This window comes from Crinia signifera, chromosome 2 (genome assembly GCF_055691185.1).
Source record: "Crinia signifera chromosome 2, ASM5569118v1, whole genome shotgun sequence".
Classification (NCBI taxonomy): domain Eukaryota; kingdom Metazoa; phylum Chordata; class Amphibia; order Anura; family Myobatrachidae; genus Crinia; species Crinia signifera.
The window spans coordinates 7,837,100-7,909,188 of record NC_139218.1 but is presented as its reverse complement, the minus strand read 5'-3'; the positions used below and the strand labels follow the sequence as shown (position 1 = coordinate 7,909,188).

At 51.5% G+C, this 72,089-nt stretch overlaps 1 protein-coding gene across 1 annotated transcript; it reads right to left on the bottom strand.

Annotated features, from left to right (window-relative positions):
• Positions 1 to 23,818: 23,818 nt before the first annotated feature.
• Positions 23,819 to 56,739, bottom strand: LOC146058362 (cystatin-A1-like). The gene is made up of 3 exons (XM_083170646.1): positions 56,593 to 56,739; positions 26,933 to 27,034; positions 23,819 to 24,069 (listed from the first exon to the last, which is right to left on the bottom strand). Exons 1-3 carry the CDS (start codon positions 56,737 to 56,739, stop codon positions 23,950 to 23,952), a joined length of 369 nt encoding a protein of 122 aa, XP_083026772.1. The 3' UTR covers positions 23,819 to 23,949.
• Between the last annotated feature and the right edge of the window lie 15,350 nt (positions 56,740 to 72,089).

Genomic DNA, 72,089 nt, shown 5'->3' with positions numbered 1-72,089 from the left:
CTAGTGTGAACCGCTGTGTGTGTCTGATGGACCCGGCCAGTGTGATCAGCTGTGTGTGTCTGATGGACCTGGCCAGTGTGATCAGCTGTGTGTCTGATGGACCCGGCCAGTGTGATTATCTGTGTGTCTGATGGACCTGGCCAGTGTGATCAGCTGTGTGTGTCTGATGGACCCGATCAGTGTGATCAGCTGTGTGTGTGTGTCTGATGGACCCGGTCAGTGTGATCAGCTGTGTGTGTCTGATGGACCCGGTCAGTGTGATCAGCTGCGTGTGTGTCTGATGGACCCGGTCAGTGAGATCAGCTGTGTGTGTCTGATGGACCCGGTCAGTGTGATCAGTTGTGTGTGTCTGATGGACCCGGCCAGTGTGATCATCTGTGTATCTGATGGACCCAGCCAGTGGGATCAGCTGTGTGTGTCTGATGGACCCGGTTAGTGGGATCAGCTGTGTGTGTCTGATGGACCCGGCCAGTGTGATCAGCTGTGTGTCTGATGGACCCAGCCAGTGTGATCAGCTGTGTGTCTGATGGACCCGGCCAGTGTGATTATCTGTGTATCTGATGGACCTGGCCAGTGTGATCAGCTGTGTGTGTCTGATGGACCAGGCCAGTGGGATCATCTGTGTGTGTCTGATGGACCCGGTCAGTGTGATCAGCTGTGTGTGTGTGAATGATGGACCCGGCCAGCGTGATCAGCTGTGTGTGTGTGTGTGTCTGATGGACCCGGTCAGTGTGATCAGCTGTGTGTGTCTGATGGACCCGGTCAGTGTGATCAGCTGCGTGTGTGTCTGATGGACCCGGTCAGTGTGATCAGCTGTGTGTGTCTGATGGACCCGGTCAATGTGATCAGCTGTGTGTGTCTGATGGACCCGGCCAGTGTGATCAGCTGTGTATCTGATGGACCCAGCCAGTGGGATCAGCTGTGTGTGTCTGATGGACCCGGCCAGTGTGATCAGCTGTGTGTGTCTGATGGACCCAGCCAGTGTGATCAGCTGTGTGTGTCTGATGGACCCGGCCAGTGTGATCAGCTGTGTGTGTCTGATGGACCCGGCCAGTGTGATCAGCTGTGTGTCTCTGATGGACCCGGCCAGTGTGATCAGCTGTGTCTGTCCGATGAACCTGGCCAGTGTGATCAGCTGTGTGTGTCTGATGGACCCGACCAGTGTGATCAGCTGTGTGTGTCTGATGGACCCGACCAGTGTGATCAGCTGTGTGTGTATGATGGACCCGGCCAGTGTGATCAGCTGTGTGTGTATGATGGACCCGGCCAGTGTGATCAGCTGTGTGTGTATGATGGACCCGACCAGTGTGATCAGCTGTGTGTGTATGATGGACCCGACCAGTGTGATCAGCTGTGTGTGTATGATGGACCCGGCCAGTGTGATCAGCTATGTGTGTGTGATGGACCTGGCCAGTGTGATCAGCTGTGTGTGTCTGATGGAGCCGACCAGTGTGATCAGCTGTGTGTGTCTGATGGACCCGGCCAGTGTGATCAGCTGTGTGTATCTGATGGACCCGATCAGTGTGATCAGCTGTGTGTGTGTGTCTGATGGACCCGGTCAGTGTGATCAGCTGTGTGTGTCTGATGGACCCGGTCAGTGTGATCAGCTGCGTGTGTGTCTGATGGACCCGGTCAGTGTGATCAGCTGTGTGTGTCTGATGGACCCGGTCAGTGTGATCAGCTATGTGTGTGTGATGGACCTGGCCAGTGTGATCAGCTGTGCGTGTCCGATGGACCCGTCCAGTGAGATCAGCTGTGTGTGTCTGATGGACCCGTCCAGTGAGATCAGCTGTGTGTGTCTGATGGACCCGGCCAGTGTGATCAGATGTGCGTGTCCGATGGACCTGTCTAGTGTGATCAGCTGTGTGTGTCTGATGGACTCGGCCAGTGTGATCAGCTGTGTGTGTGTATCTGATGGACCTGGCTAGTGTGATCAGCTGTGTGTGTCTGATGGACCCGGCCAGTGTGATCAGCTGTGTGTGTGTATCTGATGGACCTGTCCAGTGAGATCAGCTGTGTGTGTCTGATGGGCCCAGCCAGTGTGATCAGATGTGCGTGTCCGATGGACCGTCTAGTGTGACCAGCTGTGTGTGTCTGATAGACCTGGCCAGTGTGATCAGCTGTGTGTGTCTGATGGACCGGGCCAGTGTGATCAGCTGTGTGTGTCTGATGGACCCGGCCAGTGTGATCAGCTGTGTGTGTCTGATGGACCCGGCCAGTGTGATCAGCTGTGTGTGTGTCTGATGGACCCGGCCAGTGTAATCAGCTGTGTGTGTGTCTGATGGATCCGACCAGTGTGATCAGCTGTGTGTGTCTGATGGATCCGGCCAGTGTGATGAGCTGTGTATGTCTGATGGACCAGACCAGTGTTATCATCTGTATGTCTGATGGACCCGGCCAGTGTGATCATCTGTGTATCTGATGGACCCGGCCAGTGGGATCAGCTGTGTGTGTCTGATGGACCCGGCCAGTGTGATGAGCTGTGTGTGTCTGATGGACCCGGCCAGTGTGATCATCTGTGTATCTGATGGACCCGGCCAGTGGGATCAGCTGTGTGTGTCTGATGGACCCGGTCAGTGGGATCAGCTGTGTGTGTCTGATGGACCCAGCCAGTGTGATCGGCTGTGTGTATCTAAAGGACCTGGCCAGTGTGATCAGATGTGTGTGTCTGATGGACCTGTCCAGTGTGATCAGCTGTGTGTGTATGATGGACCCGGCCAGTGTGATCAGCTGTGTGTGACTGATGGACCTGGTCAGTGTGACCAGCTGTGTGTGTCTGATGGACCTGGCCAGTGTGATCAGCTGTGTGTGTCTGATGGACCTGTCCAGTGTGATCAGATGTGTGTGTCTGATGGACCCGGCCAGTGTGATCATCTGTGTGTCTGATGGACCCGGCCAGTGTGATCAGCTGTGTGTGTGTCCGATGGACCTGTCTAGTGTGACCAGCTGTGTGTGTCTGATGGACCTGGCCAGTGTGATCAGCTGTGTGTGTGTCTGATGGACCCGGCCAGTGTAATCAGCTGTGTGTGTGTATCTGATGGACCTGGTCAGTGTGATCAGCTGTGTGTGTCTGATGGACCCGTCCAGTGTGATCATCTGTGTATCTGATGGACCCGGCCAGTGTGATCAGCTGTGTGTGTATCTGAAGGACCTGGCCAGTGTGATCAGATGTGCGTGTCTGATAGACCCGTCTAGTGTGAACCGCTGTGTGTGTCTGATGGACCCGGCCAGTGTGATCAGCTGTGTGTGTCTGATGGACCTGGCCAGTGTGATCAGCTGTGTGTCTGATGGACCCGGCCAGTGTGATTATCTGTGTGTCTGATGGACCTGGCCAGTGTGATCAGCTGTGTGTGTCTGATGGACCCGATCAGTGTGATCAGCTGTGTGTGTGTGTCTGATGGACCCGGTCAGTGTGATCAGCTGTGTGTGTCTGATGGACCCGGTCAGTGTGATCAGCTGCGTGTGTGTCTGATGGACCCGGTCAGTGTGATCAGCTGTGTGTGTCTGATGGACCCGGTCAGTGTGATCAGTTGTGTGTGTCTGATGGACCTGGCCAGTGTGATCATCTGTGTATCTGATGGACCCAGCCAGTGGGATCAGCTGTGTGTGTCTGATGGACCCGGTTAGTGGGATCAGCTGTGTGTGTCTGATGGACCCGGCCAGTGTGATCAGCTGTGTGTCTGATGGACCCAGCCAGTGTGATCAGCTGTGTGTCTGATGGACCCGGCCAGTGTGATTATCTGTGTATCTGATGGACCTGGCCAGTGTGATCAGCTGTGTGTGTCTGATGGACCAGGCCAGTGGGATCATCTGTGTGTGTCTGATGGACCCGGTCAGTGTGATCAGCTGTGTGTGTGTGAATGATGGACCCGGCCAGCGTGATCAGCTGTGTGTGTGTGTGTGTCTGATGGACCCGGTCAGTGTGATCAGCTGTGTGTGTCTGATGGACCCGGTCAGTGTGATCAGCTGCGTGTGTGTCTGATGGACCCGGTCAGTGTGATCAGCTGTGTGTGTCTGATGGACCCGGTCAATGTGATCAGCTGTGTGTGTCTGATGGACCCGGCCAGTGTGATCAGCTGTGTATCTGATGGACCCAGCCAGTGGGATCAGCTGTGTGTGTCTGATGGACCCGGCCAGTGTGATCAGCTGTGTGTGTCTGATGGACCCAGCCAGTGTGATCAGCTGTGTGTGTCTGATGGACCCGGCCAGTGTGATCAGCTGTGTGTGTCTGATGGACCCGGCCAGTGTGATCAGCTGTGTGTCTCTGATGGACCCGGCCAGTGTGATCAGCTGTGTCTGTCCGATGAACCTGGCCAGTGTGATCAGCTGTGTGTGTCTGATGGACCCGACCAGTGTGATCAGCTGTGTGTGTCTGATGGACCCGACCAGTGTGATCAGCTGTGTGTGTATGATGGACCCGGCCAGTGTGATCAGCTGTGTTTGTATGATGGACCCGGCCAGTGTGATCAGCTGTGTGTGTATGATGGACCCGACCAGTGTGATCAGCTGTGTGTGTATGATGGACCCGACCAGTGTGATCAGCTGTGTGTGTATGATGGACCCGGCCAGTGTGATCAGCTATGTGTGTGTGATGGACCTGGCCAGTGTGATCAGCTGTGTGTGTCTGATGGAGCCGACCAGTGTGATCAGCTGTGTGTGTCTGATGGACCCGGCCAGTGTGATCAGCTGTGTGTATCTGATGGACCCGGCCAGTGTGATCAGCTGTGTGTGTGTGTGTGATGGATCCGGCCAGTGTGATCAGCTGTGTGTCTGATGGACCCGGCCAGTGTGATCAGCTGTGTGTGTCTGATGGATCCGGCCAGTGTGATGAGCTGTGTATGTCTGATGGACCAGACCAGTGTTATCATCTGTATGTCTGATGGACCCGGCCAGTGTGATCATCTGTGTATCTGATGGACCCGGCCAGTGGGATCAGCTGTGTGTGTCTGATGGACCCGGCCAGTGTGATGAGCTGTGTGTGTCTGATGGACCCGGCCAGTGTGATCATCTGTGTATCTGATGGACCCGGCCAGTGGGATCAGCTGTGTGTGTCTGATGGACCCGGTCAGTGGGATCAGCTGTGTGTGTCTGATGGACCCGTCCAGTGTGATCGGCTGTGTGTATCTAAAGGACCTGGCCAGTGTGATCAGATGTGTGTGTCTGATGGACCTGTCCAGTGTGATCAGCTGTGTGTGTATGATGGACCCGGCCAGTGTGATCAGCTGTGTGTGACTGATGGACCTGGTCAGTGTGACCAGCTGTGTGTGTCTGATGGACCTGGCCAGTGTGATCAGCTGTGTGTGTCTGATGGACCTGTCCAGTGTGATCAGATGTGTGTGTCTGATGGACCCGGCCAGTGTGATCATCTGTGTGTCTGATGGACCCGGCCAGTGTGATCAGCTGTGTGTGTGTCCGATGGACCTGTCTAGTGTGACCAGCTGTGTGTGTCTGATGGACCTGGCCAGTGTGATCAGCTGTGTGTGTGTCTGATGGACCCGGCCAGTGTAATCAGCTGTGTGTGTGTATCTGATGGACCTGGTCAGTGTGATCAGCTGTGTGTGTCTGATGGACCCGTCCAGTGTGATCATCTGTGTATCTGATGGACCCGGCCAGTGTGATCAGCTGTGTGTGTATCTGAAGGACCTGGCCAGTGTGATCAGATGTGCGTGTCTGATAGACCCGTCTAGTGTGAACCGCTGTGTGTGTCTGATGGACCCGGCCAGTGTGATCAGCTGTGTGTGTCTGATGGACCTGGCCAGTGTGATCAGCTGTGTGTCTGATGGACCCGGCCAGTGTGATTATCTGTGTGTCTGATGGACCTGGCCAGTGTGATCAGCTGTGTGTGTCTGATGGACCCGATCAGTGTGATCAGCTGTGTGTGTGTGTCTGATGGACCCGGTCAGTGTGATCAGCTGTGTGTGTCTGATGGACCCGGTCAGTGTGATCAGCTGCGTGTGTGTCTGATGGACCCGGTCAGTGAGATCAGCTGTGTGTGTCTGATGGACCCGGTCAGTGTGATCAGTTGTGTGTGTCTGATGGACCTGGCCAGTGTGATCATCTGTGTATCTGATGGACCCAGCCAGTGGGATCAGCTGTGTGTGTCTGATGGACCCGGTTAGTGGGATCAGCTGTGTGTGTCTGATGGACCCGGCCAGTGTGATCAGCTGTGTGTCTGATGGACCCAGCCAGTGTGATCAGCTGTGTGTCTGATGGACCCGGCCAGTGTGATTATCTGTGTATCTGATGGACCTGGCCAGTGTGATCAGCTGTGTGTGTCTGATGGACCAGGCCAGTGGGATCATCTGTGTGTGTCTGATGGACCCGGTCAGTGTGATCAGCTGTGTGTGTGTGAATGATGGACCCGGCCAGCGTGATCAGCTGTGTGTGTGTGTGTGTGTCTGATGGACCCGGTCAGTGTGATCAGCTGTGTGTGTCTGATGGACCCGGTCAGTGTGATCAGCTGCGTGTGTGTCTGATGGACCCGGTCAGTGTGATCAGCTGTGTGTGTCTGATGGACCCGGTCAATGTGATCAGCTGTGTGTGTCTGATGGACCCGGCCAGTGTGATCAGCTGTGTATCTGATGGACCCAGCCAGTGGGATCAGCTGTGTGTGTCTGATGGACCCGGCCAGTGTGATCAGATGTGCGTGTCTGATAGACCCGTCTAGTGTGAACCGCTGTGTGTGTCTGATGGACCCGGCCAGTGTGATCAGCTGTGTGTGTCTGATGGACCTGGCCAGTGTGATCAGCTGTGTGTCTCTGATGGACCCGGCCAGTGTGATCAGCTGTGTGTGTCTGATGGACCCGGCCAGTGTGATCAGCTGTGTGTCTCTGATGGACCCGGCCAGTGTGATCAGCTGTGTCTGTCCGATGAACCTGGCCAGTGTGATCAGCTGTGTGTGTCTGATGGACCCGACCAGTGTGATCAGCTGTGTGTGTCTGATGGACCCGACCAGTGTGATCAGCTGTGTGTGTATGATGGACCCGGCCAGTGTGATCAGCTGTGTGTGTATGATGGACCCGGCCAGTGTGATCAGCTGTGTGTGTATGATGGACCCGACCAGTGTGATCAGCTGTGTGTGTATGATGGACCCGACCAGTGTGATCAGCTGTGTGTGTATGATGGACCCGGCCAGTGTGATCAGCTATGTGTGTGTGATGGACCTGGCCAGTGTGATCAGCTGTGTGTGTCTGATGGAGCCGACCAGTGTGATCAGCTGTGTGTGTCTGATGGACCCGGCCAGTGTGATCAGCTGTGTGTATCTGATGGACCCGATCAGTGTGATCAGCTGTGTGTGTGTGTCTGATGGACCCGGTCAGTGTGATCAGCTGTGTGTGTCTGATGGACCCGGTCAGTGTGATCAGCTGCGTGTGTGTCTGATGGACCCGGTCAGTGTGATCAGCTGTGTGTGTCTGATGGACCCGGTCAGTGTGATCAGCTATGTGTGTGTGATGGACCTGGCCAGTGTGATCAGCTGTGCGTGTCCGATGGACCCGTCCAGTGAGATCAGCTGTGTGTGTCTGATGGACCCGTCCAGTGAGATCAGCTGTGTGTGTCTGATGGACCCGGCCAGTGTGATCAGATGTGCGTGTCCGATGGACCTGTCTAGTGTGATCAGCTGTGTGTGTCTGATGGACTCGGCCAGTGTGATCAGCTGTGTGTGTGTATCTGATGGACCTGGCTAGTGTGATCAGCTGTGTGTGTCTGATGGACCCGGCCAGTGTGATCAGCTGTGTGTGTGTATCTGATGGACCTGTCCAGTGAGATCAGCTGTGTGTGTCTGATGGGCCCAGCCAGTGTGATCAGATGTGCGTGTCCGATGGACCGTCTAGTGTGACCAGCTGTGTGTGTCTGATAGACCTGGCCAGTGTGATCAGCTGTGTGTGTCTGATGGACCGGGCCAGTGTGATCAGCTGTGTGTGTCTGATGGACCCGGCCAGTGTGATCAGCTGTGTGTGTCTGATGGACCCGGCCAGTGTGATCAGCTGTGTGTGTGTCTGATGGACCCGGCCAGTGTAATCAGCTGTGTGTGTGTCTGATGGATCCGACCAGTGTGATCAGCTGTGTGTGTCTGATGGATCCGGCCAGTGTGATGAGCTGTGTATGTCTGATGGACCAGACCAGTGTTATCATCTGTATGTCTGATGGACCCGGCCAGTGTGATCATCTGTGTATCTGATGGACCCGGCCAGTGGGATCAGCTGTGTGTGTCTGATGGACCCGGCCAGTGTGATGAGCTGTGTGTGTCTGATGGACCCGGCCAGTGTGATCATCTGTGTATCTGATGGACCCGGCCAGTGGGATCAGCTGTGTGTGTCTGATGGACCCGGTCAGTGGGATCAGCTGTGTGTGTCTGATGGACCCAGCCAGTGTGATCGGCTGTGTGTATCTAAAGGACCTGGCCAGTGTGATCAGATGTGTGTGTCTGATGGACCTGTCCAGTGTGATCAGCTGTGTGTGTATGATGGACCCGGCCAGTGTGATCAGCTGTGTGTGACTGATGGACCTGGTCAGTGTGACCAGCTGTGTGTGTCTGATGGACCTGGCCAGTGTGATCAGCTGTGTGTGTCTGATGGACCTGTCCAGTGTGATCAGATGTGTGTGTCTGATGGACCCGGCCAGTGTGATCATCTGTGTGTCTGATGGACCCGGCCAGTGTGATCAGCTGTGTGTGTGTCCGATGGACCTGTCTAGTGTGACCAGCTGTGTGTGTCTGATGGACCTGGCCAGTGTGATCAGCTGTGTGTGTGTCTGATGGACCCGGCCAGTGTAATCAGCTGTGTGTGTGTATCTGATGGACCTGGTCAGTGTGATCAGCTGTGTGTGTCTGATGGACCCGTCCAGTGTGATCATCTGTGTATCTGATGGACCCGGCCAGTGTGATCAGCTGTGTGTGTATCTGAAGGACCTGGCCAGTGTGATCAGATGTGCGTGTCTGATAGACCCGTCTAGTGTGAACCGCTGTGTGTGTCTGATGGACCCGGCCAGTGTGATCAGCTGTGTGTGTCTGATGGACCTGGCCAGTGTGATCAGCTGTGTGTCTGATGGACCCGGCCAGTGTGATTATCTGTGTGTCTGATGGACCTGGCCAGTGTGATCAGCTGTGTGTGTCTGATGGACCCGATCAGTGTGATCAGCTGTGTGTGTGTGTCTGATGGACCCGGTCAGTGTGATCAGCTGTGTGTGTCTGATGGACCCGGTCAGTGTGATCAGCTGCGTGTGTGTCTGATGGACCCGGTCAGTGTGATCAGCTGTGTGTGTCTGATGGACCCGGTCAGTGTGATCAGTTGTGTGTGTCTGATGGACCTGGCCAGTGTGATCATCTGTGTATCTGATGGACCCAGCCAGTGGGATCAGCTGTGTGTGTCTGATGGACCCGGTTAGTGGGATCAGCTGTGTGTATCTGATGGACCCGGCCAGTGTGATCAGCTGTGTGTCTGATGGACCCAGCCAGTGTGATCAGCTGTGTGTCTGATGGACCCGGCCAGTGTGATTATCTGTGTATCTGATGGACCTGGCCAGTGTGATCAGCTGTGTGTGTCTGATGGACCAGGCCAGTGGGATCATCTGTGTGTGTCTGATGGACCCGGTCAGTGTGATCAGCTGTGTGTGTGTGAATGATGGACCCGGCCAGCGTGATCAGCTGTGTGTGTGTGTGTGTCTGATGGACCCGGTCAGTGTGATCAGCTGTGTGTGTCTGATGGACCCGGTCAGTGTGATCAGCTGCGTGTGTGTCTGATGGACCCGGTCAGTGTGATCAGCTGTGTGTGTCTGATGGACCCGGTCAATGTGATCAGCTGTGTGTGTCTGATGGACCCGGCCAGTGTGATCAGCTGTGTATCTGATGGACCCAGCCAGTGGGATCAGCTGTGTGTGTCTGATGGACCCGGCCAGTGTGATCAGCTGTGTGTGTCTGATGGACCCAGCCAGTGTGATCAGCTGTGTGTGTCTGATGGACCCGGCCAGTGTGATCAGCTGTGTGTGTCTGATGGACCCGGCCAGTGTGATCAGCTGTGTGTCTCTGATGGACCCGGCCAGTGTGATCAGCTGTGTCTGTCCGATGAACCTGGCCAGTGTGATCAGCTGTGTGTGTCTGATGGACCCGACCAGTGTGATCAGCTGTGTGTGTCTGATGGACCCGACCAGTGTGATCAGCTGTGTGTGTATGATGGACCCGGCCAGTGTGATCAGCTGTGTGTGTATGATGGACCCGACCAGTGTGATCAGCTGTGTGTGTATGATGGACCCGACCAGTGTGATCAGCTGTGTGTGTATGATGGACCCGGCCAGTGTGATCAGCTATGTGTGTGTGATGGACCTGGCCAGTGTGATCAGCTGTGTGTGTCTGATGGAGCCGACCAGTGTTATCAGCTGTGTGTGTCTGATGGACCCGGCCAGTGTGATCAGCTGTGTGTATCTGATGGACCCGGCCAGTGTGATCAGCTATGTGTGTGTGTGTGATGGATCCGGCCAGTGTGATCAGCTGTGTGTCTGATGGACCCGGCCAGTGTGATCAGCTGTGTGTGTCTGATGGATCCGGCCAGTGTGATGAGCTGTGTATGTCTGATGGACCAGACCAGTGTTATCATCTGTATGTCTGATGGACCCGGCCAGTGTGATCATCTATGTATCTGATGGACCCGGCCAGTGGGATCAGCTGTGTGTGTCTGATGGACCCGGCCAGTGTGATGAGCTGTGTGTGTCTGATGGACCCGGCCAGTGTGATCATCTGTGTATCTGATGGACCCGGCCAGTGGGATCAGCTGTGTGTGTCTGATGGACCCGGTCAGTGGGATCAGCTGTGTGTGTCTGATGGACCCGTCCAGTGTGATCGGCTGTGTGTATCTAAAGGACCTGGCCAGTGTGATCAGATGTGTGTGTCTGATGGACCTGTCCAGTGTGATCAGCTGTGTGTGTATGATGGACCCGGCCAGTGTGATCAGCTGTGTGTGACTGATGGACCTGGTCAGTGTGACCAGCTGTGTGTGTCTGATGGACCTGGCCAGTGTGATCAGCTGTGTGTGTCTGATGGACCTGTCCAGTGTGATCAGATGTGTGTGTCTGATGGACCCGGCCAGTGTGATCATCTGTGTGTCTGATGGACCCGGCCAGTGTGATCAGCTGTGTGTGTGTCCGATGGACCTGTCTAGTGTGACCAGCTGTGTGTGTCTGATGGACCTGGCCAGTGTGATCAGCTGTGTGTGTGTCTGATGGACCCGGCCAGTGTAATCAGCTGTGTGTGTGTATCTGATGGACCTGGTCAGTGTGATCAGCTGTGTGTGTCTGATGGACCCGTCCAGTGTGATCATCTGTGTATCTGATGGACCCGGCCAGTGTGATCAGCTGTGTGTGTATCTGAAGGACCTGGCCAGTGTGATCAGATGTGCGTGTCTGATAGACCCGTCTAGTGTGAACCGCTGTGTGTGTCTGATGGACCCGGCCAGTGTGATCAGCTGTGTGTGTCTGATGGACCTGGCCAGTGTGATCAGCTGTGTGTCTGATGGACCCGGCCAGTGTGATTATCTGTGTGTCTGATGGACCTGGCCAGTGTGATCAGCTGTGTGTGTCTGATGGACCCGATCAGTGTGATCAGCTGTGTGTGTGTGTCTGATGGACCCGGTCAGTGTGATCAGCTGTGTGTGTCTGATGGACCCGGTCAGTGTGATCAGCTGCGTGTGTGTCTGATGGACCCGGTCAGTGAGATCAGCTGTGTGTGTCTGATGGACCCGGTCAGTGTGATCAGTTGTGTGTGTCTGATGGACCTGGCCAGTGTGATCATCTGTGTATCTGATGGACCCAGCCAGTGGGATCAGCTGTGTGTGTCTGATGGACCCGGTTAGTGGGATCAGCTGTGTGTGTCTGATGGACCCGGCCAGTGTGATCAGCTGTGTGTCTGATGGACCCAGCCAGTGTGATCAGCTGTGTGTCTGATGGACCCGGCCAGTGTGATTATCTGTGTATCTGATGGACCTGGCCAGTGTGATCAGCTGTGTGTGTCTGATGGACCAGGCCAGTGGGATCATCTGTGTGTGTCTGATGGACCCGGTCAGTGTGATCAGCTGTGTGTGTGTGAATGATGGACCCGGCCAGCGTGATCAGCTGTGTGTGTGTGTGTGTCTGATGGACCCGGTCAGTGTGATCAGCTGTGTGTGTCTGATGGACCCGGTCAGTGTGATCAGCTGCGTGTGTGTCTGATGGACCCGGTCAGTGTGATCAGCTGTGTGTGTCTGATGGACCCGGTCAATGTGATCAGCTGTGTGTGTCTGATGGACCCGGCCAGTGTGATCAGCTGTGTATCTGATGGACCCAGCCAGTGGGATCAGCTGTGTGTGTCTGATGGACCCGGCCAGTGTGATCAGCTGTGTGTGTCTGATGGACCCAGCCAGTGTGATCAGCTGTGTGTGTCTGATGGACCCGGCCAGTGTGATCAGCTGTGTGTGTCTGATGGACCCGGCCAGTGTGATCAGCTGTGTGTCTCTGATGGACCCGGCCAGTGTGATCAGCTGTGTGTGTCTGATGGACCCGGCCAGTGTGATCAGCTGTGTGTCTCTGATGGACCCGGCCAGTGTGATCAGCTGTGTCTGTCCGATGAACCTGGCCAGTGTGATCAGCTGTGTGTGTCTGATGGACCCGACCAGTGTGATCAGCTGTGTGTGTCTGATGGACCCGACCAGTGTGATCAGTTGTGTGTGTATGATGGACCCGGCCAGTGTGATCAGCTGTGTGTGTATGATGGACCCGGCCAGTGTGATCAGCTGTGTGTGTATGATGGACCCGACCAGTGTGATCAGCTGTGTGTGTATGATGGACCCGACCAGTGTGATCAGCTGTGTGTGTATGATGGACCCGGCCAGTGTGATCAGCTATGTGTGTGTGATGGACCTGGCCAGTGTGATCAGCTGTGTGTGTCTGATGGAGCCGACCAGTGTGATCAGCTGTGTGTGTCTGATGGACCCGGCCAGTATGATCAGCTGTGTGTATCTGATGGACCCGATCAGTGTGATCAGCTGTGTGTGTGTGTCTGATGGACCCGGTCAGTGTGATCAGCTGTGTGTGTCTGATGGACCCGGTCAGTGTGATCAGCTGCGTGTGTGTCTGATGGACCCGGTCAGTGTGATCAGCTGTGTGTGTCTGATGGACCCGGTCAGTGTGATCAGCTATGTGTGTGTGATGGACCTGGCCAGTGTGATCAGCTGTGCGTGTCCGATGGACCCGTCCAGTGAGATCAGCTGTGTGTGTCTGATGGACCCGTCCAGTGAGATCAGCTGTGTGTGTCTGATGGACCCGGCCAGTGTGATCAGATGTGCGTGTCCGATGGACCTGTCTAGTGTGATCAGCTGTGTGTGTCTGATGGACTCGGCCAGTGTGATCAGCTGTGTGTGTGTATCTGATGGACCTGGCTAGTGTGATCAGCTGTGTGTGTCTGATGGACCCGGCCAGTGTGATCAGCTGTGTGTGTGTATCTGATGGACCTGTCCAGTGAGATCAGCTGTGTGTGTCTGATGGGCCCAGCCAGTGTGATCAGATGTGCGTGTCCGATGGACCGTCTAGTGTGACCAGCTGTGTGTGTCTGATAGACCTGGCCAGTGTGATCAGCTGTGTGTGTCTGATGGACCGGGCCAGTGTGATCAGCTGTGTGTGTCTGATGGACCCGGCCAGTGTGATCAGCTGTGTGTGTCTGATGGACCCGGCCAGTGTGATCAGCTGTGTGTGTGTCTGATGGACCCGGCCAGTGTAATCAGCTGTGTGTGTGTCTGATGGATCCGACCAGTGTGATCAGCTGTGTGTGTCTGATGGATCCGGCCAGTGTGATGAGCTGTGTATGTCTGATGGACCAGACCAGTGTTATCATCTGTATGTCTGATGGACCCGGCCAGTGTGATCATCTGTGTATCTGATGGACCCGGCCAGTGGGATCAGCTGTGTGTGTCTGATGGACCCGACCAGTGTGATGAGCTGTGTGTGTCTGATGGACCCGGCCAGTGTGATCATCTGTGTATCTGATGGACCCGGCCAGTGGGATCAGCTGTGTGTGTCTGATGGACCCGGTCAGTGGGATCAGCTGTGTGTGTCTGATGGACCCAGCCAGTGTGATCGGCTGTGTGTATCTAAAGGACCTGGCCAGTGTGATCAGATGTGTGTGTCTGATGGACCTGTCCAGTGTGATCAGCTGTGTGTGTATGATGGACCCGGCCAGTGTGATCAGCTGTGTGTGACTGATGGACCTGGTCAGTGTGACCAGCTGTGTGTGTCTGATGGACCTGGCCAGTGTGATCAGCTGTGTGTGTCTGATGGACCTGTCCAGTGTGATCAGATGTGTGTGTCTGATGGACCCGGCCAGTGTGATCATCTGTGTGTCTGATGGACCCGGCCAGTGTGATCAGCTGTGTGTGTGTCCGATGGACCTGTCTAGTGTGACCAGCTGTGTGTGTCTGATGGACCTGGCCAGTGTGATCAGCTGTGTGTGTGTCTGATGGACCCGGCCAGTGTAATCAGCTGTGTGTGTGTATCTGATGGACCTGGTCAGTGTGATCAGCTGTGTGTGTCTGATGGACCCGTCCAGTGTGATCATCTGTGTATCTGATGGACCCGGCCAGTGTGATCAGCTGTGTGTGTATCTGAAGGACCTGGCCAGTGTGATCAGATGTGCGTGTCTGATAGACCCGTCTAGTGTGAACCGCTGTGTGTGTCTGATGGACCCGGCCAGTGTGATCAGCTGTGTGTGTCTGATGGACCTGGCCAGTGTGATCAGCTGTGTGTCTGATGGACCCGGCCAGTGTGATTATCTGTGTGTCTGATGGACCTGGCCAGTGTGATCAGCTGTGTGTGTCTGATGGACCCGATCAGTGTGATCAGCTGTGTGTGTGTGTCTGATGGACCCGGTCAGTGTGATCAGCTGTGTGTGTCTGATGGACCCGGTCAGTGTGATCAGCTGCGTGTGTGTCTGATGGACCCGGTCAGTGTGATCAGCTGTGTGTGTCTGATGGACCCGGTCAGTGTGATCAGTTGTGTGTGTCTGATGGACCTGGCCAGTGTGATCATCTGTGTATCTGATGGACCCAGCCAGTGGGATCAGCTGTGTGTGTCTGATGGACCCGGTTAGTGGGATCAGCTGTGTGTATCTGATGGACCCGGCCAGTGTGATCAGCTGTGTGTCTGATGGACCCAGCCAGTGTGATCAGCTGTGTGTCTGATGGACCCGGCCAGTGTGATTATCTGTGTATCTGATGGACCTGGCCAGTGTGATCAGCTGTGTGTGTCTGATGGACCAGGCCAGTGGGATCATCTGTGTGTGTCTGATGGACCCGGTCAGTGTGATCAGCTGTGTGTGTGTGAATGATGGACCCGGCCAGCGTGATCAGCTGTGTGTGTGTGTGTGTCTGATGGACCCGGTCAGTGTGATCAGCTGTGTGTGTCTGATGGACCCGGTCAGTGTGATCAGCTGCGTGTGTGTCTGATGGACCCGGTCAGTGTGATCAGCTGTGTGTGTCTGATGGACCCGGTCAATGTGATCAGCTGTGTGTGTCTGATGGACCCGGCCAGTGTGATCAGCTGTGTATCTGATGGACCCAGCCAGTGGGATCAGCTGTGTGTGTCTGATGGACCCGGCCAGTGTGATCAGCTGTGTGTGTCTGATGGACCCAGCCAGTGTGATCAGCTGTGTGTGTCTGATGGACCCGGCCAGTGTGATCAGCTGTGTGTGTCTGATGGACCCGGCCAGTGTGATCAGCTGTGTGTCTCTGATGGACCCGGCCAGTGTGATCAGCTGTGTCTGTCCGATGAACCTGGCCAGTGTGATCAGCTGTGTGTGTCTGATGGACCCGACCAGTGTGATCAGCTGTGTGTGTCTGATGGACCCGACCAGTGTGATCAGCTGTGTGTGTATGATGGACCCGGCCAGTGTGATCAGCTGTGTGTGTATGATGGACCCGGCCAGTGTGATCAGCTGTGTGTGTATGATGGACCCGACCAGTGTGATCAGCTGTGTGTGTATGATGGACCCGACCAGTGTGATCAGCTGTGTGTGTATGATGGACCCGGCCAGTGTGATCAGCTATGTGTGTGTGATGGACCTGGCCAGTGTGATCAGCTGTGTGTGTCTGATGGAGCCGACCAGTGTGATCAGCTGTGTGTGTCTGATGGACCCGGCCAGTGTGATCAGCTGTGTGTATCTGATGGACCCGGCCAGTGTGATCAGCTGTGTGTGTGTGTGTGATGGATCCGGCCAGTGTGATCAGCTGTGTGTCTGATGGACCCGGCCAGTGTGATCAGCTGTGTGTGTCTGATGGACCCGGCCAGTGTGATCAGCTGTGTGAGTGTCTGATGGACCTGGCCAGTGTGATCAGCTGTGTGTGTCTGATGGACCCGGTTAGTGGGATCAGCTGTGTCTGTCCGATGAACCTGGCCAGTGTGATCAGCTGTGTGTGTCTGATGTGTCATGTCGGAGGGCTAAGTCTGAACTGAGTTGGTCCTAGGTCCTGGACCTGGAGCGTAGAGGATGTGTGGAGGTTTAATAAGGAACAGGAATGCTCATAGAGGATAGATACGTTGAAGGTCACTAGAACAACAGAGAGTGCTGGTAAGAATGGACTGTAGTTCACACTAGAATATGCGGTGACATAAGATGTACTCTGTAGGATGGACAGAAATACAGAGTAGGCTGGAACCGATAGAGAATATTAATATTGATGTTGACAATCAAAGGAGATCAGCAATGGGATCAGTGTGGCGGTTATACACAGGTTCTGAGAGGATTATTGGTTCCCAGGGTACTGATGGTGAACATTGATGGTAGGGATTGGTGGAGTAGATGTAGAGGGTGGCTCAGGACGTTGGCTGGACGTTGGCTGGATGGCTGGATGTTGGCTGGATGGCTGGACGTTGGATGGATGGCTGGACGTTGGCTGGATGTTGGCTGGATGGCTGGACGTTGGCTGGATGGATGGAGGTTCAAAAATGTAAACTAATGCAGCAGAAAATAGATCCAATGGTGGGATACCGCTAGATTAGAGTACTGATGTAGACACCACTTGATATCGATGTGAGAACTCTGCTGATGAAGCGTGACAACAATGCAGCTTGATGAGGAGAGTATCGATGGTGGAATATCGATGTCTGAGTATCGATGTTTACACACTGATGGTGTACATGAATCGGCTGGTACTGAAGAAGGTACAACAGGATGGGAATAGCACCTAACTGTAGAAAGAGTGCAATCCACAAGAGCTTTACTACAAGGCTGAAGCTAGGCTGGAGACAAAGCCCCAGCCACCTGACACCTTTATATCAGCCAGTGTCAGATAATTGGTTGTAGCAGTCAGCTGGTAATCATGCAGCAGAGAATTGGCTGAGAAGCACTCATGTGACAAAGTCCAACATGGCTACGCCCATGTCTAAATCCTGGCGGGAAAATCAGCATGGTGTAACCCGGCTGTGACAACAATGGAGGTGCTGAGAGAGGAGACACTGCTGCAGCGGAGCCGGAAGACTACACAGAGGCCTGAGTGAGCGCTGTCCTCCGCACACTGGGCCTGATTCAGACCTGTTCACTAGCCAGCGTACACTCGCAACCTAGCGAACAGGTCACCCCCCCCCCCCCTCCTCACTAGCATGCAAGGGTATGTGTACGAGAACACATCCCCTCACATTCGGTGGACCAGGAGATTTGATGGTCGCCGACCATTGAATGATTTCTCTCCCCTTCGGTGATACTGACTTTTATTTCCGCCACTGATCACCCCCCTTCTTTATGGGTGAACCCAGGACACCTCTTAGGCTTGAGTGACAGGGGGCAACCTTCCCGGAGATGTGAAACACTGTGGCCTCTTTCATACACCTACAGTGGCATATCTTTCTGTTATAATGCAATTTAATTGAGGAAGTATAATACTCCATATCCAACCAATTTATTGCATACGAAATTACGTGTGGATACACACCAGGCGATTTTGAACAAGACACACCAAATCATCATAAAATAAATGTGAGGGGGCCCGAACAGTGGGGATACTTGTGATATTATTGAAGGCAGTGATCAGTGCACCCATCGAGTGTGGCACTGATACAACCACTGTCCATAACTTTCATTAAGGGATATCGAAACACACTAAGCAAGGATTCATTCCTTTTTTATCTTTACCTTGTCAAAACTTTACCCATGTATGTTATGTGTTTTATATATCGCCATTTTAAGATGTAATAATTAAAAGTTAATTTTTATTAAAACCACCTCTAATAAAATCAGCTTCACGCTGATGTGGATAGTGGGGGCATGAACAGGTAATGCGTAATGCGTGCGCTCGCCACGTTTCGGGCTGGCATGGATAGTGGGGGCATTTGCTAGTATGTAACATGGAGCACTGGCAAATGCATCCTTTATTGTGCATAAGACGCACTTGCTCCCACATATCCCCTTTGTGCACGAGACGCACGTGTTACCGAACCCCCTAACCCTGTCTCCCTGAAGCAGACATGGGCAGGGTTCCCGTACCCTGCCGCAATAATTACTGAGACACAGGAGCGTCTCCGCCGGCGCCCGCATTATCCCCTCTCCGACAGCATTTGCCAGCGCAGGGGTTACAGGCGCTGTGTGAGAGGCGCTCACTAGGCTTGCCATGAATGCAGGGGACAGAGCCATGGATGCCCGGGACAGACCCGGCTGCCGCGGAGTCACTACGCCGACTACGCTAGGCAGCCGTTGGGATACGCTGACAGCGTAGCATAGCCTATGCTGAAAACGTAGCGTAGCCGGGTGCTCTGCTATTACACAAGTACCCTCAGCTGCAGTCACTGTATTGAGTGTTTCTCAGTACGAGACCCACCTGCCCCTACATAGGTGACATTTGGTGGTCAGGAGGAGGTTAATCGCGTGCACATGTCTCCACTGATACTGATGTGTGTGGACTGCAGGATGAGGAGCAGCCGCTTTCTAGGAATCCCAGGGTGTTGCTTGTACAGGTAGAATCACATCGGTGGATGCCTGTGGGCACATGTTCTCATCAACAGTTGGCAGATATTCATGTTATTAATCCATCACAATGTCAATAACAGTCTCTGTAATACGCCCAACAGTCCTGCTCAGTATCACTATCACTCAGGTGCATTGATCATTCCCTGCATTATTGCCCCAATACTGATTAACCCTCTCAATGTATCAATATCAGACTGCCGGCCATGGGCTCCGAGGAAGTACAGTTCCTGCAGAGAGAACGGTAACAATGATTATATGAAGCCTCGTACACACGGGGAGATTTCAGACGAAGTGTGGATGGCATGATGGGAGTGCGCTCCCGTGACCAACGCTGCAGTGGTGCAGGTCGCAGGACCAGTGGCTTCCCCCGGCAGAGTGGCTTGTTGCCATCAGCAACCATCGCTGGTCGCTGATGAAAACGGGATACTCAGCAATTTGGTCACTGAGCATTATAACTCAACATGGTGTGGCATATAGTGTAAGGGGCATTACGATGTGGCGCATAGTGTAAGGGGCATTACTGTGTGGTGTATAGTGTAAGGGGCATTACGGTGTGGCATATAGTGTAAGGGGCATTATGGTGTGTGGAGTATAGTGCAAGGGGCATTACGGTGTGGCGTATAGTGTAAGGGGCATTACGGTGTGGTGCATAGTGTAAGGAGCATTACAGTGTGGTGTATAGTGTAAGGGGCATTACGGTGTGTGGAGTATAGTGTAAGGGGCATTATGGTGTGGCATTTAGTGTAAGAGGCCTTACGGTGTGTGGAGTATAGTGTAAGGGGCATTACGGTGTGGCGTATAGTGTTAGGGGCATTGCGGTGTGTGGAGTATAGTGTAAGGGGCATTATGGTGTGGCGTATAGTGTAAGGGGCATTACGGTGTGGCGTATAGTGTAAGGGGCATAATGGTGTTGCGTATAGTGTAAGGGGCATTACGGTGTGTGGCATATAGTGTAAGGGGCATTACAGTGTGGCGTATAGTGTAAGGGGCATTACGGTGTGTGGCATATAGTGTAAGGGGCATTACAGTGTGGTGTATAGTGTAAGGTGCATTGAGGTGTGGCGTATAGTGTAAGGGGCATTACAGTATGGTGTATAGTGTAAGGGGCATTACAGTATGGCGTATAGTGTAAGGGGCATTACAGTATGGTGTATAGTGTAAGGGGCATTACAGTGTGGTGTATAGTGTAAGGTGCATTACAGTGTGGTGTATAGTGTAAGGTGCATTACAGTATGGTGTATAGTGTAAGGGGCATTACAGTATGGTGTATAGTGTAAGGGGCAATACAGTATGGTGTATAGTGTAAGGGGCATTACAGTATGGTGTATAGTGTAAGAGGCATTACGGTGTAGGGAGTATAGTGTAAGGGGCATTACAGTGTAGGGTGTATAGTGTAAAGGGCATTACGTTGTGGAGTATAGTGTAAGGTGCATTACGGTGTGTGGCGTATAGTGTAAATGGCATTACGGTGTGTGGCGTATAGTGTAAGGGCCATTACGGTGTGTGGAGAATAGTGTAAGGGGCATTACAGTATGGTGTATAGTGTAAGAGGCATTACAGTGTAGGGTGTATAGTGTAAAGGGCATTACGTTGTGGTGTATAGTGTAAGGTGCATTACGGTGTGTGGCGTATAGTGTAAATGGCATTACGGTGTGTGGCGTATAGTGTAAGGGCCATTACGGTGTGTGGAGAATAGTGTAAGGGGCATTACAGTGTGGGGGGTATAGTGCAAGGGGGTTATGGTGTGGGAGTATAGTGTAAGGGGCATTACGGTGTGTGGAGTATAGTGTAAGGGGCATTACGGTGTGGCGTATAGTGTAAGGGGCATTACGGTGTGGTGCATAGTGTAAGGAGCATTACAGTGTGGTGTATAGTGTAAGGGGCATTACGGTGTGTGGAGTATAGTGTAAGGGGCATTATGGTGTGGCATTTAGTGTAAGAGGCCTTACGGTGTGTGGAGTATAGTGTAAGGGGCATTACGGTGTGGCGTATAGTGTTAGGGGCATTGCGGTGTGTGGAGTATAGTGTAAGGGGCATTATGGTGTGGCGTATAGTGTAAGGGGCATTACGGTGTGGCGTATAGTGTAAGGGGCATTACGGTGTGTGGCATATAGTGTAAGGGGCATTACAGTGTGGTGTATAGTGTAAGGTGCATTGAGGTGTGGCGTATAGTGTAAGGGGCATTACAGTATGGTGTATAGTGTAAGGGGCATTACAGTATGGTGTATAGTGTAAGGGGCATTACAGTATGGTGTATAGTGTAAGGGGCATTACAGTGTGGTGTATAGTGTAAGGTGCATTACAGTGTGGTGTATAGTGTAAGGTGCATTACAGTATGGTGTATAGTGTAAGGGGCATTACAGTATGGTGTATAGTGTAAGGGGCAATACAGTATGGTGTATAGTGTAAGGGGCATTACAGTATGGTGTATAGTGTAAGAGGCATTACGGTGTAGGGAGTATAGTGTAAGGGGCATTACAGTGTAGGGTGTATAGTGTAAAGGGCATTACGTTGTGGAGTATAGTGTAAGGTGCATTACGGTGTGTGGCGTATAGTGTAAATGGCATTACGGTGTGTGGCGTATAGTGTAAGGGCCATTACGGTGTGTGGAGAATAGTGTAAGGGGCATTACAGTATGGTGTATAGTGTAAGAGGCATTACAGTGTAGGGTGTATAGTGTAAAGGGCATTACGTTGTGGTGTATAGTGTAAGGTGCATTACGGTGTGTGGCGTATAGTGTAAATGGCATTACGGTGTGTGGCGTATAGTGTAAGGGCCATTACGGTGTGTGGAGAATAGTGTAAGGGGCATTACAGTGTGGGGGGTATAGTGCAAGGGGGTTATGGTGTGGGAGTATAGTGTAAGGGGCATTACGGTGTGTGGAGTATAGTGTAAGGGCCATTACGGTGTGTGGAGAATAGTGTAAGGGGCATTACAGTATGGTGTATAGTGTAAGAGGCATTACAGTGTGGGGGGTATAGTGTAAGGGGCATTACAGTGTGGGGGGTATAGTGCAAGGGGGTTATGGTGTGGGGGGTATAGTGTAAGGGGCATTACGGTGTGTGGTGTATAGTGTAAAGGGCATTACGTTGTGGAGTATAGTGTAAGGTGCATTACGGTGTGTGGCGTATAGTGTAAATGGCATTACGGTGTGTGGCGTATAGTGTAAATGGCATTACGGTGTGTGGTGTATAGTGTAAGGGCCATTACGGTGTGTGGAGAATAGTGTAAGGGGCATTACAGTATGGTGTATAGTGTAAGAGGCATTACGGTGTAGGGAGTATAGTGTAAGGGGGTTACGGTGTAGGGAGTATAGTGTAAGGGGCATTACAGTGTGGGGGGTATAGTGCAAGGGGGTTATGGTGTGGGAGTATAGTGTAAGGGGCATTACGGTGTGTGGAGTATAGTGTAAGGGGGTTATGGTGTGGGGGGTATAGTGTAAGGGGCATTACAGTGTGGTGTATAGTGTAAGAGGCATTACGGTGTAGGGAGTATAGTGTAAGGGGCATTACACTGTGTGGGGGGTATAGTGCAAGGGGGTTATGGTGTGGGAGTATAGTGTAAGGGGCATTAGGGTGTGTGGAGTATAGTGTAAGGGGGTTATGGTGTAGGGGGTATAGTGTAAGGGGCATTCTGGTGTACCATGTAATGTGTAAAGACTCCCCATACACTAGTCCGATTTACCTACTTTTTATCCGATTGCGGTGGATCTGGCCGAGAAATCTGGTGACAAGTGGCCAAATCGGATGTGTTTGACCTCCAGTCCGATGCGCGGCCCCATGCACATGGGATCACAGTCAGAGGTCGGATGTGTTTGACCTCCAGTCCGATGCACATGGGATCAGAGTCAGAGGTTGGACCTGCTGCACATCCGACCTCTGATTCAGAAGGACGACTTGGAAATATCCAGAGCAGCTTGAGGGGGAATGGCCGGCTATACACTGCTGAGACAGTAGTGTATGACCACCTTAAGGGGCATTGGGGGGGGGGGGGCAAAGATTATAGTTATGGCCCTGCTTCTATCCAATACGTCTAAAGTCGCCATTGTGGACAAATCCAGAATCAGCGTCGCCAACTCACCCTCCCTTCCATGTTGGTAGAGCGCAATACTTGACACGAAACTAACCTTAAAGTATATTATAGTAATTGTCTGATGATAACGGTACAGATCCCGATGCTGTTATTACTAACTAGCTCGGGTTTGGTTGTGTAATTAGCATCACTCGATCTTTCTCCTTCTCTTGCTTGAAGCCTGACAGCTCTTCCGGCGGACCCAGGAGGTGGCTGATTAGTGTCATCTGTGTTCATGGGGCTTTTCCTGTAGCCATAATCCACAGACTTTCTATGAGCAGCAATTTTTTTTTATTGCTGTTTTGGGGGGCAGATGATTTGCCTTTTTTCTGTGTCTGTAGCATTTTGTAGATTTTTCTCCCGGAGAGGAGTTTGAAGAAGTCGTCAAGTATGGCTATCACTGCTCCATCATCTAGGTGATACACACTAATACGTTTACATGAAAGAAAACAAAACTAATAAAAGTTCACATTTTTAGAATTGGATCATAAAGGTTCTACTGCAGCTGTGGTAATAGTACTGCAGTGAGGTGAGCTGCTGTGACATCACTGGCACAAACCTAAAGTCAACCAATACAGAGCAAGTCTGGCAAACTGTTGCTCATTCTGTTCGGTTAGACAACACTTCCTTCCCACATACTGCAGAGACACACAAGGGGGCAGGATGGACACACGTTATTCTTCTAGAAGCACACCAGGTACCACATGCGTCCAGCTCAGTAGTTATATTATTTCATACATAAATGGCAATAGAATGAGTCGCTTGTACAGTATTTATTTTTTATTTATGTTACAACCTAGAAACCAATCACATGGCAAAAACCACTGAACTTAGCTAAAGATATTGTTAAACCCCGCAAAGGAGCAGAGACGACGGCTCACATTTGGGTCAGTCCAAGTGTTCATTTACTATATTGGATCCTGTTTGGTTTTGCCCTGTATGAGCCCAGACAGGGTTATCGGTTGATTGTTGCATGGAAGTGGCTTTAAAATGCGCAGATGTATGTACTTATCGCCATCAACATGGACCTGTGGGATAGAAACACAGACACCACAAGTCACAGGTGTGCGGCAGGAGGCAAACACAGACACAACAGGTCACAGGTGTGCTGCGGGAGGCAAACACAGACACCACAGGGCACAGATGTGCTGCGAGAGGCAAACACAGACACAACAGGTCACAGGTGTGCCGGAGGAGGCAAACACAGACACAACAGGTCACAGGTGTGCTGCGAGAGGCAAACACAGACACAACAGGGCACCGGTGTGCTGGAGGAGGCAAACACAGACACAACAGGTCACAGGTGTGCTGCGGGAGGCAAACACAGACACCACAGGGCACAGATGTGCTACGAGAGGAAAACAAAGACACAACAGGTCACAGGTGTGCCGGAGGAGGCAAACACAGACACAACAGGTCACAGGTGTGCTGCGAGAGGCAAACACAGACACAACAGGTCACAGGTGTGCGGCAGGAGGCAAACACACCACAGGGCACAGATGTGCTGCGAGAGGCAAACACAGACACAACAGGTCACAGGTGTGCCGGAGGAGGCAAACACAGACACAACAGGTCACAGGTGTGCTGCGAGAGGCAAACACAGACACAACAGGTCACAGGTGTGCTGCGAGAGGCAAACACAGACACAACAGGTCACAGGTGTGCTGCAGGAGGCAAACACAGACACCACAAGTCACCAGTGTGCTGCGAGAGGCAAACACAGACACAACAGGTCACAGGTGTGCTGGAGGAGGCAAACACAGACACAACAGTTCACAGGTGTGCCGGAGGAGGCAAACACAGACACCACAAGTCACAGGTGTGCTGCAGGAGGCAAACACAGACACAAAAGGTCACAGGTGTGCTGGAGGAGGCGGACACAGATACAACAGTTCTCAGGTGTGCTGCGGGAGGCAAACACAGACACCACAGGGCACAGGTGTGCTACGGGAGGCAAACACAGACACAACAGGTCACAGGTGTGCTACGGGAGGCAAACACAGACACCACAGGTCACAGGTGTGCTGCAGGAGGCAAACACAGACACAAAAGGTCACAGGTGTGCTGGAGGAGGCGGACACAGATACAACAGTTCTCAGGTGTGCTGCGGGAGGCAAACACAGACACAACAGGTCACAGGTGTGCTACGGGAGGCAAACACAGACACAACAGGTCACAGGTGTGCTACGTGAGGCAAACACAGACACAACAGGTCACAGGTGTGCTACGTGAGGCAAACACAGACACAACAGGTCACAGGTGTGCTGGAGGAGGCAAACACAGACACCACAAGTCACAGGTGTGCTACAGGAGGCGAACACAGACACAACAGGTCACAGGTGTGCTGCGGGGAGGCAAACACAGACACAACAAGTCACAGGTGTGCCGGAGGAGGCAAACACAGACACCACAAGTCACAGGTGTGCCGGAGGAGGCAAACACAGACACAACAGGTCACAGGTGTGCTGCGGGGAGGCAAACACAGACACAACAAGTCACAGGTGTGCTGCAGGAGGCAAACACAGACACAACAGGTCGCAGGTGTGCCGGAGGAGGCAAACAGAGACATAACAGGTCGCAGGTGTGCTGCAGGAGACAAACAGACACAACAGGGCACAAGTGTGCGGCAGGGAGGCAAACACAGACACAACAGGTCACAGGTGTACTGCACTACAACTACTACCACCACTGCCCACACATAGCCAGCACATTGGCCCTGTCCTCTCTTACGTGGTTATTCTGGTTCACACGCAAAGGCAAATTCACTCTCTAATGGACAAAACCATATGCACTGCAGGTGGGGCAGATGTAATTTGTACATAGTGAGTAATGCTGGGTACACACCAGGACGACTAGGGCCCGATCCCCTCAATCTAGATCCAATTCCGACCAATTGGATGTAGATTGTGTGCTGATTGGGCCCTTTTCTGTCCTGGTGTGGACCGATCCGATGCGCGGTCCCGCGGGTCGGTCGGTCGTTATTGAGATCCTACCTGCTGCAGGTAGGATCTCAATGACGACCATACAGCCGGGTGCGGGTCGCCATCGGTTGGTACCCGCTCACGGTGCACATCGTGAGCGGGTCATGCCCCCCCGCGTCACCGTGACCGGGTCGGACGAGCCACTGACGACCCGCTCATGATGTGCATTGTGAGGGGGTCGTCCTGGTGTGTACCCTACATTAGATTTGGGTGTTATTTTGTTTCTGTGCAGGGTAAATAGTAACTGGTTTATTTTTACACTGCAATATAGATATCAGTTTGAAGTACAAACCCCACCCAAATCTAGCTCTCTGTGCACATGTTACATCTGCCCCACCTGCAGTGCACATGGTTTTGTCCATTAGAGAGTGAATTTGCCTTTGCGAGTGAACCAGAATAAGCCCCTTAAACCGCTTCAGCCATATTGCTGACAGCCATGAATCTCTCCCACATATTGTGTTATACACAGATTGTAGCCTGAATCTTCATGCTGTGCTATGTAAGCTTGTCTGCTATATACAGTACACAGATCCCTGAGGTGCTGCCTGCGCCCTGCACACAATTCCCCAAACAAGCAAATCTGGTGCTGACGGTCTGCAGTCATTGGCTCTGCAATGTAGGTGGACAACTATTGGTAGACAGTCAAAAGGTCGACATGGTCAAAAGGGTCGAAAGGTTGATACGGTCAAAAGGTCGACAGTCGACATGGTCAAAAGGTCTACATGACCTTTTGAATGTCGACCTTGTGACCACAGCAACCTATTGAATGTCGACATTTGACCATGTTGACCTTTTGACCCTGTCAACCAATAGTAGTTGACCTTTTGAATGGAGACCAAGACATTACAGAACTAATATACCGTAACCGCACAGAGAGACTTAATAATTAGTCCCAAACTCCTGTCATTACCTTAACGTGGTACATTGTCCCAGCAACAGTCTGCGACTTGTACTCAACAGCGTGGAAAGTCTGGAAGGTCTTCCCGGCCTGCTTCTCCGCCTGCTTTCTTACCTATGGAGATAATACATAAGTCATCATACCGTGGTCACGTACACACCACACACGTCACTGGCTCCTGGTGAGCACGGTCACAGACTGCTCAGCCAAAAGCATGGCCCTAGGATTGTACAGTTGTCCCCATCCCATAGACACACACAGCTGATCACACTGGCCGGGTCCATCAGACACACAGTGCTGATCACACTGGCCGGGTCCATCAGACACACAGCTGATCACACTGGCTGGGTCCATCAGTCACACACAGCTGATCACACTGGCCGGGTCCATCAGACACACACAGCTGATCACACTGGCCGGGTCCATCAGACACACACAGCTGATCACACTGGCCGGATCCATCAGACACACACAGCTGATCACACTGGCCGGGTCCATCAGACACACAGTGCTGATCACACTGGCCGGGTCCATCAGACACACACAGCTGATCACACTGGCCGGGTCCATCACACACACACACACAGCTGATCCCACTGGCTGGGTCCATCAGACACACACAGCTGATCACACTGGCCGGGTCCATCACACACAGCTGATCACACTGGACGGGTCCATCAGACACACAGTGCTGATCACACTGGCCGGGTCCATCGGACACACACACAGCTGATCACACTGGCCGGGTCCATCAGACACACACAGCTGATCACACTGGCTGGGTCCATCAGACACACACAGCTGATCACACTGGCCGGATCCATCAGTCACACACAGCTGATCACACTGGCCGGGTCCATCAGACACACACAGCTGATCACACTGGCCGGGTCCATCAGACACACACAGCTGATCACACTGGCCGGGCCCATCAGACACACACAGCTGATCACACTGGCCGGGCCCATCAGACACACACAGCTGATCACACTCAGGGCCGTTTCTAGACAATTTAGCTCCCAGGGCAAAGAAAAAAAAATGCGCCCCCCCCCCCAAATACATAACAGGGAATAGAAGAAATTGCGGCGACATAGGGGGTGTGGCTTAATTTAAAAGGGGGTGTGGTTTAATATAAAGCGTGGCCTAGCAGGAAAACAATTACCTTACATCACACTTTTGCGACCTGCATGACCAGACATTGGTTACTGCAGGAGTTGTCATTGTCCTCCCGCACTTAAGTTGGCGGGCTGAAGGCCACATAGTGACATAAAAAATATAAAGGCCCACACAGTGACCTAGTACGCCTCACAGATCAAGGCCAAACAATGACAGGCTACTTAAATCATTATACACTATTTATCCATGATGCCAATTACACGTGACGCCGCACACTGTGATGACAAAGACACATTACATCGCACACTGTGATGACAAGTACACATTATGCCGCACACTGTGATGCCAATTACATATTACGCCGCACACCGTGATAAAAATTACACATTTTTGTTGCACACCATGATGACAATTACACATTATGTCGCACACCATGATGCCCATTAGACCCCACACTGTGATGCCCATTACACCCCACACTGGGATGGCAATTACGCAATACTCCCCACACCGTAATGCCCATTACACATTATGCCCCACGAGCTGCTGCTGCACAACTGATGCCGTTTACTAATATGCCCCCACAGTGCCAGATATGCCCCCACAGTGCCACACATATATGCCCCCACAGTGACAGCTATGCCCCCACAGTGCCACACATATGCCCCACAGTGCCAAATATGCCCCCACAGGGCCAAATATGCCCCACAGGTATGCCCTCACAGTGCCAAATATGCCCCCACAGTGCCACACATATATGCCCCCACAGTGCCACACATATATGCCCCCACAGTGCTGGATATGCCCCCCACAGTGCCACACATATATGCCCCCACAGTGACAGCTATTCCCCCAAAGGCCACACATATGCCCCCACAGCGCCACACATATATCCCCCCACAGTGACAGCTATGCCCCAACAGTGCCAAATATGCCCCACAGTGCCACACATATATGCCCCCACAGTGCTGGATATGCCCCCCACAGCGCCACACATATATGCCCCCACAGTGACAGCTATTCCCAAACAGTGCCACACATATATGCCCCCAGTGACAGCTATGCCCCAACAGAGCCAAATATGCCCCACAGTGCCACAGATATATGCCCCCACAGTGCCAAATATGCCCCCACAGTGCCACAGATATATGCCCCCACAGTGCCACAGATATATGCCCCCACAGTGCCACAGATATATGCCCCCACTTTGCCACAGATACATGCCCCCACAGTGCCAAATATGCCCCCACAGTGCCACAGATATATGCCCCCCCCACAGTGCCACAGATATATGCCCCCACAGTGCCACAGATATATGCCCCCACAGTGCCACAGATATATGCCCCCACAGTGCCAAATATGCCCCACAGTGCCAAATATGCCCCACAGTGACGGAAGCAGCATACAGTGACTCACTGTCTCACTCTCTGCGTCTCCCCCTGCTGCCATCGCCTCTGCTGCTGCCTCTTCTTCATCTTCCTTGGGGAGGGGAGGGGAGCGCATCACATGTCTCTCCTTCCCCTTCACTAAGCTGTCAGCCATTCATACATCGCGGGCTGTCTCCTGATTGGCTGACAGCCCAGTGACATAGTGAGAGAGGGGAAGGAGGGACGCACGATGCGCTCCCCTCCCCTCCCCTGGGAAATTAATCAGCGGCGCCGGCGGCGGACGGTGAGAGCCTGAGGCGAGCCGAGAGGGGGAGAAAGGGAGGCGGCGCTGGAGGAAGCTGCCGGGCGCCCCGGCTGTTTATTAGAGACGGACAAGCCGTGCGGCGCCCCGGGCTGCTGCACGGCTTGTCCGCCTCTAGAAACGGCCCTGATCACACTGGCCGGGTCCATCAGACACACACACACACAGCTGATCACACTGGCCGGGTCCATCATTCACACACAGCTGATCACACTGGCCGGGTCCATCAGACACACACAGCTGATCACACTGGCCGGGTCCATCAGACACACACACACACACAGCTGATCACACTGGCCGGGTCCATCATTCACACACAGCTGATCACACTGGCTGGGTCCATCAGTCACACACACAGCTGATCACACTGGCCGGGTCCATCAGACACACAGCTGATCACACTGGCCGGGTCCATCAGGCACACACAGCTGATCACACTGGCCGGGTCCATCAGACACACACACACACAGCTGATCACACTGGCCGGGTCCATCATTCACACACAGCTGATCACACTGGCCGGGTCCATCAGACACACACAGCTGATCACACTGGCCGGGTCCATCAGACACACACACACACACAGCTGATCACACTGGCCGGGTCCATCATTCACACACAGCTGATCACACTGGCTGGGTCCATCAGTCACACACACAGCTGATCACACTGGCCGGGTCCATCAGACACACAGCTGATCACACTGGCCGGGTCCATCAGGCACACACAGCTGATCACACTGGCCGGGTCCATCAGACACACACACACACAGCTGATCACACTGGCTGGGTCCATCAGACACACACAGCTGATCACACTGGCCGGGTCCATCAGACACACAGCTGATCACACTGGCCGGGTCCATCAGACACACACAGCTGATCACACTGGCCTATCCCTGCACTGCCTAGAGCAGGCATTCCCAACCACGGTCCTCAAGGCACACCAACAGTGCAGGTTTTAGTGATATCCAGGCTTCAGCACACATGGTTTAATCAGAATCCCTCAGATACTAAGGGGGAAATTTACCAATATGAAAAACCTAGTTTTTCGTATTGGTATTTATTTCCCCTACGGCTGCATACGACTGTTTGAGTCGTATGCAAAGTCGTGTTCCGGAGGGGAAATTACAAAGCAGTCAGATACGACTGCTTTGTAACCCTCCGATGGTGTAACCATTCGTATTAGCTGGCCATATATACGGCCGCTAATACAAATTTTTCTAGCAGTCTGCACGGATCAGTCAGATCCGTGCAGGCTGCAGTGTGTAAAAAAAAAATAGAAAAATAAATAAATTTAAAAAAAAATCGGCGTGGGGTCCCCCCCACAGCTGTAACCAGCACCAGGCTGAAGGAGCCGGGGCCGGTAATTAAAAATCAGGGAACCCGACAAATAGGGGTTCCCCGATTTTTAACAACCAGCCCCAGGCTCCAGGTCCGGGGCTGATTCCCAAAATACGGGGGACAAAATGACTAGGGGTCCCCCGTATTTCAAGAACCAGCCCCAGGCACAACCAGCCAGCAGGGTAAAGTCACAGCCGGGGGACACTTATGATATAAGGTCCTGCGGCCAAAACATTAACCCCCTGACCGGTCAGCCTGGCCAGGGGCCCTGGGGGAGTGGGGACCCCCCCAATGAAGGGGTCCCCCCCCCTCCAGGACTTACCTGACCAGGCTGAAGCCTGGTACTATCCCCGATGCCCCTGGGCGGTGGGCATCGGGCTGACTATGGTGTAAAAAATAGAATAATCGATTGTTTTTTACTGTGGCACTACAAGTGCCAGCAAGCCTCCCCAGCAAGCTGGGACTTGGAGAACCACAAGTCCCAGCCTGCTGGGCATTAAAGGGCCCGCTGGCACTTGTAGTTCCACAGTTAAAAAAATAGTACACAAAACACACTGACACACATTTAAAATAAAACTTTAATACATACAAAGCCCACACATACTAATACTTACCTATCTTCTTTCCGTAGGTAGCCCTGGTCCTGATGTCTTGTGTCGTCTTCGGGATCTATGTCAACGTCCTTCTTCATGTCGACGTCGCTGTTGGCGATGGCGTCCGGATCCGACGAAATCCATGTGGAAGCTGTGGAAGGAAACCATACTCACCTGTCCCAGCGCGACGTAGTCCAGGTAAGGGTCTTGGCAAAAAAACAAACCGACACCCCGAAACCAGCCAAACAGTTGAGCCGCACGGTACTCTGTGTACATCGTGCGGCTCCGCCCCCGAATGCCGCTATTGGCCGCCTTGCGGCCTAGCGGCTCCTGATTGGCCGCAAGGCGGCCAATAGCGGCATTCGGGAGGCGGAGCCGCACGATGTACACAGAGTACCGTGCGGCTCAGCTGTCCGGCTGGTTTCGGGGTGTCGGTTTGTTTTTTTGCCAAGACCCTTACCTGGACTACGTCGCGCTGGGACAGGTGAGTATGGTTTCCTTCCACAGCTTCCTCCATGGATTTCGTCGGATCCGGACGGGGACGCCATCGCCGACAGCGACGTCGACATGAAGAAGGACGTCGACATGGATCCCGAAGACGACACAGGACATCAGGACCATGGCTACCTACGGAAAGAAGATAGGTAAGTATTAGTATGTGTGGGCTTTGTATGTATTAAAGTTTTATTTTAAATGTGTGTCAGTGTGTTTTGTGTACTATTTTTTTAACTGTGGAACTACAAGTGCCAGCGGGCCCTTTAATGCCCAGCAGGCTGGGACTTGTGGTTCTCCAAGTCCCAGCTTGCGGGCGAGGCTTGCTGGGACTCATAGTTCCACAGTTTTAAACAATAGTTATTTCATCTAGATTTTTTACACCAAGATCAGCCCGGTGACCACAGCCCAGGGTCACCGGGGACAGATTATTCTATTTTTTACACTTGAATCAGCCCGATGCCCACCGCCCAGGGGCATCGTGGAAAGTACCAGGCTTCAGCCTGGTCAGGTAAGTCCTGGAGGGGGGGGACCCCTTCATTGGGGGGGTCCCCACTCCCCCAGGGCCCCTGGCCAGGCTGACCGGTCAGGGGGTTAGTGTTTTGGCCGCGGGACCTTATATCATAAGTGTCCCCCGGCTGTGACATTACCCTGCTGGCTGGTTGTGCCTGGGGCTGGTTCTTGAAATACGGGGGACCCCTAGTCATTTTGTCCCCCGTATTTTGGGAACCAGCCCCGGACCTGGAGCCTGGGGCTGGTTGTTAAAAATCGGGGAACCCCTATTTGTCGGGTTCCCTGATTTTTAATTACCGGCCCCGGCTCCTTCAGCCTGGTGCTGGTTACAGCTGTGGGGGGGACCCCACGCAGATTTTTTTATTTATTTATTTAATTTTTCAATTTTTTTACACTGCAGCCTGCAGGGATCTGACTGATCCGTGCAGGCTTAAAGCAAATACGACAGGGAAAGCAAGGTGTATTTTCCTGTCGTATTTGCGTGGGTGTTTCACACCACTTAGCAGCCGTATTATCAGTACGGCTGCTTAGTACATCAGGAACCACCATTCTTTTGAATGGTGATTTCTGTCGTATTCTATCGATGGTGTAGGACATTCGTATTTGTAAATACAAATACAAATGTTCCATCTTTAGGAATACGAATTGATGTATTTTTGGGATTGTAAATCCCGAAAATACAAATTCGTAAAAAAAAAGGTGTATTTCTCCCTACGAATACACCTTTTTTCTACGAATCCATTTTGGTAAATGTCCCCCTAATTGTCACCTATGCTCAAGCCTGGATATATACAAAACCTGCACTGTTGGTGTGCCTTGAGGATCGTGGTTGGGAATGCCTGGCCTAGAGGCAGAGAATGTTGTGTCTAGATAGGGGATTTGTAGTGAGCTCTGTGATTGTGCAGCTAAAGAGTTAATATATTTCTGTGACCGGACGCCTGCCCTTAGCTCTGGCTACGCCCTTCGGATCCACAGATTGCGGTACCTGGTCTCACGGGACCTGGCCAATAGGGGATTCCCTGTTACCGTCAGCAACCGCCTGTTACTGACTCCGCCCACTACGCAGTGGGCGGGGTATCGCTGCCACCACCAGACTCCTTATACGTGGCGCCTGGAACCACGGTTACCTCCTCAGGACCAACCGCTGGCACCTGAGTACTACCTGCGGGAGTGTATGCGTCGACGCGCTGCTGACACACTCCTGGCTGGCGTCAGTGGCTTCCCCTCTGGTTCACGGCCCAGACCTCTGCTTCGGTAGCTGGCAGAGCGGAGCTTGGAGGACGCTGGATACCTTTACCCAGAACAGCCGGAGAACGGAATTATTGCGGTAATTCTGTTAGTCGCAAGATGGCAGAGACGTCTTGAGGCAAGAAGATGTTTATTTGCTCAAAGTTCTTAAAAGAACTCTCTCCTAGAATAGGAGAGTGCAGCATACAGCAGAATGTTTACAGCAGGCCAGGTAGAACAGAGTACCACTTTGGGCTCACAGAGCCCTGCTTATATAGGCAGAAAACTCTTTGACATTGTCAGATCCTCCCCCATACATTTACAATTTGCATCTCAATCTGATACGTTACTTCCCGTGCATAACGAACCAAGATTACATACTACAAAGGATAAATCCAATTTCCTTAGAATATATAACTTTCAGGAACAGGGGAGATATTTATCTCCTGGTAGCATGTTTACATAACGAAACACAAATGTCTGTGCCTCATCAACACCTCACACACAGGATGTCCTGGGCTCAGGGACCCATCACATATGGTACACAAATTTCCTTATCACCTTTTACACAGGGCTTCAGACACAGAGCCTACTCCCTGCTGTGTTTTGGACACTCACAGACCTTCTGACAAGAGGGGCAGATTAACATTTCATTTCCCCATCACCAAGATTTGCTAAATTCCTCCCCCCCAGAAATGTACAAAGTGCATTGTAAGTCCAGAATGCATTCCTCAATATTCAATACAATATACACAATATATGATGCAGTCCTAGCTCAGTGCCAAACATATATTACATAAATACATATAATCTGTGCCTGGTGCCCAGCAGCAGGCTACAACTTACATCAGTACTGCAGCAGGGGTCCTGTCCCAGCTCAGTGCCTGGTGCCCAGCAGCAGGCTACAACTTACATCAGTACTGCAGCAGGGGTCCTGTCCCAGCTCAGTGCTACTCATACAGTTTAAAACAGGGCAAGTGCCCTTGTTCTGAATAACGGCCAAGCACGGATAGTTAACCCCTTCAGTGCTGTAGCCGCCATTAACCCCGTGTGCTGGGCTCTCCGGCCACACACAGGTATCACTTTTTTGTAAATTTGGTGAGAACACATTTCTCATTATAAGCATGAATATACAGGGGATAGATCAGGGTTACCAATCCTCCCGGATTCAGGGGGGACCCCCGCTGTCCCCCGGATCGCGGCATTAAAATGCCGCAATCCTCGGGTCTCAGAGGAGGGGGCGGAGCTAAAATGACACAATCGCTTCATTTTAGCCCCACCCCCTCCACGGAGATCCCTAAATTCGCTGGGTTTTTTTTAGCATGGGGGCGGGGCTTAGTGATGTCACGCTTAAGCCCCGCCCCCTGAGCGGCTACTGAAACTCTCCTCTCCGGGCTTCTCCCGGAGAGGAGAATAAGAAAGTCGGCAACACTGGGATAGATAGATAGATAATACACAGCGTCCCCCCTAGCGTCCCACTGACCTGGTCACATATATACTGTAGATCAGTGGCGTAACTATAGCACCCATATGGGGGCGCCGGGGGGCTGCGGGGCTATAGGTACACCTCCCCCCAATCCCCCGCAGGCTTACCTATTTAACTGTCTGCTGTATGGGGGCGGCAATTTTGTGGTGGTCCTCAGCAGAAGATTGGAGCCGCCGGGACCAGCGCGAAAGGTAAGGCTGCGGGGGATTGGGGGGGTTTGCATGGGCGGCGGGGGGGCGCCCAAAACGTAGCTACGCCGCTACTGTAGATAGATATACAGTGGATATATAGCTAGATAAAGATAATATGTACAGTTGATAGAGATAGATAGATATACAGGGGATAGATCGATAGATATATAGATAGATAGATATATAGATAGATAGATATATAGATAGATAGATAGATAATACACCGTGCCCTCTAGTGTCCCACTCACCTGGTCACACAGAGATTGTATCTCACTATTTGCAGGATGAGCTGGGGTGAGTCCCCCGGGTACTAGTGCCATGGTTGTAAAGTCTGTGTCTCTCCTGTTTCTACTGTCACTCTCTCTCTATATATATATATATACACCCAAACCAGTAATGGGGGATGGGGAGGGCCCCACCTCTATAGGTGCAGCTCCATACAGAGTCCCGGAACTAGGGACACACCTGAAAATTCCGGAACACCCTGGAATCTGTGAAAATAAAGCCCTCAGGGGAGATAGAGATACTGCTGCAGCTTGTGGGCTGTGGGTTCTGTCAGCTCCCGGACTGAGGAGTCTGTCAGCCCTGCAAAGGGGGCAGCTACCAAACTGAGGGGTCTGTCAGCCCTGCAAAGGGGGCAGCTCCTGAACTGAGGGGTCTGTCAGCCCTGCAAAGGGGGCAGCTCCTGAACGGAGGGGTCTGTCAGCCCTGCAAAGGGGGCAGCTCCTGAACGGAGGGGTCTGTCAGCCTTGCAAAGGGGGCAGCTTTCGGACTGAACTGCTCAGTGCTCATGCCAGACAGACCCCTCAGTCTGGGAGCTGCCCAGTGGGTACTTGTTTCCTAGCACGGCCACACCGATTTTGATCGGGTCGAAAAAATCGCGTTGATCGCATCGCATGTGACCAAATCGCATGCGATGCGACCGACGCGATTGACCCGATTTTTACATTGAATATAATGTGAAATGGTCCCTGGGACCCTATTTCACATGGGATTCAATGTAAAAATGTCCCCAGACCCCAGTTTTAACCCCCCCTGATGGTTCAAATGCCCCCATTGTGAACGTCACCCCACGATTTACGCCAACCCGAAGTGTGGCGAGCGTAGCAAGCCCGCGAGGGGCGGCGGTACGCGTCCTACGACCTTTTCATACCCCTACTATCCACGTTGGTGTGGAGAATATAAAGTGTGGCGAGCGCAGCGAGCCACCAAGCCCGAAGCGCGGCGAGCGCACGCGCATAACTTCACAGGTATACGCATCCCCTTGCAGGGCTCGCTGCGCTCGCCACACTTTATATTCTCTACTCCACGCCGACGTGGATAGTAGGGGTATGAAAAGGTCAGAGGACGCGTACCGCCGCCCCTCGCGGGCTCGATACGCTTCGGGTTGCCGTCAATAGTGGGGTGGCGTTCACAATGGGGGGCATTAATTAATAACCATGACGGGGGCTTATACAATGAGAAATGGGCAATATTGGCCCATTTCCCATTGTTTCCTATGTGAAATCGCGTCCATCGCATCTTGTGCCATTATAATGGCACACAACGGACGCGATCAACGCGATTATAACATGGAAAATGATTTAACATTGAAGCCTATGGCAAAATCGCGTTGATCGCGTTGGTCGTGTACCTTAAGTTAAGGTACACGAACACTAACGATTGTGGCCGTGATAGGAAACAAGTACCGCCCAGTACACAGGGCTAACAGACCCCTCAGTCCGGGAGTTGCCCAGTGCCCAGTGCTGACAGACCCCTCAGTCCGGGAGTTGCCCAGTGCGCAGTGCTGACAGACCCCTCAGTCTGGGAGTTGCCCAGTGCGCAGTGCTGACAGACCCCTCAGTCCAGGAGTTGCCCAGTGCGCAGTGCTGACAGACCCCTCAGTCTGGGAGTTGCCCAGTGCGCAGTGCTGACAGACCCCTCAGTCCGGGAGCTGCCCAGTGCGCAGTGCTGACAGACCCCTCAGTCCGGGAGTTTCCCAGTGCACAGTGCTGACAGACCCCTCAGTCCGGGAGTTGCCCAGTGCACAGTGCTGACAGACCCCTCAGACCGGGAGTTGCCCAGTGCACAGTGCTGACAGACCCCTCACTCTGGGAGCTGCCCAGTGCGCAGGACTGACAGACCCCTCAGTCCGGGAGTTGCCCAGTGCTCAGTGCTGACAGACCCCTCAGTCCAGGAGCTGCCCAGTGCACAGGGCTGACAGACCCCTCACTCTGGGAGCTGCCCAGTGCGCAGGACTGACAGACCCCTCAGTCCGGGAGTTGCCCAGTGCTGACAGACCCCTCAGTCCGGGAGCTGCCCAGTGCGCAGGGCTGACAGACCCCTCAGTCCGGGAGCTGCCCAGTGTGCAGTACTGACAGACCCCTCAGTCCAGGAGCTTCCCAGTGCACAGGGCTGACAGACCCCTCAGTCCGGGAGCTGCCCAGTGCGCAGTGCTGACGGACCGCCCAGGCCGGGAGCTGCTCCGTGCACAGGGCTGACAGACCCCTCAGTCCGGGAGCTGCCCAGTACACAGGGCTGGCGGACCCCTCAGTCCGGGAGCTGCCCAGTACACAGGGCTGGCAGACCCCTCAGTCCGGGAGCTGCCCAGTACACAGGGCTGGCAGACCCCTCAGTCCGGGAGCTGCCCTGTGCCCAGGTCTGACAGACCCCTCAGTCCGGGAGCTGCCCAGTACACAGGGCTGGCAGACCCCTCAGTCTGGGAGCTGCCCAGTGCGCAGGGCTGACAGACCCCTCAGTCCGGGAGTTGCCCAGTGCCCAGTGCTGACAGACCCCTCAGTCCGGGAGCTGCCTAGTGCGCAGTACTGACAGACCCCTCAGTCCAGGAGCTTCCCAGTGCACAGGGCTGACAGACCCCACAGTCCGGGAGCTGCCCAGTGCGCAGTGCTGACGGACCCCCCAGGCCGGGAGCTGCTCCGTGCACAGGGCTGACAGACCCCTCAGTCCGGGAGCTGCCCAGTACAAAGGGCTGGCGGACCCCTCAGTCCGGGAGCTGCCCAGTACACAGGGCTGGCAGACCCCTCAGTCTGGGAGCTGCCCAGTGCGCAGGGCTGAAAGATCCCCCACCCCAGGCCGGGAGCTGCCCACTGCACAGGGCTGACAGACCCCGAGGCCGGGAGCTGCCCACTGCACAGGGCTGACAGACCCCCCCTCAGTCCGGGAGCTGCCCAGTGCACAGGCTGACAGCCCCTCCCCCCCAGGCCGGGAGCTGCCCAGTGCTCAGGTCTGACAGACCCCTCAGTCCAGGAGCTGCTCCATGTGCAGGGCTGACAGACCCCCCAGGCTTAGGTGCAGATTTATGTTTTTGCTGGTGGGTGCTCAAGCCAAAAATATAGGGGAGTGACTTCAAGGGGAAGGTGCATGGCCACAAAATAATACCAGTATGCAGCATAGTTGTCTCCAATATTCTAATTACGGCAGCAGAGTTCCCCTTTTTACACATAACTTGTGGACCTGCAGCGGTTTCTCTATGATAACCGTACGTACCCCATGCACAGGAATGCCGGTAAGATGCTGCTGTCAGCTCTGTTAATGGCGCTGGGCAGCATATTTTATGCAGCAGCCACCGGGTCACTAAAGAGGGGACAGAATACACTCTTCCCGGCATACTGTTTGCCAGGTGGCAGGGCTGGCGATGCGGGTGCTGCAGCTGCAAATTAGCAAGTTAATATGGCAGCGCAGCAGCAGCGTGACTCGGGCCCGTCGGGGCTCATCAATTTCCGTGGGTGCTCAGGCCCTTGAGCACCCACAGAATCGGCACCTATGCCCAGGGCTGACAGACCCCTTAGTCCGGGAGCTGCCCAGTGCGCAGTGCTGACAGACCCCTCAGTCCGGGAGCTGTTTCGTACACAGGGCTGATAGACCCCGCAGTCCAGAAGCTTTTTTGTGCACAGGGCTGACAGACCCCTCAGTCCTAGAGCTGCTCCGTGCACAGGGCTGACAGACCCCCACAGTCCGGGAGCTGCCCTGTGCCCAGGGCTGACAGACCCCTCAGTCGAGGACGGCTTGTGAGGTAGCCACAATAATTATGAGCTGTCATCTGTCTATATAAATGTATGTATGTGTAATGGCAGCATGGCAGTCTGGACAAATATACATACAGTATGCATTTGCAAAATTTTAGCCCCTCTCTGCAGACCTGTGAAATTTGGGATTTTATACAGCGGAGAATGGGGGAGTGGGGGCTGCGGGAGACTTGCCCACCTTCCCAGGGGGCCAGGATGGGGACCGTTTTTTTGCGGGACCCTTCCGACCATTCCAGGAGGGTAGGCGGGTATGGTGTAGATAAGCAGAGCCGCCGAGAGGCAGGGGGGGCAGGTACATTTTACCTGGGCCCGGGCCTGCCAGGGGGGCCCGGGTCCAGACACATACTTAAAAAAAATATATTTGTTGGGGCTGCGGGAGGACTAGTGTCCGCCCGCCCGACCACCCGCCCATGTGTCCGGCCACCCGCTTGTCATTTGCGGCTGCCCCTGCCTTCCCCTGCATATAGGGCACAGTCACACAGAGTGAGAGACAGACGCTAGAAGTCATAGTTCACCTCTAGCGTCTGACAGGAAGCACAGCTCTGCACTTCCTGGTAATGCTGCCGGGCTGTGCTCCCTGTCAGACGCTGGAAGTGAAAAATGACTTCAGTTCTAGCGTCTGATCTGCGGAAGCAGGGGAGAGAGACTGACAGCCAGGCCTCTGCACTGCGGGGCTGGCCCCGCCCACCACACTCGGAGCAGCAGCAGCAGAAAGTTTTCTTTCACATGTTTAGTGCAGTGTTACAGGAAGCAACATCCGTAACTGAATCAGGCCCAAAGTGTTCCAGAGTTTTCTTCTGCCACTGCAGGAAAACCCCATAGTGGCCATAGGTGCGCCCATAGGTGAAGTTAGACACGCCCTCTGGGTGGAGCATGACACACCCTCTCAGTGACACATTGCGTTCTTTTAGCAGCTCAAATCTCCCTGAAATTAGTTTTCAAAAGTAGGCAAGTATGATTAACCCCTTGGCAACAAGCTAGAACCACTGGCAATGGAAAATAACCCCCCTTGGCAACGAGCATTTACCCCTGGCAAAAAATAACCCCTTGGCAACATCCAATAACCCCTAGCAACGCATATTAACCCCTTGGCAACTAGCAAGAACCCCTGGCAACAGACATTAACCCCCCCTTAGCAACGAGCAAGAACCCTTGGCAACAGACATTAACTCCTCTTGACAACAAGCAATAACCCCTGGCAATGCATATTAACCCCTTGGTAACCGACATTAGCCACCTTGGCAACGGACATTAACCCCCTTGACAACGGACATGAACCCCCTTGGCAACAAGCAGGTAATTTATAATTTATTAGAAGCCTTACTGTTGGGGGCAACGTGGTGTGGCATAGTCAGTGTGTATCGATTTTTGTGTGACATCCCATTTTTTGGGGACGGTCCTGCGGGAATTAAACACTGCATGCGTCTAATAAGGCGGGGAGGCTGAGGGCATGGCTAGCAGTTCACACAGCACTGGCCATGCCCTCACAGTGACAAAATGGCGCCCAAAATTTTTTGGCGTGTGCCTGCGGCAAGCACATATATTCCTTTGTCCGCTGCCAAAGTTGGGAGGTATGCACCTCTTTTCTGTAGCTCGCCACTCCAGGGGGGGCCCCGTGACGCTGTTGTACCGGGGCCCAGGATTTCTCTTGGCAGCCCTGTAGATAAGCGCCTTTCAGTTGTCACCGCTGACGTCACAGACCCTCCTCATTAATACCCGGGTACGGTTACATATAATTATCCCCCATATGAGTGCGTTAGAGACTTGTGGAGGCATCTGGGGAGTTTCCATTGTATTTATTTTTCTTTCTTTCTTTCTAAACCACTGATCTCTTTTGCTGCAGCCTGAGCTGCCCTCCGTCGGCAGATGTCAGCGGTGATGTTTATGGGGCAGGATTTCCTGTGCTCCCCGGTCCCGTACCCCCTGTGAGCTGTGAATACAGTGATTGGGGGGTTGTATGGGCTCCGGAACCCTTCTCTGGGTCTGGCTCTGCCATAGACGCGGAGCTGCAGTCACTGTATTGAGGCTCCTCAGTATAATGCCCTGTACACATGCATCGATTTTTCCAGATTTTCAATTCGATTTTGCTTATAGAAGCAAAATCTAATTGAATCCTAAACAAAATCAAATGGTTTTTGTGTCACTTATGATTTACATTCGATTCTATGCGCGCTCCCGTTTTCACAAAATCGAACAGAAAAATCTACTGTGCCGCCAAGGAAATATCGAATTCGATCTAGTAAATCAAATGTGTCCAATGTACCATGAATGGATATCAAATTCCATATCTAATGCAAAAGTACAGATCTAAAGCCAGATCTAATAGAAAATCTAATTTAATATCGAATCAAAAGCAAATCGATGTGTGTGTACAGGGCTTTTGACCCACCTGCCCCGACATGTGGAGGTCAGGATCAGGTTAATGGGTGCACAGGATGAGGTGCAGCCGCTTTCTAGGAATGCCGGGTACACGCCCTACGTGACACTTATATAATTACAGCATTGTGCCAGCGGGCACATGTCCTCAGATATACCTGGCTGATAATCATGTCTATATCCTTATACAGTAGCTGCAGGATACGGGTACTAGCTGGACACTAGGAATGCCGGGTACACGCCCTACGTGACACTTATATAATTACAGCATTGTGCCCGCGGGCACATGTCCTCAGATATACCTGGCTGATAATCATGTCTATATCCTCATACAGTAGCTGCAGGATACGGGTACTAGCTGGACCGTAGGAATTCCGGGTACACGCCCTACGTAACACTTATATAATTACAGCATTGTGCCCGCGGGCACATGTCCTCAGATATACCTGGCTGATAATCATGTCTATATCCTTATACAGTAGCTGCAGGATACGGGTACTAGCTGGACCCTAGGAATGCCTGTTACACGCCCTACGTGACACTTATATAATTACAGCATTGTGCCCGCGGGTACATGTCCTCAGATATACCTGGCTGATAATCATGTCTATATCCTTATACAGTAGCTGCAGGATACGGTTACTAGCTGGACACTAGGAATGCCGGGTACACGCCCTACGTAACACTTATATAATTACAGCATTGTGCCCGCGGGTACATGTCCTCAGATATACCTGGCTGATAATCATGTCTATATCCTTATACAGTAGCTGCAGGATACGGGTACTAGCTGGACCCTAGGAATGCCGGGTACACGCCCTACGTAACACTTATATAATTACAGCATTGTGCCCGCGGGCACATGTCCTCAGATATACCTGGCTGATAATCATGTCTATATCCTTATACAGTAGCTGCAGGATACGGGTACTAGCTGGACACTAGGAATGCCGGGTACACGCCCTACGTGACACTTATATAATTACAGCATTGTGCCAGCGGGTACATGTCCTCAGATATACCTGGCTGATAATCATGTCTATATCCTCATACAGTAGCTGCAGGATACGGTTACTAGCTGGACCCTAGGAATGCCGGGTACACGCCCTACGTAACACTTATATAATTACAGCAGTGTGCCCGCGGGCACATGTCCTCAGATATACCTGGCTGATAATCATGTCTATATCCTTATACAGTAGCTGCAGGATACAGGTACTAGCTGGACACTAGGAATGCCGGGTACACGCCCTACGTAACACTTATATAATTACAGCATTGTGCCCGCGGGCACATGTCCTCAGATATACCTGGCTGATAATCATGTCTATATCCTTATACAGTAGCTGCAGGATACGGGTACTAGCTGGACCCTAGGAATGCCGGGTACACGCCCTACGTGACACTTATATAATTACAGCATTGTGCCCGCGGGCACATGTCCTCAGATATACCTGGCTGATAATCATGTCTATATCCTTATACAGTAGCTGCAGGATACGGGTACTAGCTGGACCCTAGGAATGCCGGGTACACACCCTACGTGGCACTTATATAATTACAGCATTGTGCCCGCGGGCACATGTCCTCAGATATACCTGGCTGATAATCATGTCTATATCCTTATACAGTAGCTGCAGGATACGGGTACTAGCTGGACCCTAGGAATGCCGGGTACACGCCCTACGTGACACTTATATAATTACAGCATTGTGCCCGCGGGCACATGTCCTCAGATATACCTGGCTGATAATCATGTCTATATCCTTATACAGTAGCTGCAGGATACGGGTACTAGCTGGACCCTAGGAATGCCGGGTACACGCCCTACGTGACACTTATATAATTACAGCATTGTGCCCGCGGGCACATGTCCTCAGATATACCTGGCTGATAATCATGTCTATATCCTTATACAGTAGCTGCAGGATACGGGTACTAGCTGGACACTAGGAATGCCGGGTACACGCCCTACGTGACACTTATATAATTGAAGCATTGTGCCCGCGGGCACATGTCCTCAGATATACCTGGCTGATAATCATGTCTATATCCTCATACAGTAGCTGCAGGATACGGTTACTAGCTGGACACTAGGAATGCCGGGTACACGCCCTACATAACACTTATATAATTACAGCATTGTGCCTGCGGGCACATGTCCTCAGATATACCTGGCTGATAATCATGTCTATATCCTTATACAGTAGCTGCAGGATACGGGTACTAGCTGGACCCTAGGAATTCCGGGTACACGCCCTACGTGACACTTATATAATTACAGCATTGTGCCCGCGGGCACATGTCCTCAGATATACCTGGCTGATAATCATGTCTATATCCTTATACAGTAGCTGCAGGATACGGGTACTAGCTGGACCCTAGGAATGCCTGTTACACGCCCTACGTGACACTTATATAATTACAGCATTGTGCCCGCGGGTACATGTCCTCAGATATACCTGGCTGATAATCATGTCTATATCCTTATACAGTAGCTGCAGGATACGGGTACTAGCTGGACCCTAGGAATGCTGGGTACACGCCCTACGTGACACTTATATAATTACAGCATTGTGCCAGCGGGTACATGTCCTCAGATATACCTGGCTGATAATCATGTCTATATCCTCATACAGTAGCTGCAGGATACGGTTACTAGCTGGACCCTAGGAATGCCGGGTACACGCCCTACGTAACACTTATATAATTACAGCAGTGTGCCCGCGGGCACATGTCCTCAGATATACCTGGCTGATAATCATGTCTATATCCTTATACAGTAGCTGCAGGATACGGGTACTAGCTGGACACTAGGAATGCTGGGTACACGCCCTACGTAACACTTATATAATTACAGCATTGTGCCCGCGGGCACATGTCCTCAGATATACCTGGCTGATAATCATGTCTATATCCTTATACAGTAGCTGCAGGATACAGGTACTAGCTGGACACTAGGAATGCCGGGTACACGCCCTACGTAACACTTATATAATTACAGCATTGTGCCCGCGGGCACATGTCCTCAGATATACCTGGCTGATAATCATGTCTATATCCTTATACAGTAGCTGCAGGATACGGGTACTAGCTGGACCCTAGGAATGCCGGGTACACGCCCTACGTGACACTTATATAATTACAGCATTGTGCCCGCGGGCACATGTCCTCAGATATACCTGGCTGATAATCATGTCTATATCCTTATACAGTAGCTGCAGGATACGGGTACTAGCTGGACCCTAGGAATGCCGGGTACACACCCTACGTGGCACTTATATAATTACAGCATTGTGCCCGCGGGCACATGTCCTCAGATATACCTGGCTGATAATCATGTCTATATCCTTATACAGTAGCTGCAGGATACGGGTACTAGCTGGACACTAGGAATGCCGGGTACACGCCCTACGTGACACTTATATAATTACAGCATTGTGCCCGCGGGCACATGTCCTCAGATATACCTGGCTGATAATCATGTCTATATCCTCATACAGTAGCTGCAGGATACGGTTACTAGCTGGACACTAGGAATGCCGGGTACACGCCCTACGTAACACTTATATAATTACAGCATTGTGCCCGCGGGTACATGTCCTCAGATATACCTGGCTGATAATCATGTCTATATCCTTATACAGTAGCTGCAGGATACGGGTACTAGCTGGACACTAGGAATGCCGGGTACACGCCCTACGTGACACTTATATAATTACAGCATTGTGCCAGCGGGTACATGTCCTCAGATATACCTGGCTGATAATCATGTCTATATCCTCATACAGTAGCTGCAGGATACGGGTACTAGCTGGACCCTGGGAATGCCGGGTACACACCCTACATAACACTTATATAATTACAGCATTGTGCCCGCGGGCACATGTCCTCAGATATACCTGGCTGATAATCATGTCTATATCCTTATACAGTAGCTGCAGGATACGGGTACTAGCTGGACCCTAGGAATGCCGGGTACACGCCCTACGTGACACTTATATAATTACAGCATTGTGCCCGCGGGCACATGTCCTCAGATATACCTGGCTGATAATCATGTCTATATCCTTTTACAGTAGCTGCAGGATACGGGTACTAGCTGGACCCTAGGATTGCCGGGTACACACCCTACGTGGCACTTATATAATTACAGCATTGTGCCCGCGGGCACATGTCCTCAGATATACCTGGCTGATAATCATGTCTATATCCTTATACAGTAGCTGCAGGATACGGGTACTAGCTGGACCCTAGGAATGCCGGGTACACGCCCTACGTGACACTTATATAATTACAGCATTGTGCCCGCGGGCACATGTCCTCAGATATACCTGGCTGATAATCATGTCTATATCCTTATACAGTAGCTGCAGGATACGGGTACTAGCTGGACCCTAGGAATGCCGGGTACACGCCCTACGTGACACTTATATAATTACAGCATTGTGCCCGCGGGCACATGTCCTCAGATATACCTGGCTGATAATCATGTCTATATCCTCATACAGTAGCTGCAGGATACGGGTACTAGCTGGACCCTAGGAATGCCGGGTACACGCCCTACGTGACACTTATATAATTACAGCATTGTGCCCGCGGGTACATGTCCTCAGATATACCTGGCTGATAATCATGTCTATATCCTTATACAGTAGCTGCAGGATACGGTTACTAGCTGGACCGTAGGAATTCCGGGTACACGCCCTACGTAACACTTATATAATTACAGCATTGTGCCCGCGGGCACATGTCCTCAGATATACCTGGCTGATAATCATGTCTATATCCTCATACAGTAGCTGCAGGATACGGGTACTAGCTGGACCCTAGGAAGGTCAGTATACATTAAGTCAACAATTGCGGTACACTACGGACGGTGTCCATGTTGACTGTGTCGACATTCGGGACAAAAAGGTGAAAAATCAATGTCGACCTTTACACTGTCAACCTTTCCATTGCCGACCGAATGCTTGCGTCATCCTCCCGACCCTCTCAGCCTTAGCCATGTTGACCTCTTCAGCCATCGACCTAAGCCCTGTCAACCTTCAGCGGACTTCATTGAGTCGACGCATTAACCCGTTACCCATAGCTGCAATACAATGTCTATTTACAGTAAGGCTGCGTAATACCTCCGAGAGTCCTGTATATAACCAGAGGACTCAGTGTCCTGCATCACATCCCAGTGTCCAGGGCAAACACACAGGGAACCCAGTGACCATCGTACAATATCATATTCTCATTATAATTAATGAACCCCTCCTCAAAACTCATTAACACTATTAGGGGCCCATTCATTAACCCCTTGAGTGGTGGGTTCTGCAGGGGCAGGACAAACCTACCAGGGCAGGTTTGTCCTGCACCAGCAAAACCCATTACAGAGCGGTGGGCCACCCCAATGTACCCCCCCCCCCTCCTGTTGCTCCCCCTCCCCTTCATCTCAGCTCCTGCGATCATACGGGCCCTGCCGCTGTCCCAGCCGCCGTTTACAACAAGTGCCATACTTGGTGATGTTCCGGCCAGCTCAGGAGGCCACGGGCGCCCAAATTCTCAAGTCCCCCCCGAGCCACGATGAACATTACCAAGCCTGCCACCTGCTCCCTGCAACTAATGTCGTCAGTGGCAGCGGCAGAGGAGCTCCAGCGTACGATCGCCAGAGCCGAGAGGTGAGGGGGAGTGATGGGAGGGGAGGTGGAGAGTTCCCAGACAGGTGATGCGCCAGTGGTGCACAGCTGCAGGCACCACTGGCGCATACCTTCATATTGGTGGTATGCCCGGAAATTTTCCGGGACAGCCCGCTTCGGCAGCGCAAAAAAAGTAAATCATTTGAGAAACGTAAGCTTGCCAATATGCCATTTACCACACGGAGTGGCAAGGAATGGCTAAGGCCCTCGCCTATGTTCTTGACTAGTGGTTCAGCTTCACACGCGGATCTAAGCCCTCCTCCTCATCCTCCTCCTCCCACCGCTAGAAAAGTTAAGCTGTCATCAAAAATACAGCAAACAACTGTGCCTCCTAAAGACATGGGGCGGTATTCAATGAGAATACCTGCGAGGTGCAGCGAATCCTTTTTAGGATTCGCTGCACATTCGCCACGTTCCGGAGCCGGCGGGCTCCGGTATTCAACGTGTCAGGGGCTCGCTGCCCCTGACTGGCGAATATGAGCTCCTGCGGCGATTGCCGCAGGGAGCCTGAGGACGGTGCCAGGCAGAGAGATGGTAGTCTCTCTGCCTGCCCCAGAACTTTGTGGGGGGTAGGTGGGCTCCCCGGGTGCCAGGCAGCACAGGCTGCCCCCCCCCCCCCCGGGGGTGCCAGCAGGGGAGCGTATATTCACTATACCCGATCGTAACGATCAGGTGCAGTGAATATATGAATATGTAATGAGCGGCTCCGGCGCCCCCTGCTGGCTGCTGTGTAAAAAAAAAATATATATTTTTGGTACTCTTTACCTAGAAGGGCGCCCATCGTGGCCATCTCGGGCATTGAATGCACTAAAAAATCGGGTGCGATTCAACCGACGAGATCCCCGCGATTTCCCATAGGGAACAATGTTAAATGTCTCAATTGACCCAATTTTCCTATTCAATGCCTCAATTGACCCGATTTTTCCATAGGAAACAATGTTAAATGGGCCACAGAGGCCAAATAGGCACCCTGAAGTGTGAAATGGCCACCCCAATTGTTAACGCCACCCCACGATCAACGTGAACCCGAAGCGTGGCGAGCGCAGCGAGCCCGCGAGGGGCGGCGGTACGCGTCCTATGACCTTTTTTGACCCCCACTATCCACGTCGGCGTGGAGTTGAGAATAGAAAGTGTGGCGAGCGCAGCGAGCCACCGAGCCCGAAGCGTGGCGAGCGCAGCGAGCCCCGCGAGGGGACGCGGATACCTTCACAGGTATCCGCGTCCCCTCGTGGGCTTCACAGCTGTCCGCGTCCCCTCGCCACGCTTCGGGCTCGGTGGCTCGCTGCGCTCGCCACACTTTCTATTCTCAACTCCACGCCGACGTGGATAGTGGGGGTATGAAAAGGTCGTAGGACGCGTACCGCTGCGCTCGCCACGCTTCGGGTTCACGTTGATCGTGGGGTGGCGTTAACAATTGTGGGGGCCATTTCACACTTCAGGGTGCCTATTTGGCCTCTGTGGGCCATTTAACATTGTTTCCTATGGAAAAATCGGGTCAATTGAGGCATTGAACAGGAAAATTGGGTCAATTGAGACATTTAACATTGTTCCCTATGGGAAATCGCGGGCATCGCGTCGGTCGCATCGCACCCGATTTTTTAGTGCATTCAATGCCCGAGATGGCCACGATTTTTTACTAACGATGCCCACGATCAAAATCGTGGGCGCCGTTCTAAGTAAAGAGTACCATATTTTTTTTAAAATTAAATATATATTCATGTGCTTACAGCACATGAATAAAAATAGCATGCCCCTCCTCAGAATAAAATTCCTGATTTTTTGACACCAAATGTAAAAAACAAAACACTTTATTTTAAAAGTTCACATTCCACTTCACCATAAAAAGATAGCGATTGCTACTCAGTGAATCATGGTGAAAAAAACCTTGAAATGTATTCGCCATGTGGTCATTGAATAGGGTGATTCACCGTTTTAGTCAGAAATTCGCCAAACAGCACAAATTCGCCATAAAAACATGGCGAATCAGGCTCATTGAATACCGCCCATGGTATCACAAATCCCCAAGGAGAGTCCTAGTGTGTTGGTGGTTCCGATGCCGGACCTTCCCATCACTGTACGGGAAGAGGTGGGCTCCTTCCACCATTTGCAGTAAGTCCTCTGCTGATAGGACCACCCACAGTACAGTTCCTGATTTTGATATTGAAGATGTCGATGTTGTAGACCAGGAGGAGGATGTTGATTTAGCTGGCGCTGAGGAGGAAGTTGACGAGGAGGAGGATGCTGATGGTGTTGTGGTTTGCTTAAATGAGGCACCGGGCGAGACAGTTATCCATGGGATGCAAAAGGCCATCACCATGCCTGAGTTTTCAAAATATTGGGTATATTGCGCTCTACCTGGTATACAGTATGTGCGTGGTGCTGCTTGTCCTGGGGGTTGTCAAAAACCCTTTTGGTAATAGCTTATACAAGAATATGGATAGCGCACTCTGTTTGCTCACAGTGTTAGTCAGTTAAAGGAGAAGGGGGATTGGGGTGGGTGGGAAAGGGGGGAGTGAGTGGGATGATTGGCGGGGTCACCTGGATGTCTTAATAAAGATCGGAAAATTGCTTGTGATAAAACTCATTGTTTTATTGAATAAAAGGTACAATTGATTATGTGGTTTCCTGTGCTGTTGTTGGTATTAAATGTATTACGGCAGTGTCCTGGAAGAGGGGTGGTGCTGGCCTCCCCGGAGATACATAGGCGATGCCCTATTCATTTGGGAAGGATCCGAATCAACATTGACAGAATTTCTAACACACATCAATTCCAACAACTGCAATCTCAATTTCACCACTAACTACAGCACAGAAAAAGTAGAATTCTTAGACTTAGAAATCTACATAGACAATAACCAACTCGGCACCCGCACATTTCACAAACCCGTTGATATAAACAGCTATATCTTATCCACCAGCAGCCACCACCCAAACTGGATTAAGAGCATCCCGTTAGGCCAATTCACCAGAATTAGAAGGAACTGCACAACAATAATAGAATACCAAATCCAAGGACAAGACCTTAAACAAAAATTCAAACAAAAGAGCTACAACACCAAAATAGTTGACAACGCATATGACAGAATACAACAAACAGAGAGAGAGAGACACTACTCACACACAAAAAAACAGAGAGAAACACCAAAGGAAACACTGCCGTCCATACTTTGTAACACAACATAACAACTCAGCAAATCAAATAAAGCATATAGTCAAAAAACATTGGCACATCCTCCTGGAAGATGACACCTTGGCAGACATTCTGCCACCACGACCCAAAGTAGTGTACAGGAAGGCCCCAGATTTAAAGAAACAATTAGTATGCAACCACATCCCCCCAGCACAGAAAACACAGAGGAAAATCGACGGCAGCACACAAAACCCAGGGTTCCACCTTTGCGGTACATGTATGGGATGTAGGGTCACGAATAGGGGGAGCAAAACCAAAAACAGATTTTCTTCACACACCACAGGCCAAACATATAGAGTCAAAGAAGAGATCACCTGCCACACCAAGGGGATTATATATCTGATTGCGTGCCCATGTGGTAGAACATGTAGGTAGAACTATCAGACCGCTCAAAAGCCGCATCTACGAACACATACGCAATATTAAAATCGGATAAGAACAGCACAGTGTATCACAACATTTCAAAGAGAAACGCAACATGGACCCATCACTCATGATCTACATGGGCATCACACAAGTGACCCCCAACTGGCGAGGGGGTGACTTCAACAAAAGATCAATAAAGCAGAGATTAAATGGATATATACCCTACAAACAATGCAACCCAAAGGACATAATATAGACTTTAATATCAGCAGCATCACATAGATAACAACTATACAAAATAGATGACACTCAAAGCAGAACAGAACAAGGTTCCCCCCCTTCCTCCTCAACCCCACCCCCTTTCCCCCCCCCCCCACCCCCTATTTCCCGCTATCCCCCTCTTCCCTAACCCTTCCCCCTCTTTTCCCTTCAATGGACAGTTAACAACCACAGACAGTAACCCACTTGATAATCTGACAGCCCCCACCCATTACTAATAAGGCATTAACACGCCCTAAATCACTCAACTCCAGTTACCCAACTACTGTACGTCACAAATGATTTAATCATAATTATCCCATCAATTTCACAATCCCACAATGGTATTAAACATTTCGCTCCATTTAATTTCATTTCATTTCATTAAGCATTACATCTATTGTGTGGGATTGATTTGTATATCTAGGTAACACACTGAACATCTCCTCTGTACTGCAGAGCATTACATCTATTGTGTGGGATTGATTTGTATATCTAGGTAACACACTGAACATCTCCTCTGTACTGCAGAGCATTACATCTATTGTGTGGGATTGATTTGTATATCTAGGTAACACACTGAACATCTCCTCTGTACTGCAGAGCATTACATCTATTGTGTGGGATTGATTTGTATATCTAGGTAACACACTGAACATCTCCTCTGTACTGCAGAGCATTACATCTATTGTGTGGGATTGATTTGTATATCTAGGTAACACACTGAACATCTCCTCTGTACTGCAGAGCATTACATCTATTGTGTGGGATTGATTTGTATATCTAGGTAACACACTGAACATCTCCTCTGTACTGCAGAGCATTACATCTATTGTGTGGGATTGATTTGTATATCTAGGTAACACACTGAACATCTCCTCTGTACTGCAGAGCATTACATCTATTGTGTGGGATTGATTTGTATATCTAGGTAACACACTGAACATCTCCTCTGTACTGCAGAGCATTACATCTATTGTGTGGGATTGATTTGTATATCTAGGTAACACACTGAACATCTCCTCTGTACTGCAGAGCATTACATCTATTGTGTGGGATTGATTTGTATATCTAGGTAACACACTGAACATCTCCTCTGTACTGCAGAGCATTACATCTATTGTGTGGGATTGATTTGTATATCTAGGTAACACACTGAACATCTCCTCTGTACTGCAGAGCATTACATCTATTGTGTGGGATTGATTTGTATATCTAGGTAACACACTGAACATCTCCTCTGTACTGCAGAGCATTACATCTATTGTGTGGGATTGATTTGTATATCTAGGTAACACACTGAACATCTCCTCTGTACTGCAGAGCATTACATCTATTGTGTGGGAGTGATTTGTATATCTAGGTAACACACTGAACATCTCCTCTGTACTGCAGAGCATTACATCTATTGTGTGGTATTGATTTGTATATCTAGGTAACACACTGAACATCTCCTCTGTACTGCAGAGCATTACATCTATTGTGTGGGATTGATTTGTATATCTAGGTAACACACTGAACATCTCCTCTGTACTGCAGAGCATTACATCTATTGTGTGGGATTGATTTGTATATCTAGGTAAAACACTGAACATCTCCTCTGTACTGCAGAGCATTACATCTATTGTGTGGGATTGATTTGTATATCTAGGTAACACACTGAACATCTCCTCTGTACTGCAGAGCATTACATCTATTGTGTGGGATTGATTTGTATATCTAGGTAACACACTGAACATCTCCTCTGTACTGCAGAGCATTACATCTATTGTGTGGGATTGATTTGTATATCTAGGTAACACACTGAACATCTCCTCTGTACTGCAGAGCATTACATCTATTGTGTGGGATTGTTTTGTATATCTAGGTAAAACACTGAACATCTCCTCTGTGTAATTCACAACAGTACCTAGCCTGTGTGTAGGGAGGAATTTTATTTTTATTCTAAGTGATACTGTATATAGTATCCTGGAATGCTAGTTTTGTTTTTCTAAGCCACTTTTATTGCTGTGTTGTAGGGGGTGGGGACTGAGCGAGTGGATTCCAATTATTGGGAATTTGGAACTCATGCATTGTTAGAGTACTTTAGTAGTCATTGCATACGGCTGTGGCCGGATAGGCTGTGGCCAGAGTTTATCTGTGGGCCTAGATTGAAGTGGGCCGTTATTAAAGTGGGAAAACTGATTCATAACTACAGCGTTATACCAGCGTTATACCAGCATGAAACTGAAGGATAAAACAACAACTGAGAAAACCAAAGTCTGCTTTGAGTGAGTTAAATTCATTCACACAACATACTACTCCTGGCTGCTTAATCTGGCAATTCAACCATAATATCATCATTTTACATCTGCAGACAACTTTTACTATCACTGTTAAAGCTTATTCTTGCACGGTCTGTTTTGAAAATGACCAGCTGTACCTCTAATGACCTCACCTCTCCTGCTCTTCCATGTGTCCCCCGACATTTTATTCTTGGCCCTCTTCTTCTCTTTCTCTATACGTCCTCTCTGGGTGAGTTTATGTGCTCACTCGACTTCCACTCATCTCCTGATCTCTCTCCTTCCATCCTCACTCATATCTCCAACTGTCTCTCTGCTGTCTACTCTTGGATGACCCAGCGCTATTTTAAACTTAAAATATCAAAGACTAAGCTGTCATCTTCCGACCCTCCTGCATAAAACCTGACCATCTCTCATCCTAACCTACTGTTTATGCCCACTTCATTCCCTTCTGTGTCACCCTTGTCAGTCTAACCCTCCCCTTTAGAATGTAAGCTCTCACGAGCAGGGCCCTCTCTCCTCATGTGCCTTTCTTAGAATATATAAACCACTGCCACCCTGATGATTGCTTCAGTGTCCTGTCCCCTGATGCAACTATCCATATTAATCATGTACTTGTCCTAAACTGTCTTGTACTGTAATTTGTTATGTGTTTTTGATTATAACTATGCTCTGTAAAGCGCTGCGGAATCTGTGTGCGCTATATAAGAAACTGTTAATAAATAAATAAATTAAGATCAACCAGTAATCCACCTAACATTCTTAAAAACAATCTAAGGTACTGCACAAATGACTACCATACCCATTATTATCCATAAAATACAAAAAAACAGACAGTTTCCCATGACAACTGCTTCCACACACAAACCCATTAACAGTATTGCCATGGAGACAAAGTAACCATGGCAACAACACGGAGTTTAAACAAATCAGGAGAAACTCCCACTAATTAATGAGGTCACACACACCTCCATGCCCTATATAAGACCACCCATACGCCAATACAGCATCCTTGACAAAGGCTTCATAGCTGAAATGCATTGGTCGGCAAATACTACAACACCCACAAGGCAACTCAAGTCTCCTCCTAGTGAGTTGAGCGCGCTGACGTCAGTAGTGATGCGCCAGTGACGCCGGGTCCGGAAGACCGGCGCTGAGAGCGCGAACACTCAGTCAGGACACAGCACGACTCCATCGGTGCCAGGCAGACCCGTACAGGAACACCATCCTCACATTGAAGGCCAGCACCACCTGCTCTGACCGAGCATCGTACGGTGCCGAACTCCGCCACAGGAACAGTGTAAGAGGCTAGGAGCGGGACGCCGCCACTAGCACGCACTCTTCTTCCCTCTTCCAGGACACTGCCTGAATACATTTAATACCAACAACAGCACAGGCAACCACATAGACTTACACCTAGCTGCACACCATATAGGAGACATAAGTCCAGGCAAGGACAGATGGTACAAAGGGGTCCTGTTGGCACCCTAATCCCCATGAAGGGCTCCATATAGGTACAGCTAGGACTTACCTGGACCAGACATCCAGGCATTAACTATCGCAAGGGCTCCAGATAGGAACAGTAAGGTGTTCCCATACAAACTTATCAACCTGAACTTTGACATTTGAAACAAACAAAGAACCCCCCCCCCCTTTCACAGAGTTCCCCCACATGAAAGGAGGCAATCATCACCCCCAAAACTATTGGGGTGTTCCATCCCACTCCACCCCGGAGGGGGCACTGCTCCAGAGGAGCACCCAGCCACAATCAATTGTACCTTTTATTCAATAAAACAATGAGTTTTATCACAAGCAATTTTCCGATCTTTATTTAGACATCCAGGTGACTCCGCCAATCATCCCACTCACTCCCCCCCTTCCCACCCACCCCAATCCCCCTTCCCCTTTAACTGATTAAAGCCCCGTACACACGGGGGGAGATATATTGTGTCTCCTTTTCATCAGCGACCAGAGATGGTCGCTGATGAAAAGGAACCTCTGCTGGAGGTGCCGCAGAGGTAATTAGCTGGTCGCAGGAGCAAGCTCCTGCGACCAGCGATTACAATGGGGCTTAAAACGGGAGCGCGCACCCGGCGATTTATCGCCAGGGCACACTCCCAATCACTGGCAATATGGTCGCCAGCGACCATATTTCCAGCGATTTCAGCCCCCGTGTGTACACAGCATAACACTGTGAGCAAACATAGAGTGCGCTATCCATATTCTTGTATAAGCCATCACCATGCCTGGGCAGAAGACCAAAAAAAATCCACCTCTTTGGTCTGGAATTATTTTTATCCAGATCCGGACAACATTCATCTCGCCATATGTGGCTTATATAATAGTACAATACGTCCACTGAAGTTTATGTATTGCACCATATATATGCATGAAATACGTTCAAAATTCACTGTTTAGTAACTGTGGCTAGGACCATAAGCAGTCCATGGACACCTAAATCCCTTGTTGTATCCAAGCACCTGAAAACCACACCAGCAAGTCACACCATGTCAATTTCCTCCTCCATCCGGATCAGAGGTAGTCCTGCAAGCCATGTCACCAACATGACTGACTTCTCTTCTATCCAGAGGATCCTGCAGAGATACACCTACTGCTGCGAGTCGTTCATCATCCCAGAGGGGAAGTCAGAAGACCGCTACCTCTTTCACTAAGCAACTGACCGTCCAACAGTAATTTGCGATGAAGATGAAATACTACAGCAGTCATCCTATGGCAAAGCGGATAACTGCGGCCTTGACAGCTATGTTGGTGTTAAATGTGCGCTCTGTATCCACCATCGGTGGAGTGGGATATAGAAGATTGATGGAGGTTGTCACAAACCTGGCTATACTTGTATCCTGTCAGATATCTTCCCTTTAGTCTGCAGCATTTCTGAGTTTCCCCAGCATAGGGAGCGCAGGCAGCCAAAATGGCGCACGGAGCGGCATAGGGGGGCGGGGCAGTGGCGTACCGCAGTCCGAACGGCATGAGGGTCAGGGGGCAGGCAGGTATGCCTGACCCCCCCCCCCCCCCTTTTTCACACCGGGTGCTCCGGCCAGCCAGTCAGGGAGAGCAGGGGGGAGTCTGGCCGGGAGGGGTTTAAATAGCCAGGCCAGTGGGGGAGGCAGCATTCAGCACAAGCAGAGCCAGGAAGCAGACCTCCCCAAGCAGCATCAGCAGCTTGCAGCCGAAGCACAAGCCACTGAGAGGACAAAGGGCAATGTCTCCTTACCTAGCTTTGAGCACCAAAGGGGATATCCATCAGCCAGGGACCAGAGCAGGATATTAGCAGTCTTTGTCATACTGCTTCACAGCTGCGGGCAAACGGAAAAAGTGTGGAAGGGGCTTCAGCGACTGAGGCAGCATACAGCCAGCATCCATACGGCTCGAGAGGAGAGGCCACAACCAGCATATCAGCAGCATGAAGACATGGCTCAGGCAGAGGATACAGACGGAGGAGCGAAAATCACCAGCGGCTTCCAGTCAGGGATCGGAGCTGAGCAGCAGCAGTCTGTGTCATCCCGCCTCGCAGCTGCCGGGAAAACTGCAATAGCAACGTCGTCACCAGAAGACATGGGGAAACCTATCCACGCCATCTGAGTGAGTACAGAAGCAGAACCCAGCCATTTGCCATGCAGCTCCCAGGCCTGGTTCCCATAGCCAGCATGAGCACAAGGAGGAAGTGGGGGAGGAGTCCAGGAGGACAAAGGCAGCAGCAGATTCATTGAGGAAGCGGGGGAGGATTTCAGCCACAGCAGAGGAGTTCGGCCAGAAGGGGCTCCCCCTAGTGGCCGCATCTCATCAAAGCGTTCAACATTCACCAGCGCAGAGCAGCTAACACCACAGCGCAGCAGTAAGGGCCGGCTGCAGCCGCACACTTCGTTTAGAAGAGGCAGGAGCAATATTTTTATCAGGGTGAGCATGTTTATCAGCACAGATGGAGGGGATACAGCAGAGGGCATCAGAGTCCGCCTATGTGTGGGGCGTCAGGAGCCGGGCAAGGAAACACGGCGAGGCTGGGGCCTTGGCGACACTCGTGGATCACCAGATAGGAGCACATCACCACAGATGAGCAAATACCCACACGGAAGGAGCACATTCATCAAGGCAGGCCATCTGGCCACAGCGAACAGGCAAGGACAGCAAAGTACGGGCACCGCTATGATCGGCGTGGCTTCAGCATTCACGGCGTCTCAGCCAGAATCCATTTGCTCACCTCCTTGCGCATTGTTCGGCGTGGGTAACGGGTGGCATGAGAAGAGGGTTTCCAAGATCGAAGCAGGAGCAAAACAAACGACGCACAGGATTTGGTAAGACAAATGTTGATAACCTGAAAAACGTGTAGTATGCCGAGGTAGATAGTATACAGAAAGTTGGCAATACTATGTACTATGCCATGAGCTGTATATACATTATCCAGAATGTTAGCAATGGTAGTTACTGTTTCCCTTGTGGCGCCTTATAAATAAATGATAATAATAATGATAATAGTATGCCAGTATGCATTATCCAGGATATAATATGCCAAGAAAGGGAGGCAATAATTACCCAGAATGGTAGCAATGCTAGGTAGCATGCCAAGGGACGTAGAATGTTTAACAATGCTAGAAAGTTATACATTATGAGAACCAGAATGCTAGCAATGCTATGGGCGACGCTGTAGGGGTGCCTAGGATGGGTTGCAAAATGCACTTATATTAAAAGGCAGGGCCTTATAGCATAACCCCTGTGGCACCATATAAAGGAAGGATTATTATAATAATAATAGTATGCCAGTATGCATTATCCAGGATATAATATGCCAAGAACGGAGGGCAATAATTACCCAGAATGTTAGCAATGCTAGGTAGCATGCCAAGGGATGTAGAATGTTTAGCAATGCTAGAAGGTTATGCATTATGAGAACCAAATACTAGCAATGCTATGGGTGATGTTGTAGGTGTGCCTAGGACGGGTCAAAAAAAGGCACGCGTCCCGGTACAGAGTGACAACAAAACAACATACGTGCAATCTATATTAAAAGGCAGGGCCTTACGGCCATCAAGAGGGGCATAATTTAGCCACCGTAAAACCGTTTTTAAGGACATTGGCTATGGATTGTCGCGCGCAATGAAGTATAATGGACAGTTTAAGTCATTCCTGAGAGACCATAGGAATTCCTTTGTTATACGGCCAGAGGGCAGGTGAGTAGTTGCCATGGTTTTCACGGCAAGAAGTAGCCCTGCTGGCCTAGGAAGGAGGGGGGAGGTGGTGTCCCTCACCCCCCAGGGTGATAACAGCCACACAGATCCTATGCTGGGTCTGGGAGGAAGGGAGAGGGGGATGGGGGGTTGTGTTCCTCTCAACCCCCATAGTGATAACAGCCACACAGATCCTATGCTGGGTCTGGGAGGAAGGGTGAGGGGGGTTGTGTTCCTCTCACCCCCCATAGTGATAACAGCCACACAGATCCTATGCTGGGTCTGGGAGGTAGGGAGAGGGGGGGGGGGGGGTTGTGTTCCTCTCACCCCCCATAGTGATAACAGCCACACAGATCCTATGCTGGGTCTGGGAGGAAGGGAGAGGGGGGGGGGGGTTCAGTTCCTCTCACCCCCATAGTGAGAACAGGCACACAGATGCTATGCTAGGTCCGGGAGGAGGAGGGGGGGCTGCGTTCTCCGCACCCCTAAAGGTTGGGCAATCTGTATCGCATATGCAGGGCCATAGGGTATGCATGGTTAGAGAGATCAGTACAAGTAATGTTCTCATGGATATCATGGCATTTCATGGAAGAGTTGGGAGGCAAGGGGGGAGTCCCGGCAGCGCAGCATCCCCTTGTGTGGAAGGGCGCAGGGGAGGGGCAATCAATCACCCCTCGTGCCACGGCAACAGCCCCAACATCGCTCGGCTGGAAGAGCCCAGCGGCATGCCCTTGTGCATGTGGAGCATTGGTAAATGGTCAGAACAGGGCAGAGCGTTAGCAAACAGGCAGGCAGAATGGATTAAGGAAAAGGGAGCGTGCCTAGAGATGGCAGCAGTCAGGTAAAAAATTGTTTTCAGCACAGCAGCGTAGGTCTGCAGCCACGGCGCAAGGGGGCACCACAGTGAGATGGATGGTTTTGGGTCAGTTACAGGGCACTGACCGGAGCTACCTACACCAGCCAAGGGGTAAGGGACATTGGAACATCGGCCGAGGTGTTAGTTCACTTACATGGCTTGGTAAGCCCGGATGGAAATGCAGGGCCCTTCTTTAAAGGGCATGCATGTTTAGTCTCCAGCGCTAAGAAGCACAGCAGACAAAGGGGATAATTAGCCAGCAAGAAAATCTGCAGCATCAGGGACTGGCAAATACATGGGCGGGCTTAAGCCATCAGGGAGATTAGCACGAAAATGGCATAGGGTAGGGAGGCAGCGCCTTACCTAACCCCGCCAATTTCGGTCCCAAGGGGTAAACCAGGGAGGCCCGGGCTCAGCCAGCACCCGTCATTTATTGACTCAGCGGTCAGGAGGATAAGAGCGCAGGGCCAGGGAGCACGGAGGCAGACGTTTAGACATTAATTCAGCTTTTAGGTTGCACCCTCAGCGTTTGAAGGCTTTTTAGCCTCAAAACTTTTAGCCTCATGGGAAGGAGCTTGACGTCTGTTTTCATAGGAAAAAGTTTGGTTAGAATTGCGACATCTCATGGGTTTCGCTACCAAGCATTCGGCTCCTTCCCGCAGGAGCGCATAGGGTCAAGGGCGATAGCATGCCTCCGATGAGATCCGGCGGGGCAGGGACCCCCCGGGTCATCGCTATGCTGTCACTTGCGGTAAAACCTACAGAATGCCAGTCCTGCCAGAGGCGCGGGGGGGGGGGGCATTACGTTCCCCTCGTACCGGGCCACAGAAATTGACACGGTCATTCCCCCAGTGGGAGCCTGGGTAAAAGTATTAGGGCAAAGAAAGTCATGCCGCGGGCAGTCAGTATTGGGAAGTTTAAATTCCAGTTATTCGTAGATGCCGCAAGGGCCAGAAGCTGCCGAGCTGATGGTCCACCGGAAGAGCGGTGGCCGCTGAGGGGAAACCCTAGTGGGAGGCCATGGAGCAGCATGGAGCTATGCCCAATAGTTGTGCCAGCAACAACTTGGGCAGAGAAGAGCTCACCAACAGACTGAGTCAGTCTGGCGGGCGACAATCGGGCAGTTGTTCAGGCGGTGAACAGCCAGCAGGTAGCAGCACCGCCGCTCATTAGGTGTCCTGGTAGTCGGTCGCAGCATCCCGGCACAGCACCAATATTAAGTTTAGGCCAAAGGAAGGCGCCGGGAGTGGGAAACGGTAGGGAACGTATTATCCAGCCGTAGCTAGGAGCACGCAAGGTAGCAACTCCCCATGCGAGCGCAACAGAACATGGAGGGCGTACAAGTCTGCCCAGTGAAGCTGGATTCAAGTGAAGGGCAGCTGCAGGAGGTAAGCTTCCAGGCAGCGGCTTGCCTGATGATTCTAAAGGGAAAGAAGGCCGCCAAGGCCTGGGTGAGCGCCATGCGGGCGGCCATAGGTGTGCCGGGAATCTAGATTAAGACAATGCAGAGTCTTTTTCAGTGCAAGCAATAATAAGGGGCAGGACATGGAAAAAGGCAAGCATTCGAGCCTCGACATCTAGGGGTAGATATTCATGCTAGAAATGTCGACAATCCGGCCAGGTCACATTCAGTGAAGCAGCACAGGGGCCTTTAGCGATGCATGCCGGGTTACCAAGCCCCTAGCAAGAGCTAAGCTCGCTGTGGGGATGGCGGTAGCGCAAAAAATGTGGCGGTAAGCAGCAGCAGGGGCCAGTGCAAAGTGCATAGACACAAAACGGATTGGTAGGGTAGAAGCTGGGCGCAGCCGTACGGGTGCAACGCGGCAGCTGTACAGGCGCAACAAGGCCTCGGCATGCCCGGGGCAACCGGCCCCGACTACATGGAAATCAGGCCGCCGGGTGAGGAGCAATGCCGGTGCATAGCAAGGGCTCCCCCCCGGACAAGCGACAGTTTGCAGCAATTCCAAAGAGGGCATGTTGGCTAGCAAATCGAAAGGTTTGGCACACAACTCAGGCAAGCTATATGTGAGGCCGGTCATCAACAGTGCAGCACAAGCGTGCCGGGTAAGCACAGGGCCCAAAGAGGAGAGGCATGTACGGAGCGGTGGCCATTCCCGCATGAATAGGGTGGAGGCCAGGGCTGCAACTAGACCATATGGTCAGCAGCCTGAACTAAGGTATTTTTGGGCAGACAGGTGCACCTGTCGCTGGGCGATAGAGACCCGTTCGGCAATGCACGGCAAAGGTGCCGGGGGGCAAAAATAAGTGGAGGCGGCAGGGTGGGGGTTTTTCGGCCCCTGGGCAGGTAGAGGGGCCTCGGTGGCGGGAAGAAGCAGTGCGCAAAGCATCGGGACAGGAGGAGCCAGCTGAGGTTTGCAGATTCACCCTCGGTCGGGCCGCACGCCAGGCTCCAGCTGTCGACGGCGGGCCAACCGGCTGCGCGCCAGCCAACGGGTGATCGGCGGGGGCTGGCTCACAGGTAAGGGGCGTAGCCAAGGGCCTACAGCGTAGGCGGGGGGCACGCCCCGCGGTTTAAGTCAATGTAGGCCATTGACAGGTTTCTTGCCTTGCCCACTGTTCTCTGTCCCTACCCTGCAAAAGGTAATTAAGGTGTGGTAAATAAACTGTGGCCAATGATTCAATCCCACGCACTGTCTCTGAGTATGATTTCGGTTGGGGTTGGGAGTGAGGTTACACGAGGGACACAGCACACAGCCCTCGCACCCTTATGCTCCATACAGATTGCAGTAATGCAGCTAAGCTTCAGTGAGAGACTGTGTACTGCTGCTGCCTTACTGATTGGACACCTGTGAGACCTCTGACCAGCTATTAACCATTTGGTTGTCTTTTTGCTGAAGCTGCTGGCTCTCCTATTAAGCCCAGTTGATTTCATACTGAGTTGTTGGTTTTGCAGCTACCACCTGGCCAGTTAACCAATCCATGCAAGGCAAGGGGGTTAAATATCCTGCTCAAGGAACAGGAAATTGCCTTGAGCAATGTCACTGACCACCCGTTGCCTGGCACCCTGCTCTGTAACTTTGTTACCACCTGCTACAATTCCTGGATTCTGCTTCCCATATCCAGTGTCCTAACTGCCATTTTACCACAACTGCTATCCGGTCATCTGCTGCTGATCTGGCAGCTGCAGCCACCATCTGCTCCACTGGGTCCAATCCAGCCACAGTACCCGCTACAGTACCTGCTCCACTGGGTCCAGTCCAGCCTGCTAGACCACTCCACTGGGTTCACCCTAGCTGCAGTACCTGTTACTTGCTTCACTGGGTCCAGTCCAGCCACAGTACCTGCTAGACCACTCCACTGGGTTCAGCCCAGCTGCAGTACCTGTTACTTGCCTCACTGGGTCCAGCCCAGCCACACTACCTGCTGTCCTGCTACCATAGCTGTTTGTGGGTTGTCCAGCTCCATTCGGATTCCAGACGCTATTATCCAATCATCCACCACCTGGTTCCCTGCCACTACAAGCATATCACCCACCATTCAGATTCAGTCCCTATTAATGCATTATCTTCAACCCAGTTACCAGTTACTTTAGTTGTGTTCCAGTGTCCCTGGCTTCTGTTATGTTGCCAAGTCGGCTATCCTGAGTTTCCTTAAGTTAATTCCATAGTCCCTGGATCCTGTTACATTGCCAAGTCGGCCATCTTGAGTTATTGTTATTTTGGCATCCCTGGAATATAGTATCAGTCTGGGTTCCCAGAATTGAGTACCTTAGAGACTTTCCGGCATCATCGGTCTCCTGATCCTGTCTGGTGTCCCCAGAGTAAAGTGCCTCCAGTTCCATTCTGGTATTTCCAGATCCTGTCAGCTTCGGTGTAAGTCTGATCCAATTCTCAGTCACTGTATCCAACACAGCCCACCACGGTTACGACCGAGTGCTCAAACCCTCATTCGTGACAGAGGTATTGTGTCCCTAGTACCAAATCCTGTCTAGATTCCACTTCACTAGGCAGGCGATACCCAGGATGTACAGAGACAACCAAAAAAGTATCCTCAGTGCCCTGAAAAATGCGGCTGTACCCACTGTCCACTTAACCACGGACATGTGGACAAGTGGTACAGGGCAAACTAAGGTCTATATGACTGTGACAGCCCACTGGGTAGATGCATCGCCTTCTGCAGCAGCAGCATCACCGAAACACCAGCTCCATCCAAGGCAGGCTATGCTGTGTATCACCGGTTTTACTAAGTGTATCACTGCCAGGATACGAGGGTGGTCAGTCTATTAAAGTCAGAGCACTACATTTTAGCCACCGTAATCGATCCTTGATTTAAAGCTTATTTTGTGTCTCTGTTTCCGGTAGACACAAGTCTACAGAGGTGTAAAGACCTGCTGGTCTGAAGCGGACCGTGACACGGCAACAGCTCCTCCCTCATTTTCTCCCATACCTGTGGCTGTGAGGAAACAACTCAGATTTCCTAGAAGACCAGCTGGTGGTGATGCAGGGCAGGCAGGAGCGAGTTTGGACATCTGGTCCAGACTGAAGGGCCTGCCAACAATTACTGACAAGCCTACTGTCACTGCATACGATGCTGTCACCATTGAAAAAATGATTTCATAGGTGCACAATAAGACTCTCTGCTAGCCTCCAAACTTTCAAGCGTTCCCTGAAAACTAACCTCTTCAGGCAAACCTATCATATTTAAGTTTTATACACGCATAACCCTCTGAGGCACTAATGTACTATATAGCTTCCCTTCTGGACTTGTAACTTGGTGGGACTGCTATGCTATTACTGATGCCTGTCCTTGTGTTTCCCTCTATATCCCTAAAGATTGTAAGCTTGCAGCAGGGCCCTCTAACCCCCAAGTCTGTCTGTTACCCAGTTTGTTTTATCACTGTCTACTATTGTAAAGCGCAACGGAATCTGCTGGGCTATATAAGAAACTGTAAATAAATAAATAGGTGACAGCTTCCAAGTAGACATGTAAGGAAAAAGAGGCAGCTTGGAGGCCCCTGTACAAACTGGCTCTATTTTACCTGAGTTGTCCCCCTTCCAGTGTGTACTCTGAAGGGGTTTTTAGTGCAGCGGGAAACCTGGTCAGTGAGCAGGGTAGGAGGTTGCTTCCGCAAAATGTGGAGAAGATGATGTTCATCAAAATGAATGATCAATTCTTCAATGAAGACCAGCATCTGCCTCCAGAGACTGAAGAGGGACCCGTAATGGTGGATTCCAGCGGGGACAAATTGATAATGTGTGAGCATGAGGAAGCACACACTGAAGGTAAGGAATCGGAGGATGAGGATGACATCTTGCCTCTATTTCTACAGGGAGAGATGAGTTGCTTTTTTTGTGGTGGCCCAAACAAACCAATCATTTCATCCACAGTCGTGTGGCAGACCCTGTTGAGGAAATGATTGGTTTGTTAAAGTGTGCATGTCCTACTTACACAACAGTGGATGGGAGGGCCCAAGGACAATTCCATTTTGCACCTCTTTTTTTTTGGCATTATGTGCTCTTTGGGGCCTAGTTTTTAAAACTGCCATCCTGTCTGCGGCTGCAGTGCCACTCCTAGATGAGCCACATGTTTGTGCCGCCCACTTGTGTCACTTAACATAGTCATCCAGCTACCACGGTGCAACCTTTTGGCCTAAAAACAATATTGTGAGGTGTTCAGGATAGAGTGGAAATTAATGTTATTGAGGTTAATAATAGCGTAGGAGCAAAAAACACAACAACAACCCAAATTCTGCAAATTCAGCTATTTTTACATTAAAAAAAATCAAAACTATGGCTGGAGATACAGACCTAAAAGTGGCTGGAGCACATGCCTATGTCCCCTGTACAGCACTACTACGTATCATTGGCTGCTGATCTGAGTTTCCTCTTGTTGCTGCCACAGAAAATGTCCTGTATCCTCTGCCCAGCCTGCTACATTACGTGAGGTGTAACCCATAGGCTACAATGGGCTGCCACAATTTTCAGGTGGAGGTAGCTGCTGGGGCTTTGCATCCTAGATATTAGTAAACCATGAAGCACCGCATTCCCCATAGATTGATAAATCAGGCAGAACCACATCACCCATAGATTGATAAATCAGGCAGCAGCACATCCCCCATAGATTGATCAATCAGGCAGCACCGAATCTCCTATAGATTGGTAAATCAGGCAGCACCGCATACCCCACAGATTGGTAAATCAAGGAGCACCGCATTCCCCATAGATTGATAAATCAGGCAGAACCGCATCCCATAGATTGGTAAATCAGGCAGCACTGCATCCCCATATATTGGTAAATCAGGCAGCACCACATCCCCATAGATTGGTAAATCAGGCAGCACCACATCCCCATAGATTGGTAAATCAGGAAGCACCACATCCCCATAGATTGATAAATCAGGCAGCAGCGCATCCCCCATAGATTGATAAATCAGGCAGCAGCGCATCCCCCATAGATTTGTAAATCAGGCAGCACCGCATCCCCCATAGATTGATAAATCAGGCAGCACAGCATCTCCCATAGATTGATAAATCAGGCAGCACCGCATCCCCCATAGATTGATAAATCAGGCAGCACCGCATCTCCCATAGATTGATAAATCAGGCAGCACTGCATCTCCATTAGATTGGTAAATTAAGGAGCACCGCATTCCCCAAAGATTGGTAAAACAGACAGCACCGCATCCTCATAGACTGGTAAATCAGGAAGCACCACATCCCCATAGATTGATATATCAGACAGCACTGCATCCCCCATAGATTGGTAAATCAGGCATGTGACCAGACGCCTGCCCTTACACTCTGGCTATGCCCTTCGGGTCCACAGGTACAGTCCTTTGTAGTGGGCTGCTACTTGGGCATTTCAGCCCCTGTGACCGAATTGCCACATACTTGTCCGCTAGCTGGGCAGCCATCTTTACGCTGGGTAGCTCCCAATCTAGCACCCACTCCTTTACTTCCTGGGCACACCTGCGGTAGAACTGCTCCCTGCAGATCACATCAACCAGGGTGTCCCAGGTTGTGGCCTTTGATTCCTGCACCCACTTCACCAAGTACTGCCGCAGCTGGGTGGCAAAATGCTTGTGGGTGCTGTCCGGATTCTTAGGCAAATCCTGTAGGACTCAGTGTGATAAAAAAACGTTGGAGGAGGGCCTTGGCGACAACATCATAGTCCCCACAGTCCTCAGTGGCCACTCCTCGATAGGCCTCTCCATGCAGGGTGGGCACAAGGTGTCTTACCCACTCCTGTTTGGGCAAATCGTGGAGTTTAAAAGTCCTCTCAAAAACTTGCAAATGTCCATCCACGTCCCCATCGCTGTCGGCAAACTTAGCAAACTGAATCCGTCCCGCTCGGGGGGTAGCAGCTGACAACGGCCCTCGGAGTACCGCGACCTGTGGTGCCCGCTCATCGCGCCACATCCGAATGATGATCAAGCGCTCTTGTTCCGTTGCCCTTTCCCCTAATTCTGCTAGCCGATCCGCTAGGCTATCCGTGCCGTCCACCCTGGGACGCACGGATCCTGGCCCTGCTAGGGAATGATGGGAAACGTGGCTGCTGCTAGAGGGGCCGGGGCTTGTGAGTCTCACCGGGTCCAGATGAAGGTCCTCTGTGTGGCTGTCCTCTTGGACACGGTCACCACCAGCGTGCTGCACCTCCTCCCGACTCGACTCCTCCAAGCGCATGAGCGCCGCCCTCATTACCTTTGCAGTTGCTTTCAAAGGGATATCCACACCCTTTTCCCGACACACGATCTTTCGACATTACATTGAAGTCCGCCATCTTGCACATTCTCCTTGCATCCCCCATAGATTGATAAATCAGGCAGCACCACATTCTCCATAGATTGATAAATCAGGCAGCACCGCATCCCACATAGATTGGTAAATAAGGCAGCACCGCATCCCCCATAGGAACCTATAGGGGATGCCGCAGCATGGGGAACAGCAGGAATGGGAGATACCCGCTGAGGTCCCTCTGTCATACATATGGAGGATAATTATTATTATTGGCTAACTCACGAAAACTGGGGTTTTCGGGTATATAGCGGCAAACACTGTATACTATGATAAGAGGAACCTCAAATAAGGGAATTTTTCCAACTTGGGATGAATGCAGCACGGAAGGTGTAATGGTTAGCATTACTGCCTCACAGCGCTGAGGTCATGGGTTCTATCCCCACCATGTGTTATATATACGGGGCAGCACGGATGGTGTAATGGTTATAGCATTACTGCCTCACAGCGCTGAGGTCATGGGTTCTATCCCCACCATGTGTTATATATACGGGGCAGTACGGATGGTGTAATGGTTAGCATTACTGCCTCACAGCGCTGAGGTCATGGATTCTATCCCCACCATGTGTTATATATACACGGGGCAGTACGGATGGTGTAATGGTTACATTACTGCCTCACAGCACTGAGGTCATGGGTTCTATTCCCACCATGTGTTATATATACGGGGCAGTACGGACGGTGTAATGGTTACATTACTGCCTCACAGCGCTGAGGTCATGGGTTCTATCCCCACCATGTGTTATATATACGGGGCAGTACGGATGGTGTAATGGTTACATTACTGCCTCACAGCACTGAGGTCATGGGTTCTATCCCCACCATGTGTTATATATACGGGGCAGTACGGACGGTGTAATGGTTACATTACTGCCTCACAGCACTGAGGTCATGGGTTCTATCCCCACCATGTGTTATATATACGGTGCAGTACGGACGGTGTAATGGTTAGCATTACTGCCTCACAGTGCTGAGGTCATGGGTTCTATCCCCATCATGTGTTATATATACGGGGCAGTACGGATGGTGTAATGGTTACATTACTGCCTCACAGCACTGATGTCATGGGTTCTATTCCCACCATGTGTTATATACTGTATACAGGGCAGTACGGATGGTGTAATGGTTACATTACTACCTCACAGCACTGAGGTCATGGGTTTTATCCCCACCATGTGTTATATATACAGGGCAGTACGGATGGTGTAATGGTTACATTACTGCCTCACAGCACTGAGGTCATGGGTTCTATCCCCACCATGTGTTATATATACGGGGCAGTACGGACGGTGTAATGGTTAGCATTACTGCCTCACAGCGCTGAGGTCATGGGTTCTATTCCCACCATGTGTTATATATGCGGGGCAGTACGGACGGTGTAATGGTTAGCATTACTGCCTCACAGCACTGAGGTCATGGGTTATATCCCCACTATGTGTTATATATACAGGGAAGTACGGACAGTGTAATGGTTACATTACTGCCTCACAGCACTGAGGTCATGGGTTCTATCCCCACCATGTGTTATATATACGGGGCAGTACGGATGGTGTAATGGTTACATTACTGCCTCACAGCACTGAGGTCATGGGTTCTCCCCGTGCTTGCGTGGGTTCCCTCCGGGTACTCCGGTTTCCTCCCACAATCCAAATATATACTGGAAGGTTAATTGGCTCCCAAGAAAATTAATGATGTGAATGTTCTCTGTACAGTGCTGCGGAATATATGTGCGCTATATAAATAACCAGTGGCGGTTGGGCCGCCGGGAAAACCGGGCGATTTCCCGGTGGGCCAGACCACATTTGCTACTATAGCCACCATGTCCGGGGCCGCTGCCCGGCTGTCCTGCCCACAGAAATCATGGCCGTGGCCATCGTCAAACTACGACAGCTGCAGCATCTGGAGGTAAGCAGGGGCACCACCTAACACCCCCCCCCCCCGGTTCACTGGCACTGCAGGAACCCCCCCCCCCCCCGGCTGGTCACTAGCACCCCCCGGCTGTTCATTAGCATGCTCCCCCCGGCTGGTCACTACCACCACCCCCCCAGCTGGTCACTAGCACACACACCCCCCTCCCCCCAGGGGCTGATTCAAAACTCTTCTCGCTGGATCTCCTCACCAATCCGCCCCTGTAAATAACTGGTAATAAATAATAAGCAGCACTGGAGATGCCGGGGTGTACACACGCTTTGATTCAGGGTAGTTTTCGATTCGATTTTGCTAATAGAAGCAAATTAGAATCAAATATGACCCTGAATCGAACAGTGTTATCTGCCTCCGATCAGTGGCGTAACTATAAATGTTGCTCCCCCCTGCAAAAAAGTTTGTGGCGCCCGATTGCAAACCCCCCCCCCTGCGCTCCTCTCCAGCATGTTTTCCCAGCGTGAGGTGATGACGTCACATGCATAACGGAGAAGGTGAAGCAGGAGAGAGGAAGAGAAAGCAGCAGACACTGCTGCTTTCCTTGGCTCTGAAGCATCCCAGGCCGCCCTAGCACGCCCATCCTCCCGCCCATCCTGTACACAGTAGCCAATAGCCGGCTCTGTGTACAGTCAATTGAATCAGTGGGGGGGGGGGGGGGGGATTTGTCATCTCTGCAATGGCCGCACCCACGCTGTGGCTGACTCGCCTCCGGTGCTCAGCCAGTGGGCAGTGGCAGGCAGAAGCATAGACCCCACTGTGGCTTGCTCCCCCAAGCGGCAGCTGGGGCTGCCTTACAGTAGTTACCCCACTGCCTCCGATGCAGATACGATCCCGATGAGCGGCCCCACCTGGCAAGTCTATTTCTGCTTTGATCTGGAAGATGGAAGGCGGTGTAATGCTGCTCTATGCAGTGTCCCCCCCCTCCCCTCGCACGTTGCCCTCCCCCCTGTTTGACTACGGTCTACCTGGTCCCAGCAGCCGTTGATATTGAATCAGCAGACAGGATCGAAGCGTATGCACCCCACATTACCTGTATAAATAAATAACATACAGACATATCAGTGTCTGTGACCAATGGCCATTACACTCTAACTTGTTGTGCAATTAATGCTTCTTGTTACTCCCTTAGTTACCATCTGCAGAGAACTGTGGACATGATCTGTGGACGCATGCTGACGTGATCTGTGGACATGACCTGTGGACACATGCTGACATGATCTGTGGACGCATGCTGACATGATCCGTGATCCGACCGAGGGACTCGCAATGAGCCGCAGTTTCTCAGAATCAGCCTGTCACGGCTGCAGGGTATAAAGCTGGGATTTTATTACAGGTAATACCAGGTGTCACCCGTCACCGCTCTGCTTTGATCACTGATATTGGGAGTATTCTGAATTTCACAACAATAATAATAAGTCTGAGCCTTTTCCTGTTATTGAGATGTCAATTATTAAGTTTTATTGCCAATTATCTTCCACAATCCCAGCGCCAGGCACCAGTCACAGCACCAGTCACAGTACCAGGCAGGAACCAGTCACAGCACCAGGCAGGCATCAGTCACAGCACCAGGCATCAGTAATAGCACCAGACAGGCACCAGTCACAGAACCAGGCAGGAACCAGTCACAGCACCAGGCAGGCATCAGTCACAGCACCAGGCATCAGTAATAGCACCAGACAGGCACCAGTCACAGCACCAGGCAGGAACCAGTCACAGCACCAGGCAGGCATCAGTCACAGCACCAGGCATCAGTAATAGCACCAGGTAGGCACCAGTCACACCATCAGGCAGGCACCAGTCACAGTACCAGACAGGCACCAGTCACAGCACCAGGCAGGAACCAGTCACAGCACCAGGCAGGCATCAGTCACAGCACCAGGCCAGTAATAGCACCAGGTAGGCATCAGTCACACCACCAGGCAGGCACCAGTCACAGCGCCAGGCAGGCACCAGTCACAGCGCCAGGCAGGCACCAGTCACACCACCAGACAGGCATCAGTCACAGCACCAGGCATCAGTAATAGCACCAGGTAGGCACCAGTCACACCACCAGGCAGTTACGGATACAAATCTGCCTAGATTCATTCCCATCAGCTGGATGCTAGACCAGGACTTCCATGTGCTGCACACCATGAGTACACCTTCAGTTTACCTTGTGGAGGTGCAGTATACAAACATTTAAACCCATTACAAAATATAAGGCTCTTTTTTATTGATTTTGATCAATGTATGCAATCCTAATATTATGTGCTTGTTATACCTAGCCGTGTATAGTGTCATGTATACCTCAGCACAGCACAAGCGCTGTTCTATGTTCTTGTTCTTTCAGCGATAATTATGCCTTCTTCATGGGGGGACTCCACCCAATCTAAAACCAAGTATTCTACAATTTCTGCATCCGCCCCTGACATGGAGGCCGGCATGAGAGCGAGGATGATGGGCACATTTATTTTATGCAAACACTCCAGTTATTACAAACACGTGACTCAGTAACATACAACATATATACAGTATATATACAGATGTAGCCTGTCTCATTTAGCCCCAGCGCTCACCAGAATGTCCCCACTGGCGATCGCTGGCTGAGAGGGACGCCATCAGATTGGTACGCGCGCGCATCCCAGT

Bases quoted from the DNA above. Each gene is read 5' to 3' on its own strand.
- LOC146058362 (XM_083170646.1), bottom strand. From the start codon at position 56,739: ATGCCGTTCGGACTGCGGTACGCCACTGCCCCGCCCCCCTATGCCGCT. The intron at 27,035-56,592 runs GTTTGTGACAAC...TTATCTCCATAG, and splicing joins CAGGATACAAGTATAGCCAG to GTAAGAAAGCAGGCGGAGAA. The intron at 24,070-26,932 runs GTAATGACAGGA...TCTATCCCACAG, and splicing joins GGACAATGTACCACGTTAAG to GTCCATGTTGATGGCGATAA.